Source organism: Thalassophryne amazonica, chromosome 3, assembly GCF_902500255.1.
Source record: "Thalassophryne amazonica chromosome 3, fThaAma1.1, whole genome shotgun sequence".
NCBI classification, from domain to species: Eukaryota; Metazoa; Chordata; class Actinopteri; order Batrachoidiformes; family Batrachoididae; genus Thalassophryne; species Thalassophryne amazonica.
The window spans coordinates 77,977,215-78,049,303 of record NC_047105.1 but is presented as its reverse complement, the minus strand read 5'-3'; the positions used below and the strand labels follow the sequence as shown (position 1 = coordinate 78,049,303).

Genomic DNA, 72,089 nt, shown 5'->3' with positions numbered 1-72,089 from the left:
TGATTCAAACCACCGCAGCGCAGTGCCTTTAATACCTATGACATGCTCTAATCTCTGTAATAAAATTTTATGGTCAACAGTATCAAAAGCAGCACTGAGGTCCAACAGAACAAGCACAGAGATAAGTCCACTGTCCGAAGCCATAAGAAGATCATTTGTAACCTTCACTAACGCTGTTTCTGTACTATGATGAATTCTAAAACCTGACTGAAACTCTTCAAATAGACCATTCCTCTGCAGGTGATCAGTTAGCTGTTTTACAACTACCCTCTCAAGAATCTTTGAGAGAAAAGGAAGGTTGGAGATTGGCCTATAATTAGCTAAGATAGCTGGGTCAAGTGATGGCTTTTTAAGTAATGGTTTAATTACTGCCACCTTAAAGGCCTGTGGTACATAACCAACTAACAAAGATAGATTGATCATATTTAAGATTGAAGCATTAAATAATGGTAGGACTTCCTTGAGCAGCCTGGCAGGAATGGGGTCTAATAAACATGTTTATGGTTTGGATGAAGTAACTAATGAAAATAACTCAGACAGAACAATCGGAGAGAAAGAGTCTAACCAAATACCGGCATCACTGAAAGCAGCCAAAGATAACGATACATCTTTGGGATGGTTATGAGTAATTTTTTCTCTAATAGTCAAAATTTTGTTAGCAAAGAAAGTCATGAAGTCATTACTAGTTAAAGTTAATGGAATACTCAGCTCAATAGAGCTCTGACTCTTTGTCAGCCTGGCTACAGTGCTGAAAAGAAACCTGGGGTTGTTCTTATTTTCTTCAATTAGTGATGAGTAGAAAGATGTCCTAGCTTTACGGAGGTTTTTTTTATAGAGCAACAAACTCTTTTTCCAGGCTAAGTGAAGATCTTCTAAATTAGTGAGACGCCATTTCCTCTCCAACTTACGGGTTATCTGCTTTAAGCTACGAGTTTGTGAGTTATACCACGGAGTCAGACACTTCTGATTTAAAGCTCTCTTTTTCAGAGGAGCTACAGCATCCAAAGTTGTCTTCAATGAGGATGTAAAACTATTGACGAGATACTCTAACTCCCTTACAGAGTTTAGGTAGCTACTCTGCTATGTGTTGGTATATGACATTAGAGAACATAAAGAAGGAATCATATCCTTAAACCTAGTTACAGCGCTTTCTGAAAGACTTCTACTGTAATGAAACGTATTCCCCACTGCAGGGTAGCCCATCAGGGTAAATGTAAATGTTATTAAAAAATGATCAGACAGAAGGGAGTTTTCAGGGAATACTGTTAAGTCTTCTATTTCCATACCATAAGTCAGAACAAGATCTAAAATATGATTAAAGTGGTGGGTGGACTCATTTACTTTTTGAGCAAAGCCGATAGAGTCTAATAATAGATTAAATGCAGTGTTGAGGCTGTCATTCTCAGCATCTGTGTGGATGTTAAAATCGCCCACTATAATTATCTTATCTGAGCTAAGCACTAAGTCAGACAAAAGGTCTGAAAATTCACAGAGAAACTCACAGTAACGACCAGGTGGACGATAGATAATAACAAATAAAACTGTTTTTTGGGACTTCCAATTTGGATGGACAAGACTAAGAGACAAGCTTTCAAATGAATTAAAGCTCTGTCTAGGTTTTTGATTAATTAATAAGCTGGAATGGAAGATTGCTGCTAATCCTCCGCCCCGGCCCGTGCTACGAGCATTCTGACAGTTAGTGTGACTCGGGGGTGTTGACTCATTTAAACTAACATATTCATCCTGCTGTAACCAGGTTTCTGTTAGGCAGAATAAATCAATACGTTGATCAATTATTATATCATTTACCAACAGGGACTTAGAAGAGAGAGACCTAATGTTTAATAGACCACATTTAACTGTTTTAGTCTGTGGTGCAATTGAAGGTGCTATATTATTTTTTCTTTTTGAATTTTTATGCTTAAATAGATTTTTGCTGGTTATTGGTGGTCTGGGAGCAGGCACCGTCTCTACGGGGATGGGGTAATGAGGGGATGGCAGGGGGAGAGAAGCTGCAGAGAGGTATATAAGACCACAGCTCTGCCTCCTGGTCCCAACGCTGGACAGTCACAGTTTGGAGGATCCAAAAAAATTGGCCAGATTTCTAGAAATGAGAGCTGCTCCCTCTAAAGTGGGATGGATGCCGTCTCTCCTAACAAGACCAGGTTTTCCCCAGAAGCTTTGCCAATTATCAATGAAGCCCACCTCATTTTTTGGACACCACTCAGACAGCCAGCAATTCAAGGAGAACATGCGGCTAAACATGTCACTCCCGGTCTGATTGGGGAGGGGCCCAGAGAAAACAACAGAGTCCGACATTGTTTTTGCAAAGTTACACACCGATTTAATGTTAATTTTAGTGACCTCCGATTGGCGTAACCGAGTGTCATTACTGCCGACGTGAATTACAATCTTACCAAATTTACGCTTAGCCTTAGCCAGCAATTTCAAATGTCCTTCGATGTCGCCTGCTCTGGCCCCCGGAAGACAATTGACAATGGTTGCTGGTGTCGCTAACTTCACATTTCTCAAAACAGAGTCGCCAATAACCAGAGTTTGATCCTCGGCGAGTGTATCGTCGAGTGGGGAAAAACGGTTAGAGATGTGAACGGGTTGACGGTGTACACGGGGCTTCTGTTTAGGGCTACGCTTCCTCCTCACAGTCACCCAGTCAGCCTGCTTTCCCGACTGCACGGGATCTGCCAGGGGGGAACTAACGGCGGCTAAGCTACCTTGGTCCGCACCGACTACAGGGGCCTGGCTAGCTGTAGAATTTTCCACGGTGCGGAGCCGAGCCTCCAATTCGCCCAGCCTGGCCTCCAAAGCTACGAATAAGCTGCACTTATTACAAGTACCGTTACTGCTAAAGGAGGCCGAGGAATAACTAAACATTTCACACCCAGAGCAGAAAAGTACGGGAGAGACAGGAGAAGCCGCCATGCTAAACCGGCTAAGAGCTAGTAGCTGCGCTAAGCTAGCGGATTCCTAAAAACACACAAAGTGAATAATGTGCAAATAATCCAGAGGTGATTCAGCAGAAGGAGTGCCCCAATCAAGGCACCAAACAGGCCATGAAGCAGCACAGGCAACGCACGACAACAGCGAACGCACGACAACGGTGCTAAAATAAAATAAAAATAAAAAAAAATAAAAAAATAAAAACGAAAGCGTTAGCAAGCTAGTTAGCTTGCCAACACTAATGAAAGTTAGCTGATAAAAGTGCTCCGTCGCAATGTTTCGACCGTTAGAGGTCTTCCTTAGGCGTTGGAGCACAGTAAAAAAGTTAAAAAAAGTAAAAAGGTAAAAAAGTCTTGAAAAAGACTGTTAGTTCAAGTCCAAAGCAGCAGGTAGCAGTCTCTGTGTAAACAGTCCCAACAGAGAGCCAAAATTCTGATGCAAAATCCAGTTCACCAGACAGAAATGAATAATATTATATGACATATGTATTTCTAAGTAATTTAATAACATGCTTTCAGCTTGTGTGAGATATTAGTCAGCTTCCCACTTGCATCCTGATCTTGTGATGAGGCCTGCATGTCTGACTTGTTTATCCGGAGAGTCTTTGTATGTCATTACGACTCTGCACTATTGAACTTTGAATTCCTTGACCACAGATGACAGAGGAAGTTGGATCTGCCCTAATTTTATGTGGAGGCCTACTGCAGTGAAGCTTGGTGGGATTCCCAACCGCTTTTGGAGGTACTTACTGATCATCTGTTTGTGGTATTGAAATGCTCACCTACTCACTCACTCACTGACTCATCTTCAACCACTTACTCCAATCAAGGGTCACAGGGGAGCTGGAGCCTTTTGTAGCAGTCATAGGGCTTGAGGCATGGTACACCCTGTACAGGATGTCAGTCTCTCACAGGGCCACATATAAACAGACAAATACGTTCACACCCGCACACACAGCGACGGACAATTTTTAAAGTTTCCTATTCACCTATCCTGCATATTTTTGTATGTGGGAGGAAGCTGCAGCACCCAGAGGGAACCCACGCAAACAAGGTGGAGTACATGCAAACTCCACACAGAAAGGCCACAGAAGGGAATCAATCCCATGACCTTCTTGCTGTGAGGCAACAGTGGTAACAACTAAGCCACCGTGCTGCCCCATAGAAATGCTGTGATTGTGATTATCATCTCATCAGCTGCCACAGTCAGACAGAGAGACGGACCTGCATTGTTATAAACTGCTGAAGGTAACAAGTAAGGATGGTGACGCTTGTGAAAAACTGTGTGAGAATGTAAAAACTGATTTTCTACAATATGACTTCATTTAATAATCATCTTACTGGATCTGAGACCATTTTATTTTCAAATCTGTCCATTGAACATTGAAATCTAGAGGAAAAACATCATGAATCAAACATTTTTAAACTGTCTTAAACTCTGAGCTGGAAAAATAATATTGATGGAGAAATAATATAAATAATATTGTAAATATATATATATATATATGTATAATATAAATAATATTGGTGGAGAAAAGGAAGCGTAGGGACCGTCTACAAAGTGCAAAAACAAGAGACCAGAAACATTTTAACAAATTCAGGTGTGGTATCACCAAATTCACTGAACACATCAGTGGTCTGCTTTTTATACTACAGCACTCAGTTTGGAAAAATGTGCAAAAATTGAATTTTAGTGAATTAGTGAATTTTATTGCTCATGTTATGCCTTATTTTCATCATTAAAAAAAAATCACTTGTCTTGTTTTTGCACTTTGTAGATAGTCCCTACTCTTCCGTTTCTCCGCCGTCTTGTCGTTCAGATCAAAGTTATTTTTCCAGCTCAGAGGACGGCTCATAAGGATAAAAATATGGTTGTAGTTGTCTACCTTCCTGAGGTTAGAAACTACTGCTGTTTGTTTTTCTACAAAGTTTCTCTTAAGATTATTGAGCCGTTTACTGGAGAGGGAGGTTTCTCTCCTCCCTGAGTTTGGCGCCTTCGTTCCCGTTTGACAGGTGGACCGTCCCAGTCAAACTCCTCACCTGACACTGTCCTTGGAGCAAGACACACCCATCAGGGCCAGGCAATTGACACGAGAAGCGAGAGCTGCTCTGATCACCTTCACACCTCACCAGCTCTTGTGATCCCAAAAATAAAAAAAAAGCAAAACAAATAATAATAATTTTGCAGTGATAGGGTTTGTGATCAAGACTTTCTGCAGTAATTGATCTGTAAAGTGAAATCCATAAAGTACTTAAACTGAAAAAAAAAAATAAATAAATAAATAAATATATATACTCAACAAAAATATAAACGCAACACTTTTGGTTTTGCTCCCATTTTGTATGAGATGAACTCAAAGATCTAAAACTTTTTCCACATATACAATATTACCATTTCTCTCAAATATTGTTCACAAACCAGTCTGAATCTGTGATAGTGAGCACTTCTCCTTTGTTGAGATAATCCATCCCACCTCACAGGTGTGCCATATCAAGATGCTGATTAGACACCATGATTAGTGCACAGGTGTGCCTTAGACTGCCCACAATAAAAGGCCACTCTGAAAGGTGCAGTTTTATCACACAGCACAATGCCACAGATGTCGCAAGATTTGAGGGAGCGTGCAATTGGCATGCTGACAGCAGGAATGTCAACCAGAACTGTTGCTCGTGTATTGAATGTTCATTTCTCTACCATAAGCCGTCTCCAAAGGCGTTTCAGAGAATTTGGCAGTACATCCAACCAGCCTCACAACCGCAGACCACGTGTAACCACACCAGCCCAGGACCTCCACATCCAGCATGTTCACCTCCAAGATCATCTGAGACCATCCACTCGGACAGCTGCTGGAACAATCGGTTTGCATAACCAAAGAATTTCTGCACAAACTGTCAGAAACTGTCTCAGGGAAGCTCATCTGCATGCTCGTCGTCCTCATCGGGGTCTCGACCTGACTCCAGTTCGTCATTGTAACCGATTTAAGTGCGCAAATGCTCACATTTGCTGCCGTTTGGCACGTTGGAGAGGTGTTCTCTTCACGGATGATGCGAAGGAGATGTGTTGCACTGCATGAGGCAAATGGTGGTCACACCAGATACTGACTGGTATCCCCCCCCAATAAAACAAAACTGCACCTTTCAGAGTGGCCTTTTATTGTGGGCAGTCTAAGGCACACCTGTGCACTAATCATGGTGTCTAATCAGCATCTTGATATGGCACACCTGTGAGGTGGGATGGATTATCTCAGCAAAGGAGAAGTGCTCAATATCACAGATTTAGACTGGTTTGTGCACAGTATTTGAGGGAAATGGTGATATTGTGTATGTGGAAAAAGTTTTAGATCGTTGAGTTAATCTCATACAAAATGGGAGCAAAACCAAAAGTGTTGCGTTTATATTTTTGTTGAGTATCCGACCTTATTATTTTTTTCAAAAACCATATGGATTTGAATCACGTGTGATTACATCAAACATGCTTGAACCCTCGTGGGCATGCCTGTGGGCAGTCTTTGAGTGAGGAGTCGCCCACCCTCTCGTCGATTTTTTCATTGTTTAGGAATGGCTCAGAGACTGCTGCTTTGTTTGATCAAAATTTTTTCAAAACTGTAAGGCACAACTGAGTGGACACCATTCGATAAATTCAGCTGGTTTTTGGTAAAAACTTTAATGGCTGATGAGAGATTTTGGTCTGGTAGTGTCGCCGTAAGGACGGCCCACGGTGCCTGACGGCGATCTGCGCTTCGAGGTGGCAGCGTCTCACCGTTTCAAGTTGAAAACTTTCACATTTCAGGCTCTGTTGACCCAGGAAGTCGTCAGAGAACAGAGAACTTTCAGAAGAAGTTGGCATGAGGAATTTATTCAGACATTCCATTGTTAACGGACATTTTGTAATGAAAGAACGTGCGGGCAGAGTCGCATGTCGGGCCGGACCCGACCGCGGGGGGTCACCACAGGAAAAACACCTCCGTTGGAAACCTTAACGGGCAAGTTGGAACATGCCCAAGCTGTTAAACATTTTCTCACTCACTTGTTGAAAGCCATCAAAAGCTGCCTGAATTTTACAAATGGTTTTCAACATGGAGGTGTTTTTCCTGTCGCGGCGCACACAGATTCGCCGAGTCGTCACGGAAACGACTCTGCGAATTTGCGCGCACGTCTTTCATTAAAAAATGTCCTTAAACAGTGGAATGTCCGCATAAAGTCCTCATGCCGGCCTCTTCTGAATCTTCTCTGTTCTCTCACGACGTCCTGGGTGAATTAAGCCTTAAATTAGGATGTTTTCAGGTCGAAACAGGCCGACGACGGTGCCTGGAAGCGCTGCACGACGTCCCGCTCCGTGGGAAGTCCTTACACCGACAAAAACACCCCATAATCTCTCATCAGCCATTAAACTTTTCACCGAAAACCATCTTAATTTCTCGAATAGTGTCCACTCGGATATTCCTCACAGGTCCAGAAAAAATTTTGATAAAGCAACGCGCGCCATCTCGAGCAGCATGTGAAACAAAGGAATTCAGCCAAGAGGGCGGGACCACATCTCACTCAAGGCCTGCCCACAGGGAAATGACGTCACCGACACGCATGAAAAAACTCACGCATGCGCACGAGGGTTCAAGCGTGATTGGTGTAATCGCACGTCATTCAAATCCATATAGAAAAATAAAAGTGTCGGTTTCTTATCTAAAAGACTTTGTGTATATATATATATATATATATATCATTAATGATATTCACGTTTTGCAAGACCCACGTTCACGTTTTGGGAAATATTTTTTCAGCATTCACATTTTGCAATTAACAGTTTGTAGATAATTCATGATTTGCAGGTGATTCACATTTTGGGGGTTAACTCCGGTCAGCTTGGCCACACTTCCAGCCCGGCCCAGTGGCTGTCTGATAAAGGCCATTAAATTATGTTTACTCCAACAACCCCTGGCAAACATTATGGAATCACCGGCCTCGGAGGATGTTCATTCAGTTGTTTAATTTTGTAGAAAAAAAGCAGATCACAGACATGACACAAAACTAAAGTCATTTCAAATGGCAACTTTCTGGCTTTAAGAAACACTATAAGAAATCAAGAAAAAAAGATTGTGGCAGTCAGTAATGGTTACTTTTTTAGACCAAGCAGAGGAAAAAAATATGGAATCACTCAATTCTGAGGAAAACATTATGGAATCACCCTGTAAATTTTCATCCCCAAAACTAACACCTGCATCATATCAGATCTGCTCGTTAGTCTGCATCTAAAAAGGAGTGAACACACCTTGGAGAGCTGTTGCACCAAGTGGACTGACATGAATCATGGCTCCAACACGAGAGATGTCAATTGAAACAAAGGAGAGGATTATCAAACTCTTAAAAGAGAGCAAATCATCACACAATGTTGCAAAAGATGTTGGTTGTTCACAGTCAGCTGTGTCTAAACTCTGGACCAAATACAAACAACATGGGAAGGTTGTTAAAGGCAAACATACTGGTAGACCAAGGAAGACATCAAAGCGTCAAGACAGAAAACTTAAAGCAATATGTCTCAAAAATCGAAAAATGTACAACAAAACAAATGAGGAACGAATGGGAGGAAACTGGAGTCAACATCTGTGACCGAACAGTAAGAAACCACCTAAAGGAAATGGGATTTACATACAGAAAAGCTAAACGAAAGGCATCATTAACACCTAAACAGAAAAAAACAAGGTTATAATGGGCTAAGGAAAAGCAATTATGGACTGTGGATGACTGGATGAAAGTCATATTCAGTGATGGAATCTCGATTCTGCATTGGGAAGGTGATGATGCTGGAACTTTTGTTTGGTGCCTTTCCAATGAGATTTATAAAGATGACTGCCTGAAGAGAACATGTAAATTTCCACAGTCATTGATGATATGGGGCTGCATGTCAGGTAAAGGCACTGGGGAGATGGCTGTCATTACATCATCAATAAATGCACAAGTTTATGTTGATATTTTGGACAATTGAAAGGATGTTTGGGGATGATGAAATCATTTTTCAAGATGATAATGCATCTTGCCATAGAGCAAAAACTGCAAAAACATTCCTTGCAAAAAGACACATAGGGTCAATGTCATGGCATAGGGTCAATGTCAGTGAGCAGATCTGATTTGATGCAGGTGTTAATTTGGGGGATGAAAATTTACAGGGTGATTCCATAATTTTTTCCTCAGAATTGAGTGATTCCATAGTTTTTTCCTCTGCTTGGTCTAAAAAAGTAACCGTTACTGACTGCCACAATCTTTTTTTCTTGATTTCTTATAGTGTTTCTTAAAGCCAAAAAGTTGCCATTTGAAATGACTTTAGTTTTGTGTCATGTCTGTGATCTGCTTTTTTTCTACAAAATTAAACAACTGAATGAACATCCTCTGAGGCCGGTGATTCCATAATTTTTGCCAGGGGTTGTATACACCCCACCCTGGGGTTCCCACCCCGGTGCATTAAACCAAATATATTGCTATGTGACCCCACCCCACAGGGGACTAGAATCATATTGCTGACAGAGCAAACACAAAGGTTTGCGCCTGCAGTTACAGTATCATTTTTTATTTGTTGTTTTTCTATTTGTCTTTTCAGGGATGATGGAGGCTCTAAACATGTAGTTGCTACATTGTTTACTGCTGCTCACTTTTAGAGAAAAACTGGCAGGCCATCATACTTTATCAGTGACCGATGTCCAATGTGCGTGGAAGAAGTCATGCTCTTCCTCCTGTCCATCACATGTACAGGAGCTAGATTTCAGGGATGCATTGATGATCCATACATTTTTAACTTTGCTACTCAACATAATGTCATGATGATGTTATTGCATTATGGTTTTATATGCGTCCAGGGGCATATATTTTATAACACACATGTTAAACAGGGTTTCCTGGAATGCTAGCCAGCCGACAAAAGTACCTAGTGCTTTTTTTGAAAAAAAAATTTGAGAAATTTTTTTTCTTTTATAGTTGCTGACCCTTAATTTATGTGTGTTTATAGTTTTCACTCTGAGCTGGCTGAAAATGTCCATATATTTTATAAGATACAGCAAAGCTCATAACTATATTTCCTATATATATTCTTTTTAAATGCAAATCAGCAAGTAATGCCAAATGTTGCAATGCAGGAATTTATTTTACTTAGTTCATATTGGGGTATTGTGCAATATTAAAGCAGCATGACTGACTTTATGTTAAGTTCACTGCAGAGCACTTACAAACACTTGCATTGTTACATATGTACTAAAGCATAATACACAGTAGCACTGATGAATCTGATCTGTGAATGTGTAGCTATTCAGTGACTGACAATACCAGATGCATGGATTTTAGGATATTCAGGTATTCTGTAACAATTACCTTATTTTACTGTTTATTCAAAAACTTTCCTTTTTGCTAAAGCTTATAGTTAGGGCTGGATCAGGTGACCCTGAACCATCCCTTAGTTATGCTGCTATAGACTTAGACTGCTGGGGGGTTCCCATGATGCACTGAGTGTTTCTTTCTCTTTTTGCTCTGTATGCACCACTCTGCATTTAATCATTAGTGATTGATCTCCGCTCTCTTCCACAGCATGTCTTTTTCCTGATTCTCTCCCCTCAGCCCCAACCAGTCCTAGCAGAAGACTGCTCCTCCCTGAGCCTGGTTCTGCTGGAGGTTTCTTCCTGTTAAAAGGGAGTTTTTCCTTCCCACTGTCGCCAAGTGCTTGCTCACAGGGGGTCGTTTTGACCGTTGGGGTTTTTCTGTAATTATTGTATGGCTTTTGCCTTACAATATAAAGCGCCTTGGGGCAACTGTTTGTTGTGATTTGGCGCTATATAAATAAAATTGATTTGATTTGATTTGATTCATCTGAGCACTGTAGTAAACACTTCAGTGTTTACTTTTTATTATCAATGCAGATAAATCAAATATACAAATATTACAAATATTATAATTACAAATATTTGATTTTTATACAAATATAAAAAATCAAATACAAAGTTATGATTAGTTGCTATGATTTGTGTTGTATATATTTTTACAAAGACTGAACAAATGTGTTTGAAATTATCTTGAAAGGTTTCCTTGAACATCAAAATGTATGATTTATGATGTTGCAGGTTTACCTCTACCTCAGTCCCTCCAGCTGTGGTTCCGTGTATGATAATATTGAAAACTGTTTTACATTATATGTATTTTGATAGTCCTGTTGAATAAATATAACTGAAATCTGATTTGTGGAGTTTAATCATTTTTACCAGGTTTACATTATTTGTAAGAATATCTTTCTCTACAACTTTACAAATATACAATCAGCTGCAGTGAGATCTGATTTAAAAGCTTTCTGTGTAACGTGTGTTCAAATGTTTATTTGCACACAGGGCAATAATTGCTATTGATGCTAAAAAATATTTGGACAAAAGTTGTAGATTAACATCCACAGGTTTACAACCAGCTAAGACCCAATCTTTTCTTTTTAACTTTTGATCAAATATATCTTTGCACAGAAGGCTATAACTGCTAGCTGTTTTGAAAAAAAAAAAAAAATTGAACAAAGGTTTCAGAGAAATCCCAAATTGTTAACTAGGTCTATTGTTTAAAGAAATACCGTAAACAAAAATCCAGTTGAAATATTTTTATGACTACAGTTCCACCTCTCATTCCTCACTGTGATTGCAGGGACTAAACCTAAACTCTAAAACACTTGTCCAAATATATTGGGCACAGAGAGCAGTATGGCTGCTAGCAGTGCACAAAATAAGTGGACAAAAGTTTCAGACTGAGGTCCACTTTGATAGCAGCTACTCTACCAATATGGCTTGTTAAAAAGTATAAATCCTGGGAAATGCAGTTTTTTTTATTATTATTATTGCTTTATTGATTATTTCTCACCCCTTCTGTGATTAGGCAACATCCGGGCAGAAAGATGCCTGACGAGATGCATGATATCAGATGGATTCATCATATTCCAACACAAGATCCTGTATCGGAGGTTGAAGCCATGCCTCAACCCAGACTTGTTTTCCATTTGCTTCCGCAAAGATGACGGTTCCTGAAGAAAACCGAATGACACGTGTGAGGGAATCAAGTCAACTATATGGTTTTTAATCAACATGATCAAGAGACCATATAATACTGTGTGAAAAAAACTGAAGCATGGATTGCATCCAAAAAAATAAAATTTATTCAGTAAATAAATAAATAATAATACTGAAACAGGAAACAACTGAAGCATAGATTGCATCCAAAAAATACAGTTTATTCAGTAAATTGTTGTTGTTGTTGTTGTTGGCAGTTTCCTCACTTGCGAGGATAGTGGGAAGGACTTTTTTTTATTTTATTTTTTTAGTTTATTTTCTACAAGCCCTCTGGTGGCTGAAAAGTCCGATGCGGGATGCACAAGACCTGTTACACTTGGGGCAAATGAACACTTGAGTAGGCTGGGCTTGTGCTGCTGCCCGCTCTTTCTGTCTTTGACGCTTCTGGCGTGAGGCCTCACTTCTTTCTGCCTCAAACTTCAGGCTGGCGGATTTGATGCTGGAATGCCAGCTGAGTCTATCTGTAGCTAGATGCTGCCATGACTGATGCTGAATGCCTGCAAGGGAGAGCTGTTTCTTCAGCTGGTCCTTATAGCGCTTCTTGGGGGCCCCTTTGTTTCGTCTCCCTTCTTTGAGCTCGCCAAAGAGAATTCATTTCGGCATGCATGTATCATCCATCCTGGCTACGTGACCTGCCCAACGAAGCTGTTGTTTGAGTATAATAGACTCCATGTGTTGTGAAAGTGTAGGAACACGGACCCACAACAGGGGGCGCAAATGAACGGACAATGGAGAAGGTGACTAACAAGGTTTTACTGTTGTGAAACGTGCACAACTAATACAACAATTGACAATGTGGGGGTAAGCCGAATTCCACTGGTGTCGTGTGGGCAGGCTCGAAGGTAGGAGACGTCCGTCCAAGTCGAACCGGAACCACCCGGGTTTCCTCTGCCACCGAACCCTGGAAGTACTGGAACCGCCAAGTCCCGAATTCCCAGGTGGCCACTGCCTCCGCTCGTCGGATCTGGTACTGCTGGCAAGAAAACAGTAGACACACAGGTGTGGGTGCGGCTGCACCCAGTAACACAGAGGAGGGGAGAAGTCGCCTCCACCTCACGTCACAATGCTGCAGGAAGGTGAGTACTTATCTGAAGCTACGGCTTCTTGTAAACAGCTGTCCTGCAATGCTCAACAAGAAAGACAATATAATAATGTACGAAGTACAGCAGAGAATGTTACCTTTATCTAAGGCGATATCTCGGCACTGAGGTGGAGACGCCGTCCTACTGATATACCTCCGTGCTGAGTGGAACAGCTGTGTCCAGTGATGGGTGACAGCTGTCACCCAGGCTGCTCCCATAAGGTGGCAGCGCCCTCTGGTGCCTGGAGGCCGCACTCCAGGCAGGGCGCCCTCTGGTGGTGGTGGGCCAGCAGTACCTCCTCTTCAGCGGCCCACACAACAGGACCCCCCCCTCAACGGGCGCCTCCTGGCGCACGACCGGGCTTGTCCGGATGGCGACGATAGAAGTCGGCCAGGAGGGCCGGGTCCAGGATGAAGCCCTTCTTCACCCAGGAGCGCTCCTCGGGACCGTACCCCTCCCAGTCCACCAGGTACTGAAAACCCCGGCCCATCCGACGGACGTCGAGGAGCCGGCGCACAGTCCAAGCCGGTTCCCCGTCGATGATCCGGGCAGGAGGTGGTGCCGGACCCGGGGTGCAGAGGGGTGAGGTGTGATGGGGTTTTATCCGGGAAACATGAAATACTGGATGGATCCGCAGCGAGGCCGGAAGCTGGAGCCTCACTGCGGCGGGGTTGATGACTTTGAGGATTTTGAAAGGTCCGATGTATCGTTCCTGGAGTTTTGGGGAGTCCACCTGTAGAGGAATGTCCTTGGTGGACAACCATACCTCCTGCCCAGGACGATACTTGGGGGCCGGGGCCCGCCGCCGGTCTGCATGTTTCTTCGCCCTCGTCCGGGCCTTCAATAAAGCAGAGCGGGCGGCACGCCACACCCGACGGCACTTCCGTAGGTGGGCCTGGACCGAGGGCACACCGACCTCTCCCTCAACCACCGGAAACAGGGGGGGCTGATACCCCAAGCACACCTCAAAAGGGGAGAGGCCGGTGGCTGACGACACTTGACTGTTGTGGGCGTACTCGATCCAGGCCAGGTGGGTACTCCAGGCCGTCGGGTGCGCGGCTGTCACACAGCGTAGTGTCTGCGGCCCAGGAGACCGCGGACCTCTTGGTCCACCACGTCGTCCGTCTGCATGGGATACCATCAGACATCGTCTCCGATCGTGGCCCCCAGTTCCCGGCAGAAGCTCCTCCAGACGTGCGAGGTGAACTGGGGACCGCGATCGGAGACGATGTCTGATGGTATCCCATGCAGACGGACGACGTGGTGGACCAAGAGGTCCGCGGTCTCCTGGGCCGTTGGTAGCTTCGGGAGGGCCACGAAGTGGGCCGCCTTGGAGAAACGGTCCACTATCGTGAGGACGACGGTGTTTCCCTGGGACGGCGGGAGGCCCGTGACAAAGTCCAGGCCGATGTGGGACCAGGGGCGATGTGGGACGGGCAGCGGCTGTAGCAACCCTGAGGTCTTTTGGTGGTTGGCCTTGCCCCTGGCGCAGGTGGTACAGGCCTGGACGTAGTCCCGGACGTCGGCCTCCAAGGACGCCCACCAGAAGCGCTGCCGGACGACTGCCACGGTCCTTTGCACCCCAGGGTGACAGGAGAGCTTAGAACCGTGACAGAAGTCCAGTACTGCAGCTCTGGCTTCCGGTGGGACATAGAGTCTGTTCTTTGGTCCGGTTCCGGGGTCCGGGTCACGGGTCAGGGCCTCCCGGACGGTCTTCTCCACGTCCCAGGTGAGGGCGGCCACGATAGCGGACTCCGGGATGATGGGATCCGGGGGATCCGACGGTTCCGTTTTGACTTCGTCTTCGTGTACCCGGGACAATGCATCCGATCTTTGATTCTTGGTCCCGGGACGGTAGGTAATCCGGAAGTCAAAACGGCCAAAGAACAGTGACCAGCGGGCTTGCCTGGGGTTCAGCCGCTTGGCGGTCCTGATGTACTCCAGGTTCCGATGGTCAGTGAAAACCGTGAATGGCACGGCTGTTCCCTCCAACAGATGTCTCCACTCTTCGAGGGCCTCTTTCACCGCAAGGAGTTCCCGATTGCCAACGTCATAGTTCCGTTCAGCGGGGGTCAACCTGCGGGAAAAATAGGCACACGGGTGAAGGACCTTATCGGTCTTCCCGCTCTGGGAGAGCACCGCTCCTATCCCTGAGTCTGAGGCATCCACTTCAACCACTAACTGGCGGCTAGGATCGGGCTGCACCAGAACTGGTGCAGACGAAAAGCGCCGTTTCAACTCCTTGAACGCGGCTTCGCACCGATCCGACCAGGTGAAGGGGATTTTTGGTGAGGTCAGGGCTGTCAGGGGGCTAACTACCTGACTGTAGCCCTTAATGAACCTCCTGTAGAAATTAGCAAAGCCGAGGAACTGTTGCAGCTTCCTACGGCTTGTGGGTTGGGGCCAATCTCTCACCGCCGCAACCTTGGCCGGATCAGGGGCGACGGAGTTAGAGGAGATGATAAACCCCAAGAAGGACAAAGAAGTGCGGTGGAACTCACACTTCTGGCCCTTCACAAACAGGCGGTTCTCCAACAACCGCTGTAGGACCTGACGGACATGCCGGACATGAGTCTCAGGATCCGGGGAAAAGATGAGTATATCGTCTAGATACACGAAGACGAACCGGTGCAGGAAGTCCCGCAAGACATCGTTTACCAATGCTTGGAAAGTCGCGGGAGCATTAGTGAGACCGAACGGCATGACCAGGTACTCGAAATGACCTAACGGGGTGTTAAATGCCGTCTTCCATTCGTCTCCCTTCCGGATCCGAACCAAATGATACGCATTCCTAAGATCAAGCTTGGTGAAGATTTTGGCTCCATGCAAGGGGGTGAACACTGAATCCAACAAGGGCAACGGGTATCGGTTGCGAACCGTGATTTCGTTCAACCCCCTGTAATCAATGCATGGACGAAGCCCGCCATCTTTTTTACCCACAAAAAAGAAACCCGCACCCATCGGAGAGGTGGAATTCCGGATCAACCCGGCAGCTAATGAGTCCCGGATGTAGGTCTCCATTGATTCGCGTTCCGGCCATGAGAGGTTGTACAGCCTACTGGACGGGAACTCACTGCCTGGAACCAAATCAATGGCACAATCATACGGGCGGTGGGGAGGAAGCGTGAGAGCCAGATCCTTGCTGAACACGTCAGCGAGGTCATGGTACTCCGCCGGCACCGCCTTCAGATTGGGCGGGACTCAGACCTCCTCCTTAGCGTGGGAGCCGGGAGGAACCGAGGAACCTAGACACTCCCGATGGCAGGTCTCGCTCCACTGTACCACTACCCCGGACGGCCAATCGATCCGGGGATTGTGCTTTAGCATCCAGGGAAAACCCAGAACCACACGGGAGGTGGCCTGAGTCACAAAGAACTCGATCACCTCCCGGTGGTTACCTGACACCACCAGAGTTACTGGAGGTGTCTTATGTGTGATCGGTGGGAGTAGGGAGCCATCTAGTGCCCGAACCTGTACAGGCGAGGTAAGAGCCACCAGAGGGAGCCCTATCTCCCTGGCCCATCTGCTGTCTAGCAGATTCCCTTCAGAGCCCGTGTCCACCAGTGCTGGGGCCTTTAGGGTTGAATCCTCATACAGGATTGTGACTGGGAGTCGTGTGGCAATGTGGGTGTGTCCCACGTGAATGTTTTGGCCCACCCCTGGCCCAGTCTCTAGGGGCGGGCGTTGGAGTTTACCCGCTCGGGGCAGTCGTTTGCAAGATGCTCACTCGAGCCACAAACAAAACAAGCTCCATAGGCCCGCCTCCTTTGTGCTCCAGGTGCCCTAAATGTTGCCCTGCTCGTGTCCATAGCTTCGTCAGCAGGGGGAGCCGTAGGCGCACGGAGCGCAGGAACAGAGGAGCGTGGGGAGGGCGGAGCTCGGTCGGAACCGGAAGGGAGAGGGACGACGCGTGCCTGGCCACGCCCTTCGCCTCGTTCCCGACGGCGTTCTTCTAACCGGTTGTCGAGTCGTATGACCAGATCGATGAGCCCATCTAAGTCCCGCGGTTCGTCCTTCGCCACCAGATGCTCTTTTAGGACCAGTGACAGTCCGTTTACAAAGGCGGCGCGGAGGGCAGTGCTATTCCAGCCGGATCTCGCCGCCGCGATGCGGAAGGCGACTGCATAGGCAGCTGCGCTCCGACGCCCCTGTCTCATTGACAGTAGCGCGGTTGAAGCGGTCTCTCCTCTATTGGGGTGGTCGAACACTGTTCTGAGCTCCCGCACAAACCCATCGTACGTATGAAGGAGCCGTGAGTTCTGCTCCCAGAGCGCTGTAGCCCAAGCGCGTGCCTCCCCGCGAAGCAGGTTTATTACATAAGCTACTTTGCTAGCGTCAGTCGCGTACATCACGGGACGCTGTGCGAAGACGAGCGAACACTGCATCAGAAAATCCGCGCACGTCTCCACACAGCCTCCGTACGGTTCTGGAGGGCTTATGTAAGCTTCTGGGGACGGAGGAAGGGACCGTTGAACGACCAGTGGGACGTCACTATCACGCGCAGGGTCCTCAGGAGGGAGAGCCGCAGCGGCGCCCGGAGGGCGCGCTTCCACTTGTGCGGCGAGAGCCTCCACCCTGCGGTTTAGGAGAACGTGCTGCTCGGTCATTAAATCGATCCGAGTGGTGAAAGCGGTGAGGATCCGCTGCAACTCACCGATTACCCCTCCCGAAGACGCCGACGCGCCCTGTTCTTCCATTGGCCGTTCAACAGCCGGTTGACGCCCCTCGGGATCCACGACGCTGGCCGAGATATCCTGTTGTGAAAGTGTAGGAACACGGACCCACAACAGGGGGCGCAAATGAACGGACAATGGAGAAGGTGACTAACAAGGTTTTACTGTTGTGAAATGTGCACAACTAATACAACAATTGACAATGTGGGGGTAAGCCGAATTCCACTGGTGTCGTGTGGGCAGGCTCGAAGGTAGGAGACGTCCGTCCAAGTCGAACCGGAACCACCCGGGTTTCCTCTGCCACCGAACCCTGGAAGTACTGGAACCGCCAAGTCCCGAATTCCCAGGTGGCCACTGCCTCCGCTCGTCGGATCCGGTACTGCTGGCAAGAAAACAGTAGACACACAGGTGTGGGTGCGGCTGCACCCAGTAACACAGAGGAGGGGAGAAGTCGCCTCCACCTCACGTCACAATGCTGCAGGAAGGTGAGTACTTATCTGAAGCTACGGCTTCTTGTAAACAGCTGTCCTGCAATGCTCAACAAGAAAGACAATATAATAATGTACGAAGTACAGCAGAGAATGTTACCTTTATCTTAAGGCGATATCTCGGCACTGAGGTGGAGACGCCGTCCTACTGATATACCTCCGTGCTGAGTGGAACAGCTGTGTCCAGTGATGGGTGACAGCTGTCACCCAGGCTGCTCCCATAAGGTGGCAGCGCCCTCTGGTGCCTGGAGCCCGCACTCCAGGCAGGGCGCCCTCTGGTGGTGGTGGGCCAGCAGTACCTCCTCTTCAGCGGCCCACACAACACCATGCTGGGCAATTTGGCTCTGGTATGGATGTCCTCATTTGAGATGTAGCCCTGCCACTTGATCCCGAAGATGTTTCGGAGACAACGCTGATGAAAGCGTTCCAGTAATCTGATCTGCTGGCAATACAGAACCCAGGTTTCAGCTCCATACAGGAGGATAGGGACCACAGTGGCTCTGTAGACCTGCACTTTTGTGGAAAGGCGCAGTGCATGATTCTGCCAGACTTTCTTAGAGAGTCGACCAAAAGAACTGCTGGCCTTGGCAAGGCGACTGTCTAGGTCCTTGGCAACAGATGCGTCATTTGAGATAACACTACCGAGATACGTGAAGTGCTCTACTGCATTCAGGCTGGCACCCTCGATGTTGATTTGGGGTGGGGTATATGCTTTATGGGGGACTGGTTGATATAGCACTTCTGTCTTTCTCAGGCTGATGGTGAGGCCGAAGGCTCTTGCTGCTTCAGCAAAACAGTTGACAATGTGCTGCAAGGCTTGCTCCGTATGGTCGACGAGGGCGCAGTCATCTGCGAAGAGCAGCTCCATGATTAGCTGTTCTGTGATCTTAGTGTGGGACAGAAGGCGCTGCAAGTTAAACAGACTTCCGTCGGTTCTGAAGCGGATATAGATGCCGTCTGTCAAGTCTTCTTTGGCCTCACGAAGCATCATGCTGAAGAAGATGGAGAACAGAGTGGGCGCGAGGATGCAACCTTGTTTGATGCCATTTGAGATGGGGAAGCTGCCGGACAGAGTCCCGTTGTACTTCACTTGTCCCGTCTGGTCTTCATGCAGCTGGCGGATGATGGTGAGGAGCTTTGGAGGGCAGCGAAGGCGTGCAAGAATCTTCCACAAACCCTCACGGCTGACTGTGTCAAAAGCCTTGGTTAGGTCTATGAAGGCTGCATAAAAGGCCATGTTCTGTTCTCTGCATTTCTCCTGGATCTGTCTCAGGACGAAGATCATGTCGGTGGTTCCCCTGTTGGCCCGAAATCCGCACTGACTCTCGGGAGTATTTTCATGTGCTATGGTAGGGGTAAGCCTGTTGAGCAGCACTCGAGCCAAAATCTTACCTGCTATTGAGAGGAGAGAGATGCCCTGGTAATTAGAACAGTCGCCCTTGTTCTTGTACAGGGAGACAATGACCGCATCCTGAAGGTCATGTGGAACCATTCCCTTTTCCCAGCAACTGGAGAAGAGAATCTGAAGCTTGTCAAGGACTGCCTCACCTCCATTTTGGTACAGCTCTGCTGGGATGCCATCTATGCCAGGAGACATCCCTGGATTCAGCTGCGTGGTGGCCTTTCGGATCTCTTCAAGTGTTGGGGGGTCATCAAGTTCTTCACCTCCACCTGGGGAATCTTCTCGATTGATGACTCTTGCACAGTGCGCTTGTCACTGAAGAGGTTTTCAAAGTGTTCTGACCAACACTGCATAATGGTTTCCTTGTCCGTCAGAATGGTGGAGCCGTCTGAGGAGCGCAGGGGTGCTTGCACTTGATGTGCTGGCCCATGGATCGTCTTAAGGGCTTCATAAAAGCAGCGCATGTCTCCGGCATCGGCATGTTGTTGTGTCTTCTCCGCAAAAGCTAGCCACCAGTCGTTCTGCAGTATGCGGAGCTTGCTTTACAGTGTGGAGCAGGCATTTCTGTAAGCTGTCTTGGCAGAGTGGTCATCAGGTTTAGCTAAAAGAGTCTTGTGGCATGCACGTTTCTTTTCTAGTAGTTCCTGGATCTGTGCATCAGACTCATCAAACCAGTCTTTATTTTTCCTGGCTGAGAAGCCCACTACTTCTGCTGCCGTCTCCTGAAGTATGGTCTTTAATCTCATCCACTGTTATTCAGGGTCGTCAGGCAGGCCTTCTTCTCCACCCAGTCTCTCCTCTAGTTTGGCCTGGAACTCCATTTTTGTGTCTATGTCTTGCAGCTTGTGGACTTGTAGCTTCTTAAACTGTGGGCCTTTCTTCTTAGGAGGGGGCTTGAAAGTGAAAGCAATCTTGGAACGGACCAAGCGATGATCCGTATAGCAATCCGCGCTAGGCATCACCCTGGTATGTAGTACGTCTCTTCTATCACTCTGTCGCGTCAGAACATAATCCAGAAGGTGCCAGTGTTTGGAGCGTGGGTGTCTCCAGGTTGCTTTGAATCTCTCTTTCTGTTGGAATAGGCTGTTGGTGATCTTCAAGTCATGTGCAGAGCAGAACTCCAGCAGCAGGCGGCCATTGTCGTTACAGTTGCCTATGTCATGTTTCCCTAGCACATCCTTCCATACATCAGAGTCGCGGCCCACTCTGGTGTTGAAATCTCCCATGATGAGGAGCTTGTCCTGGGTGTCGACACGCTGTAGAAGGTTGTGCAGATCGCTATAGAAAGCCTCCTTAACTCCGATGTCGGCCTGCATGGTTGGGGCATACACACTAACAATAGTGGCAAAATCCTTGTTGTTGATGGGGAGCCAGAGTGACATGAGTCGGTCAGAATGTCCAACTGGCAAACTGTGTAACCTATGTGCTATGGCACTCTTAATCATGAACCCGACCCCTGAGAGTCGATGATCGTCTTTAGCCTTCCCTGACCAGAAGCCTGTGCCTTCCTCGGTGAGTGACCCTTGGTCTGCAAAGCGCACCTCGCTGAGTGCAGCAATGTCTATGTCAAGCCTTGCTAGCTCTTTGGCGACTAAGGCTGAGCGTCTTCGAGGACGATCGCTATTGTCTGAGTCCATCATTGTGCGTACATTCCAGCACGCAATTTTCAGGTTCTTTGTTTTTCTTTTCGCACCGCGTGTAGTGATGCCCGTTGGCAGCAGTGAGCCAACCGGGTCTAGTGAGACAAGCCATGTTTAGACCACCTTTTCTAGGTCTGTCTCCATGTGGAGCAAGCAGGGCTATCCCTAAACAGGGCTGCTTGGTCACCCAGGGCCCTGCCGGATGATGCTGTTGTCTCGGGTCAGCAATCAAACGACCATAGCTCCTGAGCCGCCTGCATGCAGGATCGAGACTGCAGCTCCCAGTGCCATCATGCACCTGCTGTTTTCGCCTCTTCCCATCGCTGCAGGGCTTTCCTTCCCGCCTGCACTCGTTGCTTAAAGTGGGGATCAGCTTGCGCACACCAGTTCTACTCTTTAGGCAAGGTGGCACTTCACAGTGGCACAGACAAGCTGAGACGGCTGTGGCGACCACCAGGCTGTAGGTTTTACATCAGAGTGACCTTCTCCTAGCCTCTGGCTAAAGAACTTCCTCGGAGGCATGGGGGCAGTAACCCAGGCTGGGGGTTTAACATCAGGGTTTTCCTTCCCCTAGGTGGACCGCCTTGACAGGGCTAATGAGTCCCATCTACCCACTGCTATAACCCAGTCAGCTGGGAGGCTTGTGATGGCCGGAGCGCCTAGATCCCGTATAGGTCATGGACCTACCACTGCCATACTTGAATAAACAATATCTGTGTTGTAAAACAACAACAAAAACACAAAGCCAACCTAATCAAAACCAAAGTGAGTGCAGCTCCAGGAAAACCTACCTGAAACAATCTAAAACTGACTGAAAATAAATCTGACTCAATCTAAACCGAAAACAATTCATCTAGCGCAATGTAACTATAGCTTGTAAGCTAACAAACGGAATATCAAATCAATTCAAATCAAATTTATTTATTTATTTATATAGCGCCAAGTCACAACAAACAGTCGCCCCAAGGCGCTTTATATTGTAATGCCATACAACAATTACAGAAAAACCCCAACGGTCAAAATTGACCCCCCTGTGAGCAAGCACTTGGCGACAGTGGGAAGGAAAAACTCCCTTTTAATAGGAAGAAACCTCCAGCAGAACCAGGCTCAGGGAGGGGCAGTCTTCTGCTGGGACTGGTTGGGGCTGAGGAAATATAAAGCTAACCAAATCTAAATGCACTTAAAACAATCACAGTCGAAACCTTTATCACTATGAAAACAGATAAGTGTGTATAAAGCTAACTGAATCTGAAAAACAGCTAACTGAACATAAATTAATGCAAAGATATGCAGATTGTTAAATGAATATAAAGCTAGCAATCTAAAATGTACTTAAAATCACACTATCTGAATCTAAAAATGTATTTATCACTATGAACATAATTTCATGCAAAGCAATAGCTAAATGGATACAAAGCTAACAAAGTAAAATTGTAAAATTGACGTAAAATAACACTATCTGAATCTAAAAATGTATTTATTACTATGAAAACAGTTAAGTGTATATAAAGCTAACTGAAAAACAGCTAACTGAACAGAAATTCATGCAAAGCTATGTGACTAGCTAAATGAATATAAAGCTAGCAATCTAAAATTTACTTAAAATAACACTATCTGAATCTAAAAATGTATTTATCGCTTTGAAAACAGTTAAATGTATATAAAGCTAACTGAAAAACAGCTAACTGAACATATAAATTCATGCAAAGCTATGCAAAGAGAGAGAGAAGTAGAAAAAATCATACTTACTTACTGTGATACAGCTAACATGATAACACAGATACTATGATACATCTGACATATATATATATATATATATATATATATATATATATATATATATATATATATATATATATATATATATATATATATATATATATATATATATATATATATATATGTATGTATACTCAACAAAAATATAAACGCAACACTTTTGGTTTTGCTCCCATTTTGTATGAGATGAACTCAAAGATCTAAAACTTTTTCCACATACACAATATCATCATTTCCCTCAAATATTGTTCACAAACCAGTCTAAATCTGTGATAGTGAGCACTTCTCCTTTGCTGAGATAATCCATCCCGCCTCACAGGTGTGCCATATCAAGATGCTGATTAGACACCATGATTAGTGCACAGGTGTGCCTTAGACTGCCCACAATAAAAGGCCACTCTGAAAGCTGCAGTTTTATCACACAGCACAATGCCACAGATGTCGCAAGATTTGAGGGAGCGTGCAATTGGCATGCTGACAGCAGGAATGTCAACCAGAGCTGTTGCTCGTGTATTGCATGTTCATTTCTCTACCATAAGCCGTCTCCAAAGGTGTTTCAGAGAATTTGGCAGTACATCCAACCAGCCTCACAACCGCAGACCACGTGTAACCACACCAGCCCAGGACCTCCACATCCAGCATGTTCACCTCCAAGATCGTCTGAGACCAGCCACTCAGACAGCTGCTGAAACAATCGGTTTGCATAACCAAAGAATTTCTGCACAAACTGTCAGAAACCGTCTCAGGGAAGCTCATCTGCATGCTCGTCGTCCTCATCGGGGTCTCGACTTGACTCCAGTTCGTCGTCGTAACCGACTTGAGTGGGCAAATGCTCACATTCGCTGGTGTTTGGCATGTTGGAGAGGTGTTCTCTTCACGGATGATGCGAAGGAGATGTGTTGCACTGCATGAGGCAAATGGTGGTCACACCAGATACTGACTGGTATCCCCCCCAATAAAACAAAACTGCACCTTTCAGAGTGGCCTTTTATTGTGGGCAGTCTAAGGCACACCTGTGCACTAATCATGATGTCTAATCAGCATCTTGATATGGCACACCTATGAGGTGGGATGGATTATCTCAGCAAAGGAGAAGTGCTCACTATCACAGATTTAGACTGGTTTGTGAACAGTATTTGAGGGAAATGGTGATATTGTGTATGTGGAAAAAGTTTTAGATCTTTGAGTTCATCTCATACAAAATGGGAGCAAAACCAAAAGTGTTGCGTTTATATTTTTGTTGACTGTATATATATGTATATATATATATAAAACTATTATTATTATAATGGTTTCATGGCTACAGAGAGCACTGTGTAGCCGTGTAGCCATGTAGCCATGACTTCATATCATCAAACTACTATCATGTATGATCTGTACTGATCTTTTTTAAATTTTTCTACACTGCCCTGCAACAGTTATTTCAATATTGCCTGCTTAAATTTGTATAGATCTCCTGATCTCGACAATAATAGTGTGAAGACTGTCATAGTAACTTCATTAATTAGCTACCCATCATTGTTATCACATCCTCTCTGGATTTGGTTGGAAGAGTGAAGCAAGATGACTGGGGCCATAATATGATGTATATTATGAAGAGGGGAGGAGATATCAACAGAGTGGTATATTTTTGGTTTTGTGACATTACCTGCTCCATTTCATCTAAGTGTACTCCAGTGAAGTCTGTTTGGCAACCAGCATCAGCAACAGTTACTGTGATGGGATTTGCACAGTGGTGGGCACACTTCCGATAATCCGATAACAGATAATTATCAAAGATAATGTTTTCATTATCGGATTATCTTTTTAGATAACTTTAAAAACCATCATCGGACTAATTATCTTCCGATGAATTGCCGTCTGATAACTTTTAGACCGATAACGTAGTAAATCAAGCTGAACAGTGAAAAACATTTTTAAAACTTAAAAGCAGTTGAGACCTACCTGTTAAAAGTTTCCTAATAGGTATATTGTTCTACCCTCTGCAAACAGAAGAGAGCTGTTTTCAAGAAACCATGCTATCCTCTGTAGGCAAAGGAGAACTGGTGACCCAAAAAAAAAAAAAAAAATTCCTTTAACACCATATAATCGCAATATCACCCAAGTCATCCAGAGGCACACATTTTTAACTTATGGTTCAAATTTTAACCTACTCATTTTGGACAGGTTATTTAAAATTACTGTCATGTCTGGCGTTTTATAAAGTGAAAATATCAGATATATGTTTTCGTTTTAAAGTAATGTGCTAATTTTTAAGAACGGCAAACAAAGGTTTCTGTACCAAATATTCAGGTCTGTTTTTCCTATTGTATCAAATAATTATTTCATGCAATAAAATGCTAATGAATTATTTAATTTTTAGATTATGTGTCTCACAGTTGAAGTGTACCTACGATAAAAATTACAGACCTCTCCATTCTTTGTATGTGGGATAACATGCAAAAACGACAGTAGATCAAATACTTATTTGCCTCACTGTATGACATACATGGTTTTACTGTGACCAGAAACCTGTACAAAATAAATAACTCAGTATAAACAAAGACATCTGCATGTATGAATATTATCATTATCAAGGTTGGGTAGGATTACTTTGAAATGTAATCCAAAAGTAATCAGATTACAAGTAATCCAAATGTATGTACATACATACATGTAATCCACATGTATTCTTTCAAAGTATTCCTACCCAACCTTGATCATTATAGTACCTTGTAGTATGTTGCTGGTTAGTGGGCAGTAACTGACCTTTCTGTGTGTCTCACACATTATGTCATGTCACATAGATGTGGTCACACACAGCAATCATCTGTCACACGTCACTGACCAAAATGAGACATGTCCTCTCATCAGTTTCAGCCACAGCTTTAAGGAGTAAAGCTCTGCAGAAACACACACACACACACACACACACACACACACACACACACACACACACACACACACACACACACACACACACACACACACACACACACACACACACACACACACACACACACATATCTCAGGCACATTGTGTTTGTGTTTATTTTTGAGTAAAGCAGACAAACTGTATGCAGGTAAAGTGGACAGTGATGTATTAGGCCTGTTTTTAACCCAATGACTTACAGTGTAAATTTACTTGTTTGTGCTTTTTTCTTTTTGTAACTCTTTGTTGTGCTAAATTTTGAGCTGTTTTATGTCTCGTACCATCATGTCTTCTACTGCATGTGCAGCAGTAAATTGCAATATGCTGAGAGCCATCTTATATTTTTCAGCTTCTTTCTGCATACATGAGATGTAACCACTGTTTAAGCACACAGTCATGACCCTTTACACATGGCATTAAAGTTATGGCTGGATGTTCATGTGGGCAGGTCCCTTCAGATCAGTAGGTGTCATTGGTTGAAAAACTGGACAGGCAGTGGGGGAGGCAGTAAAATGCAGGTATCTGGGCAATTTCAGGTTTCTGTACAGATTGTGCTCTCAGGTGAAAGGACATGAAGGAATACGGCGGGAGCACTGTTAAGGATTTTACTTTTAAAAATCCTACTGTTGACCAGGTATGATGGAAATGTCTTCTTTGTTACACCTTGACTTGATACTTCACCAGGCAAAGCAATTAGGCATTGCATTAAAAACAAATTGAAAACAATGTAAAGGACAGTTTTTCTACTGAATTGTTTTAACTGAAACAGAAAGCCTATACTTTTTTGTATAATCTAATGTGAAATTAAAATGTACAAGTAAAAATGTTTCTATGTGGCGTTTCCATGTTCTCCCCGTGTTCGTGTGGGTTCCCTCCAGGGTGCTCCAGCTTCTTCCAACTTTCAAACACATACAGATTAGGTGAATTGGAAACTTTTAAAATATTCGCCATAGGTGTATCTATGGGCTTAAATAAGTCTGTGTGTGTATATATATATATATATATATATATATATATATATATATATATATATATATATATATATATATATATATATATGCAGATTAGGTCATTTGGCCATAAGTGTGAATGTGTTAGTCTGTCTATATGTGGCCCAGTATAGACCGGCGTCCTGTCCAGGGTGCCCAGCCTCTCACTCAGTGACTGCTAGGTGCTAGGATAGGCTCCAGCTCCCCCCATGACCCTTAATTGGAGTAAGCGGGTATTTGTAATTTGAAGCTGCAATTCATTAAGTGTCAGGTTTTTATACATAGCAACACACTTCAAAACTAATAAATAAGTCTTGATAAAAATATAATAATTTGTGCCAACTGTTTACAACTTGAATGTTGAGGTCAACTCACAGGTGAATGATGGCGATGAGAATCCTGAGCGTGGTAACTGGGCCAGCAAAAAGGAGTACATCTTCTCTAGTATTGGCTATGCTGTTGGACTGGGAAATATCTGGAGATTTCCATATTTAGCATACAAGAATGGAGGTGGTAAGTCATTCTTCTTGGTCTGGATTTGATTTTTGTTTACAGTGTGAGGAATATTAGGAGTTGCATTCCTTCCTGTGTCATTTATTCCTTACTTTTGAACAGGTGCCTTTCTCATTCCCTATTTTTTGATGTTGGTGGTGGCTGGAATTCCTCTGTTCTTTCTGGAAAGTGCTTTTGGGCAGTTCTGCAGCCAAGGACCAATCAATGTGTGGCGAGCAGTGCCAATACTACAGGGTAATTCTCTTGTTAAAGATCTGTGAAACATTAGTTAGGTCCAGTTAAAGCTCAGATTGTCAAACAGTTCAGTAAGAGGTTTGGTTAATCTTCAACTAAACAGCTTCTGAGTTCAGACCTAGTTGGGTTTTTAAACTCCTCCACACCTGTAAGGTTTTGTGATTTCTTCATTAAGAGACACAGCTGATTACTCTGGATTTTACATTAACTTTGAAACAAAAGTACAAGCTAAATTATAATCCAAAGATAAAGTTCTTCTCTTTCTGTCATGGTCATAAACTTTGTGGGTTCAATTAGTATGTTATGCAAAAAATATATATAGTGTATTGTAATCACTATACTGGTTAATAGAAGGCAATATTTTAAGACTTGTAGATGGGAGAGTTTGGTTATGTTCAAAATGAGAGACCAGCATTCCTTTTCTTGACTTTGAATCACTTCATTACATTCTTTTAGTGTCTCTTTACATCCATTTGTCTGCTTATCATGTGACTGGTGCAACGTTTATCAGTCAGTTTCATTTGCAAACAAGAAGGTGATATTAGAAGCCTAAAGGAGCCAGTATCCACAAAGCAGCCTGAGGCTAAAAATAGCTCCTCCGGACGTTATTCTAAGAAAAATCTTAGAATTCCTTTAATTCTTAGACATTGATTAGGATATTCCCTTGGACGAAGAAAGTTGTCCAGAAAGCACCTTAGGCCTTAAGAGAGCTCCGAAGGTGCCAAACTGGTAAACGTAGGGAGGGGAAGTTTTAAGAAGCCTAAGAGTGTCTTAAACAGAGGAGATTGCAGAAAAGACAGAGAGGAAGCAGAGATATTCTCCATATGTAGGATGACAGTGAGTCAGTAACACGTTACCCACTTGATCTACGTAATTATTTGATGTTAATTTACTGTCTCAGTGTATTTATTAATTGTTTAGGTTCTTGTTATCATATACACACTGTTAATATTATCATTTTATTATTATAACAATTATTAATATTGTTATTTTCTTTTACTGTTACATCTATTTTGTCATTTGATTCTTAAATGGACCACAATGGAAATAAGTGTTTTCACTTTGTTGTGTCAATTATATTATGTACTCACAACGTACTGAATAAACTCACATACCTATGCATTTAATGTATAGATAATCGGCATGTGAATGAGGTACATTCAAACATTTTCAAGCTGTGCAACAATTCATTTAATTTTCTGGGTTTTATCAGCATAACAAAGTTATCCTCATGAGTATACATCTTAATGCAGTTCAGGTTATATGATCGGTTAATTTTACTGTCCATTCATCATGACTAGGAGGGCAGAGTGCATTTCTTTTTCTGTTTCTCCTCTCCTTTCCGTGACAACCAATCACAGCTCTAGGACTGCATCATACCTAGCAATGGGATCAACCCCGCCTCTTCACAAAGATAGGAGTTTCTGTCCCCTTCTGGCTCACTCTTGGCTAAGATTTCTTGCCAGGAAACTTTAGGCTAAATTAGGAGCTCTTTGAGAGGACTTTGAGTTGCTTTGCGGATACAGGTCCTGATGGTTGTAATTCCTGTAGTGCAGGTGTTGGGAAAGGTTGCATAATCCAACACCTTAGAAGTTGAAGTGTCTAGGTTTGCGATTGTATTGTGATTCCTCACTCAGCTTCTCAACTGCTACAACTGATGTATCACATCATGCACAAACTCACATTCAGTAATGTTGGCAATGAACAGTATATCAACCAGAACACATCCCTGAGGAACACCAGTATTCATTTTGTGAAGTTCAGAGATTGTGCTCCTGCTCTTCACAGGACTATTTCTTTGAAATCCTGCAAATTCTCAGGATGTCCCAGAGAGTAGCCAGTGCAACTAAATTAAACACTTTGTTAAAAAAAACAACATAAACTGCAAAGAAGCACTACCAATATCTGTGCATGTGTTTAATGTATGGCCAGAGCTGTCAATGGTTTGCAACTGACTTATTATGTTTTGAGACAGATGCAGAGAAACAGGCAAAGCTCATAAGCACGAATGCTGCCATGCTGAAATTTTGGAATACAGTCATTCAAAATGACTAGCATGCCAGAGCTACTGTAATGACACAGAACAGTTAACCTACCAATATAAGTTATTTTTATTTGTTTTAAAGGCATTCTGCATGAATTAATAAACAATAATAAATGTATTTAAATGATTACATAAATACTGCTTGAGAACTGCTCTCTATATTTCAGGTGTCGGTGTTGGTACTGTTATGGTGACTGCAATGGTGTCTGTTTACTACAATGTCATCATCGCCTACAGCCTGTACTATATGTTTGCATCCTTCCAGTCTCCTCTTCCTTGGTCCAACTGCCTGAACTGGGCTGACAGTAACTGTGGTAACACACCCATTGGTGCTTCATGGCCGTTTCTTCTCAACACAATGATGACATTTAACTGAAAAGGGACATAAAATATGCACACAAACCAAACAAACACAATTCTGTGACCCAATGTTAACCTTTGTTGTCACCTAGGATTTGGAAATGAAAGAAACTCACAAACAGGCTCATTTCAAGAAAAACAAAACTTTAACCACACGATTTTAATTTCCATCATGTATGTAGTGAGAAGATTTTTCCCTGCAAGAATCCCTGGAGATGTAGTAGGTGGCAGACATTTACCGTATCTTCCGCAGTATAAGTTGCAGCAGAGTATGAGTAACACCTACCAAAACATGCCTCGTGAAGAGGAAAAGACATACACAAGTTGCTCCAGAGTATAAGTCACAATTTTTCATGTATGTGGAACTCACTTTTTAACACACCATTTCCCTGGGGCAGGACCTTGAAATTCCAAAATAATCAAGATGAGCAAATAAACAATTTAATTCAATTTCAATTTATTTTCATTTATATAGCGCCAAATCACAACAGAGTTGCCTCAAGGCGCTTCACACAAGTAAGATCTAACCTTACTAACCCCCAGAGCAACAGTGGTAAGGAAAAACTCCTGAGGAAGAAACCTCAAGCAGACCAGACTCAAAGGGGTGGCCCTCTGCTTGGGCCATGCTACAGACATAAATTACAAAACAATTCACGGAAACAATTCACAAAATGAATATACAGGAAATGCTGTTGGTGCACAAGACAGGAGGGTCTCCAACACAAATACAACTCCCATCTCTGGATGGAGCTGCACCTTAAACAGAGAGTAAAAAAAAAAAACTGAATCAGGCAAGAAATACAAGAAATACAGTACAATTTGCCAGCATTAAACAACAAGAAAAACAGGAAATACTAAGGTGATCGCCAGCCACTAGCCCTAAGCTTCACTAAAAGACCCAGAATTTAGGTAAAGTTGAGGCCGTGGCACACTCTGTTTCCTAATGAAATGAATTAAAAGAGTAAAAAGCGTAAAACAAAACTATACCAGTATGCTAACCATACGAAAGGGAAAATAAGTGCGTCTTAAGTCTGGACGTGAAAGTCTCCACAGAATCTGACTGTTTAATTGACGCATGGAGATCATTCCACAGAACAGGGGCACGATAAGAGAAAGCTCTATGACCTGCATACTTCTTATTCACCCTAGGGACACAAAGTAGTCCTGCACCCTGAGAACGTAAAGCCCGGGCCGGTACGTAAGGTTTAATTAGGTCAGCTAGGTAGGGAGGTGCCAGTCCGTGAACAATTTCATAGACTAGTAGCAGAACCTTAAAATCTGATCTCACTGGGACAGGAAGCCAGTGAAGGGATGCCAAAATGGGTGTAATGTGGTCGAACTTTCTGCTTCATGTCAAAGGTCTGGCTGCAGCATTTTGAACCAATTGGAGAGCCCTAATGCTGGACTGCAGTAAACCAGAAAATAGAACATTGCAGTAGTCCAATCTAGAAGAGATAAACGGATGGATCAGGGTCTCAGCATCAACCATAGACAGGATGGGTTGAATCTTTGCTATATTTCGCAGGTGAAAGAAAGCAGTCCTCATAATATTTCTAATGTGGAGGTCAAAGGACAATGTAGGATCAAAAATTACCCCAAGATTCCTCACTTTGTCAGTGTGATGTATGACATGCGAGCCTAGGTTAAGCGTTAACTGGTCAAATTGATGTTGATGTCTCACTGGACCAAGAACCATCATTTCACTCTTATCAGAGTTTAAAAGTAGAAAGTTTCTGGACATCCAACTTCTTAGGCAATCTTATGTGAACGAGATTACCAGGAGTTATCGGCATGTATAGCTATCATCAGCATAGCAGTGAAAGGTAATCCCAAAATGCCTCAATATTTGGCCAAGGGGTGCTATATAAAGGGAGAAAAGCAGGGGGTCTAAGACAGACCAAAACAAGAACAAGAACAATGTTTTCACTTTCTTGTGTCATCCATGTATTTTGAACATATTTATAATTATATTACGTACTTACATTACATTTACTAAATAAAATCATGCATGCACACATGCGCGCATGCACATTTTTAATATATAGGGAGAGTGAGTCATCTATAGCGATGATTTTTGTCAAAGTTGCCACATGATAAAGTTCCGTCTTGTCTATCTATAAAGAAAGAAGCGTCTGTGTGTCTGTCTGTGTATCGTGGCTCACATATCTCTCTGACGGTTTGTGTATTATTTATTTCTTTAATTTATTTCTTCAGTCTCTCCCCCGTGAACACGTTAGAGATAAGCATCTGTTTAAAGCAGAGAGTGACTCATCTTTGTCAGTGATCTTTGTCGAAGCTGGCGCATGAGACGATTTCGCCTTGTGCCAATAATGATGATGACTTCAATATAAAGGTTTTGAACATTAATCCCCAAATATTTTATAATAAAGGATGCACATCACTGTGCCATGCGCAATCCATATCCGAAAGCAGTCAGAGAGATATGCGAACCATATACACACAAACACATCTTGCTTTGTAGATAGATTTTATTTAGTAGACTTACATGATGATTACATTTATTGGTTCTGAGTTAGTGTGTTAACGATCTCAACAGGATGAACTCATTTATTTACCTGTTCATTCACTCAGTGCAATTTACAGGGTACATATGTAGGTTTTTGCTAAATAATAGGCATAATATGTCTTGCAGAATTATGTGTACAAACTCACTGCACAGAATGAAAATCAAATGAGCCCTTGACAATTTCTCTCTCTTTTTCAAGCAGAGTGCAGTTTAAATGAAACAGTGGCTAATTTGACTCAGATAAATGGTACTTGTCCTGAAGAAAGCACAAGTCTGAGTGAGCAGTACTGGGAGTAAGAAACACACTCATGTAAAGAAGCACAAATTTGAAAACAAGTGTGAATTTAACAGTCACGCTTGTCCTCCTTAGTAATGTGGTTCTGCAGAGATCCAGTGGTCTTGATGAAACAGGGCCTATAGTTTGGCACTTGGCCCTCTGTCTGCTGCTGAGCTCCATTCTCATTACTGCAGTGCTCATCAGAGGCATCAAGTCATCAGGCAAAGTAAGTCAGTGGCAACTTCTAGCCAACTCATTATTTTGTCAAACAGCCGGATATCACGTCTACAACAGCAGTGAAACATAAAAAAAATCATTTCATCATTAGCATTGACTTGCACTGAGCCTTTACATCAACTTTTTTTCTGAAGCAGTTGATTCATTCAGTGTTTTGTTTAAAAATGGAGAGCTGTTTGCTGAAGCAACGGTTCCATTCAATGATTTGTTCCAAAATGGAAAACTATTTTCAAAAGCAACTGCAACATTAGTTTTCCTGCTTGTTTCAACACTGAATCATTTTCTGAAGCAGCTGTTTTGTGGATATTTGAGTGTGTCATCTTCTGAACCAAGGAATTCTCACTGTCCACAAGATGCAACCCTTGTAGTGTTTCAAATGTTTCTGAAAAGCCATTTGCATTTTGAAGCAGTGGCTCCAGGTGGAGTTTCAACATACTGAATTATTTCTGGAATAATAGTTGCATTTAGTTTAGCCTGTTTTGAAATACTGAAATACTGTCCGAAACATTTATTCAATTTAAGGTTTTGTTTTTAAATTTAATTTAATTTTGACATTTTGAAAAAGCAAATCAGTTTATGAATCAAAGAATCCCCTTTTACTGCCGAGACGCCACCATTGTATCGCTTTGATCATCTCAACATGTTGGGTCTGCTTGTGTTTCTGCAGGTTGTGTACTTCACAGCTACATTCCCTTACGTGGTGATTCTGATCCTGGTGATCCGGGGTGCGACACTAGAGGGAGCCAGAGATGGAATAGAATACTACATTGGTGTTCAATCCAATTTGACCAAACTCACAGAAGCACAGGCATGTACACAAAAACACCACACACTAAAATACAGAATGGTTCGAAGATATGTGCCCGTCTTAAACTGTCAACTTTCAGGTGTGGAAAGACGCAGCGACTCAGATCTTCTATTCTCTCTCTATTGCCTGGGGTGGACTCATGACTCTGGCTTCCTATAACAACTTCCATAACAACGTCTTCAAGGACACCTTCGTTGTGACACTTACCAACGCTGGTAAAAGCACAGCTTATACCGTAATGACTTTTTCTCTGTTAAAATGAACAAATTGCACATTTGCATTCACAGAAGGCAGCATTTCCTAAATAAGATTATGCTGGCAAATGCAGAAACATTTACAACTACAAAACCCAGCTGCTTCAGTTCAACAATAGGTAGTAGTATCAATAAATGTTTTGCAAATTGAAAAAAAACACACTTGCTGTAGTACACGTAAGAATTTTTTTTTTAAGAATTATATTTGCTGCAAGTCAGACACACAGAAATGCTTTGCAAACTTTCACAATACAACAGACATTTCTGCCTGAAAAACTTTAACTGACTAAAACAGGAATAAAACATTAAAGACATATATGGTGTGCATAAGAGTAAAATCACAAATAAAGGAAATAGCCTTAGTCAGCTCTCCTGTCCAAGAACAGAAACAGGTCCAATGTCCTCCTAAACCCTGTCCCCTGAACCCTTGCAGACTTAAACGGTGAGTGCACAAAGCTACAAAGGTAGGTTAGGGGTTGGAGACTATCCCAGCAGGCACAGGGTGTGTGTGAGGTGGAGTACACCCTGGACAGGATGGCAGTCTATCACAGGGCTTAATTTATTTATGCAGCGCCAAATCACAGCATAAGTTACCCCAATATTCAACGCACAAGGTCACATGCTACCCACCTCCTGAACAAGCACATTAACAGCAGTGATCAGGAAAAACTCCTTTAGGTATTTTTTGATTATAGGATGAAACACCAAGCAGACCAAACTCAGCGTGGTGACCATCTGCTTTGGCTATTTGAACCAAAAGAAAACAATGAAATAAAACAAGCACAACAAGAAATTATGAATGAATGAATGAATGAATGAATGAATGAATGAATGAAAACTGTTTATTTCGAACATTTGATACAACAACAATTACAAGATAGATCAGTAAAGACAACAACAAAAAAGTTCCTACTGTGTACCCAACATGTCCGAAAAGGGGTAGGGTGAAGCATCAGCTTATTTATCCCTACCCCTTCTTCCCCACAACCATTAATACCCTTTGCCACATATACACATAAATTCCTACACACCTAAACCGATATCAATATATATATATACATATATATACACATACACATACATATACATATACATATATACACATATATATACACAAACATAAATATACACCTACACATACCTACTTACATGCAAAATACTATATATTTACAAGCCGAAACAAAAAACAAAAACACCCTAACCCTCATTACCCTTCCTCCTCCCTATACCCAGAAAAAACCATATTTTTGTACCGCTGTTTGAACTGGTTCATGCTTGGACATTGCTTGAGCCCCACTCCCAATCTGTTCCACATCCTCACCCCACAGACAGAAATACAGAAACCTTTTAATGTTGTTCGTGCCCACTGATGCTTTAAATTAAATTTCCCCCTCAGACTGTAATCCCCTGATCTGTTAAAAAACATATTTTTAATATTTGCTGGAAGTAAATTGTTTATTGCTTTATACACAATTTGTACTGTTTGAAAATGAACCAAGTCTGTGAATTTTAAGAATTTGGATTGTAAAAATAGTGGATTTGTATGATCTCTATAGCCAGTATTATGAATAATTCTTATAGCTCTTTTCTGCATTACTGATAGTGATTGTGTTGTACCTTTATAAGTATTACCCCATACCTCTGCACAGTACTGTAAATATGGTAAAACCAGTGAGCAGTAAAGAATGCGGAGTGAGTTGTGGTCCAGAATATGTTTCGCTTTGTTTAGAACTGAAATGCTTCTTGACAGTTTACTTTGTATATGTTTTATATGAGTCTTCCAGTTTATCTTATCATCTATTATCACCCCCAGAAACTTATTTTCATGTACCCTTTCAATATCTACCCCCTCGACTTGTAACTGAACCTGTATGTCTGTATTACAATAGCCAAATAACATGTATTTTGTTTTACTTAAGTTTAATGATAATTTATTTCTGTCAAACCATATTTTCAATTTTCCCATTTCTATACTGATCCTCCTCAGTAACTCCTGCAAATCCCCCCCTGAACAAAAATGCTTGTGTCATCTGCAAATAATACTAATTTTAATATTTTGGAAACATTGACAATATCATTTATATAAATTAGAAACAGTTTTGGACCCAATACTGACCCCTGTGGGACGCCACAAGCATTGTCCAAGCATGATGATGTATATTCCCCCAACTTCACAAACTGTTTTCTGTTACTTAAGTAGCTTCTCACCCAGTGCAACACCAACCCCCTAATCCCATACTGTTCAAGTTTATTGATTAATATGTCATGATTAATTGTATCAAAAGCCTTTTTAAGGTCTATAAATATTCCAACTGAATGTAATTTGTGGTCTATGGCGTTTGTAATCTCCTCAACTGATTCTATTAATGCAAGTGATGTTGAACTATGTGCTCTGAATCCATATTGACTATCAGTAAGTAATTTATGTTTATTTATGAATTTGTCTAGTCTATTATTGAATAACTTTTCTAATAATTTGGAAAATTGTGGAAGCAAAGAAACAGGTCTATAATTTGTGAAGTGGTGTCTATCCCCAGTCTTATACAGCGGCACAACCTTAGCTATTTTCATTTGATTGGGAATTTACCGGTTTGAAATGATAAGTTACAGATGTATGTTAATGGTTCTACAATCCATTCAATGACCTGTTTTACCACCACCATATCAATTTCATTTAAATCGGTAGATGTTTTATATTTACAATTATTCACAATGTCTATAATTTCATTTCCATCCACTGCTGTGAGGAACATTGAACAGGGATTTCTTTCTATGAGATTATTATCCCAATCCTCAGGTTGGGAATCGGGAATTTTTTCTGCCAAGCTTGGTCCAATATTTACAAAAAAATTATTAAAACCGTTGACTACCTCATCCTTATTTTCCTTCTTGACATTATTATCAATGAAATACTGAGGGTAACTCTGTTTTTTATTACCATTTTTGATAATGCTATTTAATATATCCCATATTCCTTTAATATTGTTTTTGTTATTATATAATATGTTACTATAATATTCCTTCCTACATACCCGTATAATATTAGTTAATCTATTTTTGTATTTCTTATATCTATTTTCTGCCTCTTTAGTCTTTAGTTTTATGAATTCTCTATACAGTGTAGTTTTCTTATTACATGCATTTCGTAACCCTTTCGTCATCCATGGTCGAGCTTGGATTTTTTGTTTTCTGTAGTCTTGTTTAATTGGACAGTTTTTATCATATAATGATGTAAATATTTGTAAAAAAGTTTCATATGCACTATCAACATCACTTTCACTGTATACCTTTTCCCAGTTTTGCTCCTGTAAATCCTTCTTTAGTGTGTTCATGTTTTCCTCTGTCCGCACTCGCCTGTATTTTATTTTCTCCTCTGGCTGATTCCGCCGATGGTTTCTATTATAAACGATGAAAACTGGTAGATGATCACTAATGTCATTAATAATCCACTCACAGTGTTATTCTCAATATCATTGCTGAATATATTATCAATTAAGGTGGCACTATGGGATGTAATTCTGCTTGGCCTGGTGATTTTTGGATATAAACTCATACTGTACATTATACTGATAAATTCATCTGTTATTTTCTGCTTATTTGGATTGAGCAGATCAATATTTAAGTCACCACAAATGAACACAGTTTTTTGATTAGTTTTTGAGAACATTTTTCCCATACAGTCAGTGAATGTTTCAATACTAGATCCTGGTGCTCTATATATACAGCTGACTAATACATTTTTGCTTTTTTCTTCACATATTTCAATAGTTATACATTCTAATAAGTTATCAATCACAGTTGTCATATTGTCTACTATTTTATAATCCATGTTCTTATCCACATACACAGCCACTCCTCCTCCACTCTTATTTTTTCTGTTTACACAATTAAATTCATATCCATCCAGTTCAAAATCCATTCCTTTATCTTCATTGATCCATGTTTCTGATATAGCAATTATGTTAAATATTTTTTTAAACTGACTTAAATATTCTTTAATGTTGTTAAAGTTTGCATATAGACTTCTGCTGTTGAAATGGATTATTGATAATTTGTTATCCGTTTTAATGATCCGATTAAACTGTTCATCTGTATAATAGCAACAACTGTCATTGATATTTGAGAAGAAATTATTGTCCGGGTCTATATCGTGCTCCAAGTCCAGTACATTGTGGTCTGTGTATTTAAATGTTCTCAGTTCTACTTTTCCATGATCAGCAATCCTTTGAGTTATATCCTTCTTGTCTCCAGATGTAGATGAATAGGTAGTAGATGAATAGGTTCCTCTGGTCTGTGTCATGGTGTTGTGATGTGTTTGTGTCCTCATACCTTATTGGTCATATTTGTCCAGATCCTCGCTTAAGAAACACTATTGTTCATATTTGTCCAGCTCCTCGATGTTCCTTATTGCCATGACTTTTGCTTGTTCTGGTGATCCGTTCAGTTTGATGAATATTTTACAGTTTGAAGTCCATGTGTGCTGGATTTTTCCCTGTTTCTTCAAGAAGCGTGCTTTCCTGGCGATGTCGGCATTCCGTTTGGTGAGATGTTCATTGATGAATACGTTTGTCCCTTTCAGTTTTCTTCCTTGTTTTAACAGTGCTGTTTTGTGTTTTCTGTTGATGAATCTCATGATGACGGTTCGTTTATCACCGTCATTTCTCCGGGGCAGAGGGTGGCACGCTTCAATGTTATTTAAATCCATTTCTATACCTTTAGATAGGAGGAAATCAGCAACCTGTTTTTCCACAGGTTCCTGTTTTATCAAACATTCAGTGACAGAAATGTTGCAGGTAAGTCAGTATACATATTGAGATATCACAAAGGCAGATGGCTCAAAAGACAACCATGAGGTGAAGAGCAGTCCCCATAAAATGCAGTGTCAGTCATAGTTTTTTGACCATGTGATGGTCCGTTAGCCAATATTTGCCATGTATTTTAAATCTTTTATCTGAAGATCTCATGAAATTTGAAGTCTAATGTCATCAAGCAGATTAGAAATGCTATAGTGTGCTGATTTCTTTGTCACACTTGACACAGGATGTAAGGATAGTAACTGTGATCACAGAAAGTGTGAATGTGCATAAGGCTTCACAAATTCTGTAAGACAAAAATTCTAATTTTTGTCTAATTTTGTTAAGCATTTGAAAAGGTTATGATTGTTTTGTATAAAATAACATACTCAATGGGCCTCATACAAGAACATTTCATAAATGTCTCTCAAATTTCTCTAACGTGTTGTGTTGTGCAAGCATTTCTTTGTTTAGATGCATTGCATGAATTTCAGGATAATTTTATTTCTGTTCTCAGTGTTCTGAACCTTTTTTCTTTTCAATTTGCAAGGTGTTTTTTTTTTAATGCAATTACCTGTTCTTGATGCAGATGGTGTGTGTGTGTTTGTGCGTGCATGTGTGTGTTTTGGTTGTTGCTGATGTTTTCTTAATTGCCCTGTTTGTTTGTCTGGCTGTTTATTTGTGAACAGCCTGGAGCTCACAAATTTTTTATATATATATCATTGTGGAATTTTTTTACTGGAGATTCATATCTTGATAGGCAAGAAGTGATTCAATTTTAAAGGTCCTAGGTCACAGGGCAAAGTCAGGAAAAACTTTGGAAAATTGGAAAAATTCCTATCTTTAACACTGAACAAATTTTCAAAAATTAATAACTGTCAAAAAACATCAAATTTCTTTCACATTCAAGGTCATTATGCAGTATCTTTGACAACGTTTGATCCAGATCTGATCCAGATTACAAATTTTGTGGCCATTTAAATTTAACATTGAAAACCCCATTTAATGTTTCTTTTTACATTATATCTTAAACATGCCCCAATCACTCTCATATTTGAAGGTGAGATGCAGACTGACACTCACTATCAAATCAAATCAAATCAAATCAAATCAATTTTATTTATATAGCGCCAAATCACAACAAACAGTCGCCCCAAGGTGCTATCACCTGCCAAAGTTTGAGCCAGATCTGATCCAGATTGTGGATTTTGTGGACATTTGAATTTAATATTGAAAAGCCCATTTGGTGTACATTTTGCATTATATCACAATCAAAAGTGCCTCAGTCACTCTAATTCGTGACAATGAGGTGCAAACTAGCACTCTCAATGAATAGACTAAGTTTGATCCACATCTGATCTGATCTGTATTGCAGATTTAGCAACAAACAGTCGCCCCAAGGTGCTATCACCTGCCAAAGTTTGAGCCAGATCTGATCCAGATTGTGGATTTTGTGGACATTTGAATTTAACATTGAAAAGCCCTTTTGATCTATATTTTTCATATATTTTAGCTTATGAAAAGCCACTTCTAACATGACTTTGACCTTGAAAATTTTCTGCAAGATAAAAATTTGTGCAATTGGAAACTAGTGGTGGAGGTTTGCACTCTATGAGCTCAGTGCTCTAGTTTAAAAATGTTATGGCCCTTGTCATCCAACATACGCTCTCCTTTTAAATGCAACACCATCCACACTGTGTCTAGAATCAAATGTAACTCCTTTCATCCATGAAATCATGATGCAGAGCAATGTTTTCATCTCTTCTCAGGTACGAGTCTTTTTGCAGGCTTTGCCATATTTTCTATTTTGGGTCACATGGCTCATGTCTATGGGAATCCTGTAGGAGAGGTGGTAAAGGAAGGTCAGTCCAACCGTGTCAACTACAAGTTCATAAATCAATTCCTCCAGACGTTCCTAAATTCTCTGCTGTTCTGTTCCTCTGCAGGATTTGGCCTTGCATTTATCGCATACCCAGATGCTCTGTCAAAGCTTCCCATTTCTCCTCTGTGGTCCATTCTCTTTTTTGTCATGCTCATAACAGTTGGTCTGGATTCTCAGTTTGCAGGAATTGGTGAGATTTTCTTCATGCACACCATCATTTTCATGTTACTCATAAAATTCAGATGCATTTCTGTATCCTGAAGTCTTTCTCCTTGTCATTAGAGGTGCTCACAACCTGCCTGCTGGACGCCTTTCCTAAAATTTTTAAATCCAAGCACATCCTCTTAACTATAGCGGTAAACATTGTTGTGTTTCTCCTTGGGCTGCCATGCGTCACAAGAGTACGTGTCTACGGAACGAATATGACTGTTGTTTTAATTTCTCCGATTCACTCAGCTCATGTGTGTCTGTGTGGGACAGGCTGGAATATACTGGGTGACTCTAATTGATCAGTTTGTTGGCAGCTGGCTGCTGCTAATTTTGGCATTGTTGGAGGTCACTGGGCTCTGTTACATTTATGGTAAATAGCACAATTACAGATGCTCTATACAGTATTGTTCAGAATAATAGTAGTGCTATGTGACTAAAAAGATTAATCCAGGTTTTGAGTATATTTCTTATTGTTACATGGGAAACAAGGTACCAGTAGATTCAGTAGATTCTCACAAATCCAACAAGACCAAGCATTCATGATATGCACACTCTTAAGTCTATGAAATTGGGCTGTTAGTAAAAAAAAAGTAGAAAAGGGGGTGTTCACAATAATAGTAGCATTTGCTGTTGATGCTACAAACTCAAAACTATTATGTTCAAACTGCTTTTTTAGCAATCCTGTGAATCACTAAACTAGTATTTAGTTGTATAACCACAGTTTTTCATGATTTCTTCACATCTGCGAGGCATTAATTTTGTTGGTTTGGAACCAAGATTTTGCTCATTTACTCGTGTGCTTGGGGTCATTGTCTTGTTGGCATATCCTCTTCAGTATAAGGCAACATGACCTCTTCAAGTATTTTGACATATCCAAACTGATCCATGATACCTGGTATGCGATATATAGGCCCAACAGCACAGTAGGAGAAACATGCCCATATCATGATGTTTGCACCACCATGCTTCACTGTCTTCACTGTGAACTGTGGCTTGAATTCAGAGTTTGGGGGTCGTCTCACAAACTGTCTGCGGCCCTTGGGCCCAAAAAGAACAATTTTACTCTCATCAGCCACAAAATATTCCTCCATTTCTCTTTAGGTCAGTTGATGTGTTCTTTGGCAAATTGTACCCTCTTCTGCACGTCTTTTATTTAACAGAGGGACTTTGCGGGGGATTCTTGCAAATAAATTAGCTTCCAACAGGCGTCCTCTAACGGGCACAAAACTACAGGTAATCCAGACTGTCTTTGATCATCCTGGAGCTGATCAATGGGTGAGCCTTTGCCATTCTTGTTATTCTTCTATCCATTTTGATGTTTGTTTTCCCATTTTTTTCCACACGTCTCTGGTTTTTTTTTTGTCCATTTTAAAGCATTGGGGATCATTGTGATGAACAGCCCATAATCTTTTGCACCTGCGTATAAGTTTCCCCTCTCCAATCAACTTTTTAATCAACTAATGCTGTTCTCTGACCAATGTCTTGAACGTCCCATTTTCCTCAGGCTTTCAAAGAGAAAAAGCATGGTCAACAGGAGCTGGCTTCATCCTTAAATAGGGGACACCTGATTCACACCTGTTTGTTCCACAAAAATGACAAACTCACTGACTGAATGCCACACTACTATTATTGTGAACACCCCCTTTTCTACTTTTTGTTTTACTAATAGCCCAATTTCATAGCCTTAAGAGTGTGCATATCATGAATGCTTGGTCTTGTTGGATTTGTGAGAATCTACTGAATCTACTGGTACCTTGTTTCCCATGTAATAATAAGAAATATACTCAAAACCTGGATTAATCTTTTTAGTCACATAGCACTACTATTATTCTGAACATTACTGTATGCAAATAATCACACCACAGTGAACACATTCGTTTTGCACCTGTGCATAATGTTCTCACACTTTGCAGGAGGGAACCGCTTCATTAAAGACATCGAGATGATGTTGGGAACAAAGACCTTTTGTTTCTGGCTGTGGGGAAAGCGTGTTGGTTCTTCATAACCCCCTGCATCATAGCGGTGAGACTCATATCACACACATGCTATGTTTTATTCACTTTTAAGATTTTATTTATTTGACTTTACTACTTTACGTGTCATCATATATATGTAATACTTCTTTAAATATAATATTTCATTCCTTTCTTTCTGCTTCTCCTTTTTGCTCGGGATCACCACAACAGATTGAGTGTGAATCTGTAAGTTGATTAGTTTTATGCTGGGTGGTCTTCCTGATGCAATGCCACATTACATGGGAAATGGGCACAGGTGGCCTTGAACTGGGAACCTTAGATGCAAGTGCACGTTTTGTTAAAATTTCAACCATAAGTTAAAACTGTATGCCTCTGTATGCCTTGGATTAGCGGAACTGTGCCCACCACTGTTTACCGGCGACACGTAGCGGAGCCGGTAAAAGGAGCTTCATCAGCGACACAATAGCGGAGCTGATAAACGGATATTTCGACCTGTATATAACAGCATGAATGTCCAACACATCATCAGACACAAAGGGGTTATTCCCATTTGAATCCAATTCCATCGTTTGCATGGTTTATTTTTCTGTAGGTAATTGGGTTCGGTTGAGGGTAGGATTACCGTGAAGCAGCGAGCAATCTCTCCAACAGCAGTCAGGGCGCGGAGTAATCCATCAAATGTGACAATCCATCAAACGTGAAACAGTAATTCTGTATCAGAATCCACAACAATACTTTTGTCTGTAGCTTAAATTCACACATGTTTGTCGGCGACATGCAACTTTCCATCACTCTGAGCTAACAGCGCTAACAGCTAGCAGAGCATGCAGCCAGTGTTCTGATGAATTGTGAGTCTTGCAAGTTCTGTGTCCCGGACATACTGCGCAATGCACAGTTGCACACGGCACGCACTGTTGCACGTGGAGTAAGGAATGTCATTCAACAGTAATGACATGTCATCAGAACACACGGTCAGGGCGTGGAGTAATACATTTATGGCCGGTCTAATATTTTGTTTCCATCCCACAGATATTCTATGCCTGATTATGTCACACGATTAACCAATCAGATTAGCGAAAAAAAGGTGTAATTGGATTAGAATTGAAAATATAAACAACCAGCTGCTTTGCTGATACATTCACCTCGCTAACAATTCTACATCATCACAACATTGTCCCAACATCAGTTTCTAGTAATGACATTAAACAGACTGCATTTATATAGTCTGACATTAGATAGTGATGTTGCCACATTGTAATTCTGTAGACTCTCAGCTACACTGTTACCACATTGTACGACAACTAAGTGGAACCCATATTTTATGGGGAAAGATTTTGTAGGTTTTATTCAAATACCACTCATATTCGTTGAAAGCCATGTTCATCACTTTGAAAGTGATGAGGAATTTTCTATGTCACCACCTCAATTAGAAAGTCAACTTTCTAATTGGCTGGGCATGTGAATTGTCAAGAGACATGAGGACTGAAAAGTTGTGGGAAACTGAGTCTAAATGATTTTAGCCACAGTGTATGTAAATGTATGGCCTCAGCTGTATAACAGGTTTTGGGGGGTTGCAAATTAAAAAACTCAACAAATACTTAATTCTGGAGTTTGTACTTCTCACATTTCATGAATGAAATCCACTGACTGCGGTCTAGGTGATCCTGATCTGGTCTTTGATGGAACTTACACCCCCTGTCTATGGTGGGAGTGTCCCGTACCCACCCTGGGGTTTGGCTCTGGGCTGGTGCATGGTGGCCTTTGTCCTCATCTGGATTCCCATCTTTGCCACGTGGAAACTGATGACAGCAGAGGGGCAGCCATGGAAAGTGTGTTTCATATTTCAACATTCATTTTTTTAAACCACCACACTTTTCATCATCATAAAGTCCACTAAATTGTCGTTATTTTTTTAAGTACCCACATTCCTCATCCTATAATGTTTTATTTTCTACAGCGTTTGAAGTCGGTGTGTTGTCCCTCTGAGGACTGGCATCCTTACCTGGCTGTTCATCGTGGAGAACGTTACTCTGAAGAACGCTGCAGGCACCACAAAATGAAGAACATCATCTCACCAGATTCAAATAATCTAAATATTATCTCCAACTCATGGCTCTGATATTCTGGGTTTTGTGCTCATGTATGTAAAAATGCTTTCAATGACATGTGCAAGCTGAAATTTATTTTTATTTTTTTATTATTATTATAATTTGATTTGATTGTGTATTGAAGGTTACAGTTGTTCTACAAATATTCAAACCACTAGATGGCAGACAGTGGGAGTCATTGTTGAGCTGTGCTATGACTTGACAATGTACATCAGCCATGTATCAGCTGGCAGAAATACAATAAATGCAGTGCCTTAACATTCAGTGTGTCAGTCATTTGAGGCCCTTCTTGAAGGTCAACACAAAAATAAATGATGGAGAAAGCGCAATGTTATAATAGCAACCTATCAAAGTAAAGCCTGCCTTTTAAGTCAGGGTGAGCACAGAACACAGCATTGTGGTATTGGAAAAGTGGACACAACTTGCAGGATTTCTAATGGGTTAATGGACAAGTGCACCTTGTCATATCATGCAATGGCCCATGGCCATCAAAGCTTTTGTGAGCCTTTGTATTTTTCCATCAGTATTTCCTCTTATTTCATTTGGTGGTTGTTTTCAATTCACAAACATGTATTGAAAACAACTCCATCCCCACCAAAGAAGGGTGTGCTTGCACTAGGAACCCAGTTATGTAAGGTGCATCTGAGTGTTGTACTCTTTTCACAGTGCTGGACTTTAGACCTGGTTTTTTGGGCCCGAGGTGCAAACGCTTTCCAGTAACAAATTATATCAACAGACCAGCTTTGCACCTGACAGTACCTAATTTTTGGACCAACACACCCAAATGACAGCAGATATACTGTTTTTTGTGTTTTGTTTTGGAGGATGAAGGCACTGCACTCGGCTTTGCACTGCTTTGTGCTGGTGCAATATAGGGCCTGTAGTTTTAGCTCTGCTATGTGCAACTACCTGCACTTCACATTGTGTGTGCTGCCTGCCTATTTATAGAAGGCAGTATGAACAAGCAGTTTGGGCAGAAAAGGCTATTTGTTCTCATGTTTGTTCTATGAAGCGCCAAAAAAAAAAAAAATCAAAGAAAGGGTTAAAAGTGTATAAAAGCTGAATAGAAGTGATTCTCACTGAAAGCTGCAGTGCACGATGTCCTTTGAGAATACAGAGTCATGTGATTAACTGTTACATTCATTCACTGTCTGTGTCTGCTTATCCTGTTGGGGACTGTAGGAGCTTATCGAGCTTTAAGAGAGATATCAAGTAGATGGTGAACAAGTCAGTAATCCATCACAGTGCTCACTTTATAATACATACTGTACCTGATGGAATTTTTCCTTATCACTGTTGCCAGTGTGCTTGCTCATGGGCTGGATAATGTTAGACCTTTCTGTTGTGAAGCATCTTGGGAAGACTTGTGTTGTGACATGGCACTGTACACAAACCAAATTCATGCTCTCCAAAACAGCACAATAATGTAAATAAATCAACACAATCACCCAATAGTATTTTATTCTTTAAACACACTCTTAAACATTGCAACACGTTCAGTTATGTCCACTTGCTACCTCTCTTTAACATAAAGAGCTCTTACAAGTTTTGGATGTTGAACTCAACTTCAGCATCCAAAACTTGTAAGAGCGCTTTATGTTGAAGAGAGGTAGCAAGTGGACATAACTAAACGTGTTGCAATGTTTTAGAGTGCAGTCATCGGGTTTGACTAGCACCCCCATACGTTATTATTAATGATTTGTAAGAAATATTATTTTCAAAGTTTCATTATAATAAAATTTTAGGCTTGCACCTTAGAAGTCACTGCATTGGGTTACTTTGTCATGTGACTATGTGTTCTTTCAATTCATTCTGAGTCACTGAAACTTGAGGAGCATGTCTGTAATCAATCTTTCAGACTTTCCAAAGTCTGCCATGTTTGTCACATATTCTTAAAACAAACAAAAAAAACCAACCAAACAAACAAAAAACAATACTTGATGCATCTTTTCTGAAAAATTGTGAAATGTTGGATGTTTTAGATCTGAAGATGCACATAAAACACACTTTATAGTTACTCAAAAAGAGTTATTGTTTGTTTTGTTTGTTTGGTTGGTTTTTTTTTGTTTGTTTTGTTTTGTTTTTTGTTGTTTCCCCAGGGTGATCTGCACTGGGATTTGGCACAGGTTTTACACTGGATGCCCTTCCTGAGTCAACATACAGCTCTACATAGAGAAGCACACACTTACCTGAGACGTGACAGGACCAGGTGTGCACAAAACTGCACTGCGGCCAATGTATATAATAATACGAAGGTAGGCTGAAAAGTTCTAACACAGTTAATGCATTAACTGCATCATAGTGAGCCTTAGAACTTTTCAGCTTACCCTCGTAATATGCTCAGAAAGAAAAAAAAACTTTGAAGGAAAAATCATGCCCACCCCTTTTGTATCTCATGCAAGTAAACAACACATGGCTATTTTTTACCCCATAGCTTTGAATAATTGCAATTATGAGCTTCATAATGCATATCATGTGACACGATGGATAGTGGTTAGCACTGACCACAGTGACAAGGTCCCAGGTTCACTTCAGACCTAGTCTTTTCTGTGTGGGGTTTATGTGTTTGCATGGCTTCCTCCCACTTCCAGAAACATGCAGGTTAGGTGAACTGGTGGCTCTAAATTGATGATAGATATGTGTGTGAACGTGTGACTGCAGCCTGTCCAGAGTCTACCCCACCTCTCTCACTATAACTGCTGTGTCCCTGGGATACATATAGACAGACAAACACATTCACACATTTAAACTTTTGAATTCAGCAAACTCCATGACTTTGGAAGTGGCAGAAAGCTGGAGCACCCACAGGGAACCCACTCAAATACAGGGAGAACCTATAAACTCCACACAGAAAGAACCAGGCAGAAAGGGATCCCAGGGTCTTTTTGTTAGAGGCAACAGTGCAAACCACTAACCCACCATGCTGCCTGAGGTGACCACTTCTACTTTGAAAAATCATTAGCAAAATCAACATGAAGCTAAAGATTGCTCATGGTAACATGTGTCATGTTATACTTTTCAGCTTTGCGTAGACGAAATGACAGTTTTATTGCTGTCTGCATATGAGAATGCTGTGTAATTTTTTTTTCTGCACCCACACCCAACTCACTGCACTCACACCCACACAAAAACTCTGCAAATATCCAAAAGCTATATTTAAATATACAGAAGCATGTTTGTTATGGCTAACAGGTTCTTCAGGACTAGAACTATGTGTATTTAAATATTAACCGACACAGAGCTGTTGACCACATCATTAGCAAATTGTAAAGCTTTACTGAGAGGAATACTTGCCACTCTACAATTGAAAAGGATTATATCTCATGCTGGTCTGGTGGTTAAGCGTTGGGCTTTGGACCAGAGGATCCTCGGTTCAAACCCAGCCTGATCGGAAAATCACTAAGGGCCCTTGAGCAAGGTCTTTAATCCCGGTGTGTAGTGAGCACCTTGCATGGCAACACCCTGACATCAGTGCGTGATTGTGAGTGCGAATGGGTGAATGTGAGGCATAATTGTAAAGCACTTTGAATATCTGATGCAGCTGGGAAAGCGCTATATAATTGCAGTCCATTTACTAATACAGTCCCACAGGGCTCTTTCGACCATTTCTATTTGCAAATCGATGCACCAAAGTGTTGCCAGTAAATACCTCCTGTACTTTTTCTTTTGGCTACTTTCATTTGGGGTTACCTCAGCTAATCTCACCACTGTCTCCATCTTCAATGTTACCTACATGTCTTTGGCCTTCGTCTTCTTCTCATATATGGCAGCTCTATCCTCAGCATCTATCTCTGGATATATCCTGCACATAGAGTTGGATATAGCGAAGCTAGAGGGTGGAGTCACCCCTGGACGTGTGCCGTCAAGGATCATGCACTGCCAATACCAAAGAGGGCAAAAAGCCACACAGTTCAGTGCTACAAGTGACATGGTTTGATCGTGCTGTTGTGTCTTTTCAGATGGAAAATATCACCCAAAATGCCGTATTTATGTGCCTGCATTGACTGTTGCAACCGCCTCATGGTCCATAAACTTTGTGGGTTCAATTAGTAGTTATGCAAAAAAATATATAGTGTATTGTAATCACTATACTGGTTAATAGAAGGCAATATTTTAAGACTTGTAGATGGGAGAGTTTGGTTATGTTCAAAATGAGAGACCAGCATTCCTTTTCTTGACTTTGAATCACTTCATTACATTCTTTTAGTGTCTCTTTACATCCATTTGTCTGCTTATCATGTGACTGGTGCAACGTTTATCAGTCAGTTTCATTTGCAAACAAGAAGGTGATATTAGAAGCCTAAAGGAGCCAGTATCCACAAAGCAGCCTGAGGCTAAAAATAGCTCCTCGGACGTTATTCTAAGAAAAATCTTAGAATTCCTTTAATTCTTAGACATTGATTAGGATATTCCCTTGGACGAAGAAAGTTGTCCAGAAAGCACCTTAGGCCTTAAGAGAGCTCCGAAGGTGCCAAACTGGTAAACGTAGGGAGGGGAAGTTTTAAGAAGCCTAAGAGTGTCTTAAACAGAGGAGATTGCAGAAAAGACAGAGAGGAAGCAGAGATATTCTCCATATGTAGGATGACAGTGAGTCAGTAACACGTACCCACTTGATCTACGTAATTATTTGATGTTAATTTACTGTCTCAGTGTATTTATTAATTGTTTAGGTTCTTGTTATCATATACACACTGTTAATATTATCATTTTATTATTATAACAATTATTAATATTGTTATTTTCTTTTACTGTTACATCTATTTTGTCATTTGATTCTTAAATGGACCACAATGGAAATAAGTGTTTTCACTTTGTTGTGTCAATTATTATGTACTCACAACGTACTGAATAAACTCACATACCTATGCATTTAATGTATAGATAATCGGCATGTGAATGAGGTACATTCAAACATTTTCAAGCTGTGCAACAATTCATTTAATTTTCTGGGTTTTATCAGCATAACAAAGTTATCCTCATGAGTATACATCTTAATGCAGTTCAGGTTATATGATCGGTTAATTTTACTGTCCATTCATCATGACTAGGAGGGCAGAGTGCATTTCTTTTCTGTTTCTCCTCTCCTTTCCGTGACAACCAATCACAGCTCTAGGACTGCATCATACCTAGCAATGGGATCAACCCCGCCTCTTCACAAAGATAGGAGTTTCTGTCCCCTTCTGGCTCACTCTTGGCTAAGATTTCTTGCCAGGAAACTTTAGGCTAAATTAGGAGCTCTTTGAGAGGACTTTGAGTTGCTTTGCGGATACAGGTCCTGATGGTTGTAATTCCTGTAGTGCAGGTGTTGGGAAAGGTTGCATAATCCAACACCTTAGAAGTTGAAGTGTCTAGGTTTGCGATTGTATTGTGATTCCTCACTCAGCTTCTCAACTGCTACAACTGATGTATCACATCATGCACAAACTCACATTCAGTAATGTTGGCAATGAACAGTATATCAACCAGAACACATCCCTGAGGAACACCAGTATTCATTTTGTGAAGTTCAGAGATTGTGCTCCTGCTCTTCACAGGACTATTTCTTTGAAATCCTGCAAATTCTCAGGATGTCCCAGAGAGTAGCCAGTGCAACTAAATTAAACACTTTGTTAAAAAAAACAACATAAACTGCAAAGAAGCACTACCAATATCTGTGCATGTGTTTTGTATGGCCAGAGCTGTCAATGGTTTGCAACTGACTTATTATGTTTTGAGACAGATGCAGAGAAACAGGCAAAGCTCATAAGCACGAATGCTGCCATGCTGAAATTTTGGAATACAGTCATTCAAAATGACTAGCATGCCAGAGCTACTGTAATGACACAGAACAGTTAACCTACCAATATAAGTTATTTTTATTTGTTTTAAAGGCATTCTGCATGAATTAAAAACAATAATAAATGTATTTAAATGATTACATAAATACTGCTTGAGAACTGCTCTCTATATTTCAGGTGTCGGTGTTGGTACTGTTATGGTGACTGCAATGGTGTCTGTTTACTACAATGTCATCATCGCCTACAGCCTGTACTATATGTTTGCATCCTTCCAGTCTCCTCTTCCTTGGTCCAACTGCCTGAACTGGCTGACAGTAACTGTGGGTAACACACCCATTGGTGCTTCATGGCCGTTTCTTCTCAACACAATGATGACATTTAACTGAAAAGGGACATAAATATGCACACAAACCAAACAAACACAATTCTGTGACCCAATGTTAACCTTTGTTGTCACCTAGGATTTGGAAATGAAAGAAACTCACAAACAGGGCTCATTTCAAGAAAACAAAACTTTACACCACACGATTTTAATTCCATCATGTATGTAGTGAGAAGATTTTTTCCCTGCAAGAATCCCTGGAGATGTAGTAGGTGGCAGACATTTACCGTATCTTCCGCAGTATAAGTTGCAGCAGAGTATGAGTAACACCTACCAAAACATGCCTCGTGAAGAGGAAAAGACATACACAAGTTGCTCCAGAGTATAAGTCACAATTTTTCATGTATGTGGAACTCACTTTTTAACACACCATTTTCCCTGGGGCAGGACCTTGAAATTCCAAAATAATCAAGATGAGCAAATAAACAATTTAATCAATTTCAATTTATTTTCATTTATATAGCGCCAAATCACAACAGAGTTGCCTCAAGGCGCTTCACACAAGTAAGATCTAACCTTACTAACCCCCAGAGCAACAGTGGTAAGGAAAAACTCCTGAGGAAGAAACCTCAAGCAGACCAGACTCAAAGGGGTGGCCCTCTGCTTGGGCCATGCTACAGACATAAATTACAAAACAATTCACGGAAACAATTCACAAAATGAATATACAGGAAATGCTGTTGGTGCACAAGACAGGAGGGTCTCCAACACAAATACAACTCCCATCTCTGGATGGAGCTGCACCTTAAACAGAGAGTAAAAAAAAAAAACTGAATCAGGCAAGAAATACAAGAAATACAGTACAATTTGCCAGCATTAAACAACAAGAAAAACAGGAAATACTAAGGTGATCGCCAGCCACTAGCCCTAAGCTTCACTAAAAGACCCAGAATTTAGGTAAAGTTGAGGCCGTGGCACACTCTGTTTCCTAATGAAATGAATTAAAAGAGTAAAAAGCGTAAAACAAAACTATACCAGTATGCTAACCATACGAAAGGGAAAATAAGTGCGTCTTAAGTCTGGACGTGAAAGTCTCCACAGAATCTGACTGTTTAATTGACGCATGGAGATCATTCCACAGAACAGGGGCACGATAAGAGAAAGCTCTATGACCTGCATACTTCTTATTCACCCTAGGGACACAAAGTAGTCCTGCACCCTGAGAACGTAAAGCCCGGGCCGGTACGTAAGGTTTAATTAGGTCAGCTAGGTAGGGAGGTGCCAGTCCGTGAACAATTTCATAGACTAGTAGCAGAACCTTAAAATCTGATCTCACTGGGACAGGAAGCCAGTGAAGGGATGCCAAAATGGGTGTAATGTGGTCGAACTTTCTGCTTCATGTCAAGGTCTGGCTGCAGCATTTGAACCAATTGGAGAGCCCTAATGCTGGACTGCAGTAAACCAGAAAATAGAACATTGCAGTAGTCCAATCTAGAAGAGATAAACGGATGGATCAGGGTCTCAGCATCAACCATAGACAGGAGGGTTGAATCTTTGCTATATTTCGCAGGTGAAAGAAAGCAGTCCTCATAATATTTCTAATGTGGAGGTCAAAGGACAATGTAGGATCAAAAATTACCCCAAGATTCCTCACTTTGTCAGTGTGATGTATGACATGCGAGCCTAGGTTAAGCGTTAACTGGTCAATTGATGTTGATGTCTCACTGGACCAAGAACCATCATTTCACTCTTATCAGAGTTTAAAAGTAGAAAGTTTCTGGACATCCAACTTCTTAGGCAATCTTATGTGAACGAGATTACCAGGAGTTATCGGCATGTATAGCTATCATCAGCATAGCAGTGAAAGGTAATCCCAAAATGCCTCAATATTTGGCCAAGGGGTGCTATATAAAGGGAGAAAAGCAGGGGGTCTAAGACAGACCAAAACAAGAACAAGAACAATGTTTTCACTTTCTTGTGTCATCCATGTATTTGAACATATTTATAATTATATTACGTACTTACATTACATTTACTAAATAAAATCATGCATGCACACATGCGCGCATGCACATTTTTAATATATAGGGAGAGTGAGTCATCTATAGCGATGATTTTTGTCAAAGTTGCCACATGATAAGTTCCGTCTTGTCTATCTATAAAGAAAGAAGCGTCTGTGTGTCTGTCTGTGTATCGTGGCTCACATATCTCTCTGACGGTTTGTGTATTATTTATTTCTTTAATTTATTTCTTCAGTCTCTCCCCCGTGAACACGTTAGAGATAAGCATCTGTTTAAAGCAGAGAGTGACTCATCTTTGTCAGTGATCTTTGTCGAAGCTGGCGCATGAGACGATTTCGCCTTGTGCCAATAATGATGATGACTTCAATATAAAGGTTTTGAACATTAATCCCCAAATATTTTATAATAAAGGATTGCACATCACTGTGCCATGCGCAATCCATATCCGAAAGCAGTCAGAGAGATATGCGAACCATATACACACAAACACATCTTGCTTTGTAGATAGATTTTATTTAGTAGACTTACATGATGATTACATTTATTGGTTCTGAGTTAGTGTGTTAACGATCTCAACAGGATGAACTCATTTATTTACCTGTTCATTCACTCAGTGCAATTTACAGGGTACATATGTAGGTTTTTGCTAAATAATAGGCATAATATGTCTTGCAGAATTATGTGTACAAACTCACTGCACAGAATGAAAATCAAATGAGCCCTTGACAATTCTCTCTCTTTTTCAAGCAGAGTGCAGTTTAAATGAAACAGTGGCTAATTTGACTCAGATAAATGGTACTTGTCCTGAAGAAAGCACAAGTCTGAGTGAGCAGTACTGGGAGTAAGAAACACACTCATGTAAAGAAGCACAAATTTGAAAACAAGTGTGAATTTAACAGTCACGCTTGTCCTCCTTAGTAATGTGGTTCTGCAGAGATCCAGTGGTCTTGATGAAACAGGGCCTATAGTTTGGCACTTGGCCCTCTGTCTGCTGCTGAGCTCCATTCTCATTACTGCAGTGCTCATCAGAGGCATCAAGTCATCAGGCAAAGTAAGTCAGTGGCAACTTCTAGCCAACTCATTATTTTGTCAAACAGCCGGATATCACGTCTACAACAGCAGTGAAACATAAAAAAAATCATTTCATCATTAGCATTGACTTGCACTGAGCCTTTACATCAACTTTTTTTCTGAAGCAGTGATTCATTCAGTGTTTTGTTTAAAAATGGAGAGCTGTTTGCTGAAGCAACGGTTCCATTCAATGATTTGTTCCAAAATGGAAAACTATTTTCAAAAGCAACTGCAACATTAGTTTTCCTGCTTGTTTCAACACTGAATCATTTTCTGAAGCAGCTGTTTTGTGGATATTTGAGTGTGTCATCTTCTGAACCAAGGAATTCTCACTGTCCACAAGATGCAACCCTTGTAGTGTTTCAAATGTTTCTGAAAAGCCATTTGCATTTTGAAGCAGTGGCTCCAGGTGGAGTTTCAACATACTGAATTATTTCTGGAATAATAGTTGCATTTAGTTTAGCCTGTTTTGAAATACTGAAATACTGTCCGAAACATTTATTCAATTTAAGGTTTTGTTTTTAAATTTAATTTAATTTTGACATTTTGAAAAAGCAAATCAGTTTATGAATCAAAGAATCCCCTTTTACTGCCGAGACGCCACCATTGTATCGCTTTGATCATCTCAACATGTTGGGTCTGCTTGTGTTTCTGCAGGTTGTGTACTTCACAGCTACATTCCCTTACGTGGTGATTCTGATCCTGGTGATCCGGGGTGCGACACTAGAGGGAGCCAGAGATGGAATAGAATACTACATTGGTGTTCAATCCAATTTGACCAAACTCACAGAAGCACAGGCATGTACACAAAAACACCACACACTAAAATACAGAATGGTTCGAAGATATGTGCCCGTCTTAAACTGTCAACTTTCAGGTGTGGAAAGACGCAGCGACTCAGATCTTCTATTCTCTCTCTATTGCCTGGGGTGGACTCATGACTCTGGCTTCCTATAACAACTTCCATAACAACGTCTTCAAGGACACCTTCGTTGTGACACTTACCAACGCTGGTAAAAGCACAGCTTATACCGTAATGACTTTTTCTCTGTTAAAATGAACAAATTGCACATTTGCATTCACAGAAGGCAGCATTTCCTAAATAAGATTATGCTGGCAAATGCAGAAACATTTACAACTACAAAACCCAGCTGCTTCAGTTCAACAATAGGTAGTAGTATCAATAAATGTTTTGCAAATTGAAAAAAAACACACTTGCTGTAGTACACGTAAGAATTTTTTTTTTAAGAATTATATTTGCTGCAAAGTCAGACACACAGAAATGCTTTGCAAACTTTCACAATACAACAGACATTTCTGCCTGAAAAACTTTAACTGACTAAAACAGGAATAAAACATTAAAGACATATATGGTGTGCATAAGAGTAAAATCACAAATAAAGGAAATAGCCTTAGTCAGCTCTCCTGTCCAAGAACAGAAACAGGTCCAATGTCCTCCTAAACCCTGTCCCCTGAACCCTTGCAGACTTAAACGGTGAGTGCACAAAGCTACAAAGGTAGGTTAGGGGTTGGAGACTATCCCAGCAGGCACAGGGTGTGTGTGAGGTGGAGTACACCCTGGACAGGATGGCAGTCTATCACAGGGCTTAATTTATTTATGCAGCGCCAAATCACAGCATAAGTTACCCAATATTCAACGCACAAGGTCACATGCTACCCACCTCCTGAACAAGCACATTAACAGCAGTGATCAGGAAAAACTCCTTTAGGTATTTTTTGATTATAGGATGAAACACCAAGCAGACCAAACTCAGCGTGGTGACCATCTGCTTTGGCTATTTGAACCAAAAGAAAACAATGAAATAAAACAAGCACAACAAGAAATTATGAATGAATGAATGAATGAATGAATGAATGAATGAATGAAAACTGTTTATTTCGAACATTTGATACAACAACAATTACAAGATAGATCAGTAAGACAACAACAAAAAAGTTCCTACTGTGTACCCAACATGTCCGAAAAGGGGTAGGGTGAAGCATCAGCTTATTTATCCCTACCCCTTCTTCCCCACAACCATTAATACCCTTTGCCACATATACACATAATTCCTACACACCTAAACCGATATCAATATATATATACATATATATACACATACACATACATATACATATACATATATACACATATATATACACAAACATAAATATACACCTACACATACCTACCTTACATGCAAAATACTATATATTTACAAGCCGAAACAAAAAACAAAAACACCCTAACCCTCATTACCCTTCCTCCTCCCTATACCCAGAAAAAACCATATTTTTGTACCGCTGTTTGAACTGGTTCATGCTTGGACATTGCTTGAGCCCCACTCCCAATCTGTTCCACATCCTCACCCCACAGACAGAAATACAGAAACCTTTTAATGTTGTTCGTGCCCACTGATGCTTTAAATTAAATTTCCCCCTCAGACTGTAATCCCCTGATCTGTTTAAAAAACATATTTTTAATATTTGCTGGAAGTAAATTGTTTATTGCTTTATACACAATTTGTACTGTTTGAAAATGAACCAAGTCTGTGAATTTTAAGAATTTGGATTGTAAAAATAGTGGATTTGTATGATCTCTATAGCCAGTATTATGAATAATTCTTATAGCTCTTTTCTGCATTACTGATAGTGATTGTGTTGTACCTTTATAAGTATTACCCCATACCTCTGCACAGTACTGTAAATATGGTAAAACCAGTGAGCAGTAAAGAATGCGGAGTGAGTTGTGGTCCAGAATATGTTTCGCTTTGTTTAGAACTGAAATGCTTCTTGACAGTTTACTTTGTATATGTTTTATATGAGTCTTCCAGTTTATCTTATCATCTATTATCACCCCCAGAAACTTATTTTCATGTACCCTTTCAATATCTACCCCCTCGACTTGTAACTGAACCTGTATGTCTGTATTACAATAGCCAAATAACATGTATTTTGTTTTACTTAAGTTTAATGATAATTTATTTCTGTCAAACCATATTTTCAATTTTCCCATTTCTATACTGATCCTCCTCAGTAACTCCTGCAAATCCCCCCCTGAACAAAAAATGCTTGTGTCATCTGCAAATAATACTAATTTTAATATTTTGGAAACATTGACAATATCATTTATATAAATTAGAAACAGTTTTGGACCCAATACTGACCCCTGTGGGACGCCACAAGCATTGTCCAAGCATGATGATGTATATTCCCCCAACTTCACAAACTGTTTTCTGTTACTTAAGTAGCTTCTCACCCAGTGCAACACCAACCCCCTAATCCCATACTGTTCAAGTTTATTGATTAATATGTCATGATTAATTGTATCAAAAGCCTTTTAAGGTCTATAAATATTCCAACTGAATGTAATTTGTGGTCTATGGCGTTTGTAATCTCCTCAACTGATTCTATTAATGCAAGTGATGTTGAACTATGTGCTCTGAATCCATATTGACTATCAGTAAGTAATTTATGTTATTTATGAATTTGTCTAGTCTATTATTGAATAACTTTTCTAATAATTTGGAAAATTGTGGAAGCAAAGAAACAGGTCTATAATTTGTGAAGTGGTGTCTATCCCCAGTCTTATACAGCGGCACAACCTTAGCTATTTTCATTTGATTGGGAAATTTACCGGTTTGAAATGATAAGTTACAGATGTATGTTAATGGTTCTACAATCCATTCAATGACCTGTTTACCACCACCATATCAATTTCATTTAAATCGGTAGATGTTTTATATTTACAATTATTCACAATGTCTATAATTTCATTTCCATCCACTGCTGTGAGGAACATTGAACAGGGATTTCTTTCTATGAGATTATTATCCCAATCCTCAGGTTGGGAATCGGGAATTTTTTCTGCCAAGCTTGGTCCAATATTTACAAAAAAATTATTAAACCGTTGACTACCTCATCCTTATTTTCCTTCTTGACATTATTATCAATGAAATACTGAGGGTAACTCTGTTTTTATTACCATTTTTGATAATGCTATTTAATATATCCCATATTCCTTTAATATTGTTTTTGTTATTATATAATATGTTACTATAATATTCCTTCCTACATACCCGTATAATATTAGTTAATCTATTTTTGTATTTCTTATATCTATTTTCTGCCTCTTTAGTCTTTAGTTTATGAATTCTCTATACAGTGTAGTTTTCTTATTACATGCATTTCGTAACCCTTTCGTCATCCATGGTCGAGCTTGGATTTTTTGTTTTCTGTAGTCTTGTTTAATTGGACAGTTTTTATCATATAATGATGTAAATATTTGTAAAAAAGTTTCATATGCACTATCAACATCACTTTCACTGTATACCTTTTCCCAGTTTTGCTCCTGTAAATCCTTCTTTAGTGTGTTCATGTTTTCCTCTGTCCGCACTCGCCTGTATTTTATTTTCTCCTCTGGCTGATTCCGCCGATGGTTTCTATTATAAACGATGAAAACTGGTAGATGATCACTAATGTCATTAATAATCCACTCACAGTGTTATTCTCAATATCATTGCTGAATATATTATCAATTAAGGTGGCACTATGGGATGTAATTCTGCTTGGCCTGGTGATTTTTGGATATAAACTCATACTGTACATTATACTGATAAATTCATCTGTTATTTTCTGCTTATTTGGATTGAGCAGATCAATATTTAAGTCACCACAAATGAACACAGTTTTTTGATTAGTTTTTGAGAACATTTTTCCCATACAGTCAGTGAATGTTTCAATACTAGATCCTGGTGCTCTATATATACAGCTGACTAATACATTTTTGCTTTTTTCTTCACATATTTCAATAGTTATACATTCTAATAAGTTATCAATCACAGTTGTCATATTGTCTACTATTTTATAATCCATGTTCTTATCCACATACACAGCCACTCCTCCTCCACTCTTATTTTTTCTGTTTACACAATTAAATTCATATCCATCCAGTTCAAAATCCATTCCTTTATCTTCATTGATCCATGTTTCTGATATAGCAATTATGTTAAATATTTTTTAAACTGACTTAAATATTCTTTAATGTTGTTAAAGTTTGCATATAGACTTCTGCTGTTGAAATGGATTATTGATAATTTGTTATCCGTTCTAATGATCCGATTAAACTGTTCATCTGTATAATAGCAACAACTGTCATTGATATTTGAGAAGAATTATTGTCCGGGTCTATATCGTGCTCCAAGTCCAGTACATTGTGGTCTGTGTATTTAAATGTTCTCAGTTCTACTTTTCCATGATCAGCAATCCTTTGAGTTATATCCTTCTTGTCTCCAGATGTAGATGAATAGGTAGTAGATGAATAGGTTCCTCTGGTCTGTGTCATGGTGTTGTGATGTGTTTGTGTCCTCATACCTTATTGGTCATATTTGTCCAGATCCTCGCTTTAAGAAACACTATTGTTCATATTTGTCCAGCTCCTCGATGTTCCTTATTGCCATGACTTTTGCTTGTTCTGGTGATCCGTTCAGTTTGATGAATATTTTACAGTTTGAAGTCCATGTGTGCTGGATTTTTCCCTGTTTCTTCAAGAAGCGTGCTTTCCTGGCGATGTCGGCATTCCGTTTGGTGAGATGTTCATTGATGAATACGTTTGTCCCTTTCAGTTTTCTTCCTTGTTTTAACAGTGCTGTTTTGTGTTTTCTGTTGATGAATCTCATGATGACGGTTCGTTTATCACCGTCATTTCTCCGGGGCAGAGGGTGGCACGCTTCAATGTTATTTAAATCCATTTCTATACCTTTAGATAGGAGGAAATCAGCAACCTGTTTTTCCACAGGTTCCTGTTTTATCAAACATTCAGTGACAGAAATGTTGCAGGTAAGTCAGTATACATATTGAGATATCACAAAGGCAGATGGCTCAAAAGACAACCATGAGGTGAAGAGCAGTCCCCATAAAATGCAGTGTCAGTCATAGTTTTTTGACCATGTGATGGTCCGTTAGCCAATATTTGCCATGTATTTTAAATCTTTTATCTGAAGATCTCATGAAATTTGAAGTCTAATGTCATCAAGCAGATTAGAAATGCTATAGTGTGCTGATTTCTTTGTCACACTTGACACAGGATGTAAGGATAGTAACTGTGATCACAGAAAGTGTGAATGTGCATAAGGCTTCACAAATTCTGTAAGACAAAAATTCTAATTTTTGTCTAATTTTGTTAAGCATTTGAAAAGGTTATGATTGTTTTGTATAAAATAACATACTCAATGGGCCTCATACAAGAACATTTTCATAAATGTCTCTCAAATTTCTCTAACGTGTTGTGTTGTGCAAAGCATTTCTTTGTTTAGATGCATTGCATGAATTTTCAGGATAATTTTATTTCTGTTCTCAGTGTTCTGAACCTTTTTTCTTTTCAATTTGCAAGGTGTTTTTTTTTAATGCAATTACCTGTTCTTGATGCAGATGGTGTGTGTGTGTTTGTGCGTGCATGTGTGTGTTTTGGTTGTTGCTGATGTTTTCTTAATTGCCCTGTTTGTTTGTCTGGCTGTTTATTTGTGAACAGCCTGGAGCTCACAAATTTTTTATATATATATCATTGTGGAATTTTTTTTACTGGAGATTCATATCTTGATAGGCAAGAAGTGATTCAATTTTAAAGGTCCTAGGTCACAGGGCAAAGTCAGGAAAAACTTTGGAAAATTGGAAAAATTCCTATCTTTAACACTGAACAAATTTTCAAAAATTAATAACTGTCAAAAAACATCAAATTTCTTTCACATTCAAGGTCATTATGCAGTATCTTTGACAACGTTTGATCCAGATCTGATCCAGATTACAAATTTTGTGGCCATTTAAATTTAACATTGAAAACCCCATTTAATGTTTCTTTTTACATTATATCTTAAACATGCCCCATCACTCTCATATTTGAAGGTGAGATGCAGACTGACACTCACTATCAAATCAAATCAAATCAAATCAAATCAATTTTATTTATATAGCGCCAAATCACAACAAACAGTGCCCCCAAGGTGCTATCACCTGCCAAAGTTTGAGCCAGATCTGATCCAGATTGTTGGATTTTGTGGACATTTGAATTTAATATTGAAAAGCCCATTTGGTGTACATTTTGCATTATATCGCAATCAAAAGTGCCTCAGTCACTCTAATTCGTGACAATGAGGTGCAAACTAGCACTCTCAATGAATAGACTAAGTTTGATCCACATCTGATCTGATCTGTATTGCAGATTTAGCAACAACAGTCGCCCCCAAGGGTGCTATCACCTGCCAAAGTTTGATCCAGATCTGATCCAGATTGTGGATTTTGTGGACATTTGAATTTAACATTGAAAAGCCCTTTTGATCTATATTTTCATATATTTTAGCTTATGAAAAGCCACTTCTAACATGACTTTGACCTTGAAAATTTTCTGCAAGATAAAAATTTGTGCAATTGGAAACTAGTGGTGGAGGTTTGCACTCTATGAGCTCAGTGCTCTAGTTTAAAATGTTATGGCCCTTGTCATCCATACATACGCTCTCCTTTTAAATGCAACACCATCCACACTGTGTCTAGAATCAAATGTAACTCCTTTCATCCATGAAATCATGATGCAGAGCAATGTTTTCATCTCTTCTCAGGTACGAGTCTTTTTGCAGGCTTTGCCATATTTTCTATTTTGGGTCACATGGCTCATGTCTATGGGAATCCTGTAGGAGAGGTGGTAAAGGAAGGTCAGTCCAACCGTCGTCAACTACAAGTTCATAAATCAATTCATCCAGACGTTCCTAATATTCTCTGCTGTTCTGTTCCTTCTGCAGGATTTGGCCTTGCATTTATCGCATACCCAGATGCTCTGTCAAATGCTTCCCATTCTCCTCTGTGGTCCATTCTCTTTTTTGTCATGCTCATAACAGTTGGTCTGGATTCTCAGTTGCAGGAATTGGTGAGATTTTCTCATGCACACCATCATTTTCATGTTACTCATAAAATTCAGATGCATTTCTGTATCCTGAAGTCTTTCTCCTTGTCATTAGAGGTGCTCACAACCTGCTGCTGGACGCCTTTCCTAAAATTTTTAAATCCAAGCACATCCTCTTAACTATAGCGGTAAACATTGTTGGTTTCTCCTTGGGCTGCCATGCGTCACAAGGAGTACGTGTCTACGGAACGAATATGACTGTTGTTTTAATTTCTCCGATTCACTTCAGCTCATGTGTGTCTGTGTGGGACAGGCTGGAATATACTGGGTGAGCTCTAATTGATCAGTTTGTTGGCAGCTGGCTGCCTGCTATTTTGGCATTGTTGGAGGTCACTGGGCTCTGTTACATTTATGGTAAATAGCACAATTACAGATGCTCTATACAGTATTGTTCAGAATAATAGTAGTGCTATGTGACTAAAAGATTAATCCAGGTTTTGAGTATATTTCTTATTGTTACATGGGAAACAAGGTACCAGTAGATTCAGTAGATTCTCACAAATCCAACAAGACCAAGCATTCATGATATGCACACTCTTAAGTCTATGAAATTGGGCTGTTAGTAAAAAAAAAGTAGAAAAGGGGGTGTTCACATAATAGTAGCATTGCTGTTGATGCTACAACTCAAAACTATTAGTTTCAAACTGCTTTTTTAGCAATCCTGTGAATCACTAAACTAGTATTAGTTGTATAACCACAGTTTTTCATGATTTCTTCACATCTGCGAGGCATTAATTTTGTTGGTTTTGGAACCAAGATTTTGCTCATTTACTCGTGTGCTTGGGGTCATGTCTTGTTGGCATACCTCTTCAGTATAAGGCAACATGACCTCTTCAAGTATTTTGACATATCAAACTGATCCATGATACCTGGATGCGATATATAGGCCCAACAGCACAGTAGGAGAAACATGCCCATATCATGATGTTTGCACCACCATGCTTCACTGTCTTCACTGTGAACTGTGGCTTGAATTCAGAGTTTGGGGGTCGTCTCACAAACTGTCTGCGGCCCTTGGGCCCAAAAAGAACAATTTTACTCTCATCAGCCCACAAAATATTCCTCCATTTCTCTTTAGGGTCAGTTGATGTGTTCTTTGGCAAATTGTAACCTCTTCTGCACGTCTTTTATTTAACAGAGGGACTTTGCGGGGATTCTTGCAAATAAATTAGCTTCACACAGGCGTCCTCTAACTGTCACAAAACTTACAGGTAACTCCAGACTGTCTTTGATCATCCTGGAGCTGATCAATGGGTGAGCCTTTGCCATTCTTGTTATTCTTCTATCCATTTTGATGGTTGTTTTCCATTTTTTTCCACACGTCTCTGGTTTTTTTGTCCATTTTAAAGCATTGGAGATCATGTGGATGAACAGCCCATAATCTTTGCACCTGCGTATAAGTTTTCCCCTCTCCAATCAACTTTTTAATCAAACTATGCTGTTCTTCTGAACAATGTCTTGAACGTCCCATTTTCCTCAGGCTTTCAAAGAGAAAAGCATGTTCAACAGGAGCTGGCTTCATCCTTAAATAGGGGACACCTGATTCACACCTGTTTGTTCCACAAAATTGACAAACTCACTGACTGAATGCCACACTACTATTATTGTGAACACCCCCTTTTCTACTTTTTTGTTTTACTAATAGCCCAATTTCATAGCCTTAAGAGTGTGCATATCATGAATGCTTGGTCTTGTTGGATTTGTGAGAATCTACTGAATCTACTGGTACCTTGTTTCCCATGTAATAATAAGAAATATACTCAAAACCTGGATTAATCTTTTTAGTCACATAGCACTACTATTATTCTGAACATTACTGTATGCAAATAATCACACCACAGTGAACACATTCTGTTTTGCACCTGTGCATAATGTTCTCACACTTTGCAGGAGGGAACCGCTTCATTAAAGACATCGAGATGATGTTGGGAACAAAGACCTTTTGTTTCTGGCTGTGGTGGAAAGCGTGTTGGTTCTTCATAACCCCCTGCATCATAGCGGTGAGACTCATATCACACACATGCTATGTTTTATTCCACTTTTAAGATTTTATTTTATTTGACTTTACTACTTTACGTGTCATCATATATATGTAATACTTCTTTAATATAATATTTCAGTTCTTTCTGCTTCTCCTTTTTGCTCGGGATCACCACAACAGATTGAGTGTGAATCTGTAAGTTGATTAGTTTTATGCTGGGTGGTCTTCCTGATGCAATGCCACATTACATGGGAAATGGGCACAGGTGGCCTTGAACTGGGAACCTTAGATGCAAGTGCACGTTTTGTTAAAATTTCAACCATAGTTAAACTGTATGCCTCTGTATGCCTTGGATTAGCGGAACTGTGCCCACCACTGTTTACCGGCGACACGTAGCGGAGCCGGTAAAAGGAGCTTCATCAGCGACACAATAGCGGAGCTGATAAACGGATATTTTCGACTGTATATAACAGCATGAATGTCCAAACACATCATCAGACACAAAGGGGTTATTCCCATTTGAATCCAATTCCATCGTTTGCATGGTTTATTTTTCTGTAGGTAATTGGGTCGGTGAGGGTAGGATTACCGTGAAGCAGCGAGCAATCTCTCCAACAGCAGTCAGGGCGCGGAGTAATCCATCAAATGTGACAATCCATCAAACGTGAAACAGTAATTCTGTATCAGAATCCACAACAATACTTTTGTCTGGTAGCTTAAATTCACCCATTTTGTCGGCGACATGCAACTTTCCATCACTCTGAGCTAACAGCGCTAACAGCTAGCAGAGCATGCAGGCAGTGTTCTGATGAATTGTGAGTCTTGCAAGTTCTGTGTCCCGACAATACTGCGCAATGCACAGTTGCACACGCACGCACTGTTGCACGTGGAGTACAGGAATGTCATTCAACAGTAATGACATGTCATCAGAACACCGGTCAGGGCGTGGAGTAATACATTTATGGCCGGTCTAATATTTTGTTCCATCCCACAGATATTATATGCCTGATTATGTCACACGATTAACCAATCAGATTAGCGAAAAAAAGTGTAATTGGATTAGAATTGAAAATATAAACAACCAGCTGCTTTGCTGATACATTCACCTCGCTAACAATTCTACATCATCACAACATTGTCCCAACATCAGTTTCTAGTAATGACATTAAACAGACTGCATTTATATAGTCTGACATTAGATAGTGATGTTGCCACATTGTAATTCTGTAGACTCTCAGCTACACTGTTACCACATTGTACGACAACTAAGTGGAACCCATATTTTATGGGGAAAGATTTTGTAGGTTTTATTCAAATACCACTCATATTCGTTGAAAGCCATGTTCATTCACTTTGAAAGTGATGAGGAATTTTCTATGTCACCACCTCAATTAGAAAGTCAACTTTCTAATTGGCTGGGCATGTGAATTGTCAAGAGACATGAGGACTGAAAAGTTGTGGGAAACTGAGTCTAAATGATTTTAGCCACAGTGTATGTAAATGTATGGCCTCAGCTGTATAACAGGTTTTGGGGGGTTGCAAATTAAAAAACTCAACAAATACTTAATTCTGGAGTTTGTACTTCTCACATTTCATGAATGAAATCCACTGACTCTGCGGTCTAGGTGATCCTGATCTGGTCTTTGATGGAACTTACACCCCCTGTCTATGGTGGGAGTGTCCCGTACCCACCCTGGGGTTTGGCTCTGGGCTGGTGCATGGTGGCCTTTGTCCTCATCTGGATTCCCATCTTTGCCACGTGGAAACTGATGACAGCAGAGGGGCAGCCATGGAAAGTGTGTTTCATATTTCAACATTAATTTTTTTAAGCCACCACACTTTTCATCATCATAAAGTCCACTAAATTGTCGTTATTTTTTTAAGTACCCACATTCCTCATCCTATAATGTTTTATTTTCTACAGCGTTTGAAGTCGGTGTGTTGTCCCTCTGAGGACTGGCATCCTTACCTGGCTGTTCATCGTGGAGAACGTTACTCTGAAGAACGCTGCAGGCACCACAAAATGAAGAACATCATCTCACCAGATTCAAATAATCTAAATATTATCTCCAACTCATGGCTCTGATATTCTGGGGTTTTGTGCTCATGTATGTAAAAATGCTTTCAATGACATGTGCAAGCTGAAATTTATTTTTATTTTTTATTATTATTATAATTTGATTTGATTGTGTATTGAAGGTTACAGTTGTTCTACAAATATTCAAACCACTAGATGGCAGACAGTGGGAGTCATTGTTGAGCTGTGCTATGACTTGACAATGTACATCAGCCATGTATCAGCTGGCAGAAATACAATAAATGCAGTGCCTTAACATTCAGTGTGTCAGTCATTTGAGGCCCTTCTTGAAGGTCAACACAAAATAAATGATGGAGAAAGCGCAATGTTATAATAGCAACCTATCAAAGTAAGCCTGCCTTTTAAGTCAGGGTGAGCACAGAACACAGCATTGTGGTATTGGAAAAGTGGACACAACTTGCAGGATTTCTAATGGGTTAATGGACAAGTGCACCTTGTCATATCATGCAATGGCCCATGGCCATCAAAGCTTTTGTGAGCCTTTGTATTTTTCCATCAGTATTTCCTCTTATTTCATTTGGTGGTTGTTTTCAATTCACAAACATGTATTGAAAACAACTCCATCCCCACCAAAGAAGGGTGTGCTTGCACTAGGAACCCAGTTATGTAAGGTGCATCTGAGTGTTGTACTCTTTTCACAGTGCTGGACTTTAGACCTGGTTTTGGTGGCCCGAGGTGCAAACGCTTTCCAGTAACAAATTATATCAACAGACCAGCTTTGCACCTGACAGTACCTAATTTTTGGACCAACACACCCAAATGACAGCAGATATACTGTTTTTTGTGTTTTGTTTTGGAGGATGAAGGCACTGCACTCGGCTTTGCACTGCTTTGTGCTGGTGCAATATAGGGCCTGTAGTTTTAGCTCTGCTATGTGCAACTACCTGCACTTCACATTGTGTGTGCTGCCTGCCTATTCATACTAAGAAGGCAGTATGAACAAGCAGTTTGGGCAGAAAAGGCTATTTGTTCTCATGTTTGTTCTATGAAGCGCCAAAAAAAAAAAAAAATCAAAGAAAGGGTTAAAAGTGTATAAAAGCTGAATAGAAGTGATTCTCACTGAAAGCTGCAGTGCACGATGTCCTTTGAGAATACAGAGTCATGTGATTAACTGTTACATTCATTCACTGTCTGTGTCTGCTTATCCTGTTGGGGACTGTAGGAGCTTATCGAGCTTTAAGAGAGATATCAAGTAGATGGTGAACAAGTCAGTAATCCATCACAGTGCTCACTTTATAATACATACTGTACCTGATGGAATTTTTCCTTATCACTGTTGCCAGTGTGCTTGCTCATGGGCTGGATAATGTTAGACCTTTCTGTTGTGAAGCATCTTGGGAAGACTTGTGTTGTGACATGGCACTGTACACACAACCAAATTCATGCTCTCCAAAACAGCACAATAATGTAAATAAATCAACACAATCACCCAATAGTATTTTTATTCTTTAAACACACTCTTAAACATTGCAACACGTTCAGTTATGTCCACTTGCTACCTCTCTTTAACATAAAGAGCTCTTACAAGTTTTGGATGTTGAACTCAACTTCAGCATCCAAAACTTGTAAGAGTGCTTTATGTTGAAGAGAGGTAGCAAGTGGACATAACTAAACGTGTTGCAATGTTTTAGAGTGCAGTCATCGGGTTTGACTAGCACCCCCATACGTTATTATTAATGATTTGTAAGAAATATTATTTTCAAAGTTTCATTATAATAAAATTTTAGGCTTGCACCTTAGAAGTCACTGCATTGGGTTACTTTGTCATGTGACTATGTGTTCTTTCAATTCATTCTGAGTCACTGAAACTTGAGGAGCATGTCTGTAATCTGAAATCTTTCAGACTTTCCAAAGTCTGCCATGTTTGTCACATATTCTTAAAACAAACAAACAAACAAACAAAAAACAATACTTGATGCATCTTTTCTGAAAAATTGTGAAATGTTGGATGTTTTAGATCTGAAGATGCACATAAAACACACTTTATAGTTACTCAAAAAGAGTTATTGTTTGTTTTGTTTGTTTGGTTGGTTTTTTTTGTTTGTTTTGTTTTGTTTTTTGTTGTTTCCCCAGGGTGATCTGCACTGGGATTTGGCACAGGTTTTACACTGGATGCCCTTCCTGAGTCAACATACAGCTCTACATAGAGAAGCACACACTTACCTGAGACGTGACAGGACCAGGTGTGCACAAAACTGCACTGCGGCCAATGTATATAATAATACGAAGGTAGGCTGAAAAGTTCTAACACAGTTAATGCATTAACTGCATCATAGTGAGCCTTAGAACTTTTCAGCTTACCCTCGTAATATGCTCAGAAAGAAAAAAAAAACTTTGAAGGAAAAATCATGCCCACCCCTTTTGTATCTCATGCAAGTAAACAACACATGGCTATTTTTTACCCCATAGCTTTGAATAATTGCAATTATGAGCTTCATAATGCATATCATGTGACACGATGGATTAGTGGTTAGCACTGTTGCCTCACAGTGACAAGGTCCCAGGTTCACTTCAGACCTAGTCTTTTCTGTGTGGGGTTTATGTGTTTGCATGGCTTCCTCCCACTTCCAGAAACATGCAGGTTAGGTGAACTGGTGGCTCTAAATTGATGATAGATATGTGTGTGAACGTGTGACTGCAGCCTGTCCAGAGTCTACCCCACCTCTCTCACTATAACTGCTGTGTCCCTGGGATACATATAGACAGACAAACACATTCACACATTTAAACTTTTGAATTCAGCAAACTCCATGACTTTGGAAGTGGCAGAAAGCTGGAGCACCCACAGGGAACCCACTCAAATACAGGGAGACCTATAAACTCCACACAGAAAGAACCAGGCAGAAAGGGATCCCAGGGTCTTTTGTTAGAGGCAACAGTGCAAACCACTAACCCACCATGCTGCCTGAGGTGACCACTTCTACTTTGAAAAATCATTAGCAAAATCAACATGAAGCTAAAGATTGCTCATGGTAACATGTGTCATGTTATACTTTTCAGCTTGCGTAGACGAAATGACAGTTTTATTGCTGTCTGCATATGAGAATGCTGTGTAATTTTTTTTTCTGCACCCACACCCAACTCACTGCACTCACACCCACACAAAAACTCTGCAAATATCCAAAAGCTATATTTAAATATACAGAAGCATGTTTGTTATGGCTAACAGGTTCTTCAGGACTAGAACTATGTGTATTTAAATATTAACCGACACAGAGCTGTTGACCACATCATTAGCAAATTGTAAAGCTTTACTGAGAGGAATACTTGCCACTCTACAATTGAAAAGGATTATATCTCATGCTGGTCTGGTGGTTAAGCGTTGGGCTTTGGACCAGAGGATCCTCGGTTCAAAACCCAGCCTGATCGGAAAATCACTAAGGGCCCTTGAGCAAGGTCTTTAATCCCGGTGTGTAGTGAGCACCTTGCATGGCAACACCCTGACATCAGTGCGTGATTGTGAGTGCGAATGGGTGAATGTGAGGCATAATTGTAAAGCACTTTGAATATCTGATGCAGCTGGGAAAGCGCTATATAATTGCAGTCCATTTACTAATACAGTCCCACAGGGCTCTTTCGACCATTTCTATTTGCAAATCGATGCACCAAAGTGTTGCCAGTAAATACCTCCTGTACTTTTCTTTTGGCTACTTTCATTTGGGGTTACCTCAGCTAATCTCACCACTGTCTCCATCTTCAATGTTACCTACATGTCTTTGGCCTTCGTCTTCTTCTCATATATGGCAGCTCTATCCTCAGCATCTATCTCTGGATATATCCTGCACATAGAGTTGGATATAGCGAAGCTAGAGGGTGGAGTCACCCCTGGACGTGTGCCGTCAAGGATCATGCACTGCCAATACCAAAGAGGGCAAAAAGCCACACAGTTCAGTGCTACAAGTGACATGGTTTGATCGTGCTGTTGTGTCTTTTCAGATGGAAAATATCACCCAAAATGCCGTATTTATGTGCCTGCATTGACTGTTGCAACCGCCGGAAAGAAGGGATTGACATTTGCTCAGTGAGGATATTGCAACCAACTGTTACACTTTGTGTGGATTTTACTTAAACCAAAAACTGTTTGTGTGGGTTCTCTCTGGGTACTCTGGCTTCCTTCCACATCCAAAGACACGCAGGTTAGGTGGACTGGAAACTTTAAATTGTCCGTAGGAATGAATGTGTTTGTTTGTCTGCATTTGACCCTGCAATAGACTGGTGTCCTGTCTGGAGTGTATCCTGTCTTCTGCACTATGACTGCTGGGATAGACTCCAGCCCCCCGCAACCTTTAAGTGGACTAAGCAATTGAAGATGAGTGAGGAAGTGAGCAAACCAAAAACAGGTAGGTACGGTGTTTACGGTCTGTGTAAGCCCAGTGTCGTGATTGCCCTCAGTACTTCTGCATTCACTCAACACACACGCTGTATTGCACGTCCGGGTACTTCACATCCTTTTTGCCCTCTTTGGTAATGGCGGTCATGCCCCCATGTAGGCACAGCAGAGTTTCGTTAGCAGTACAGGGAGTGTGCACTCCAGCTTCGCTATATCCTACTCAATGATCTTGCATCCCTTTTCTGCACAAACCATCACAATCTCGCATCTCTGATTTTGTCTCCAAACGGTCCTACCTGTGCTGGTCCTCTAATATGCTATGCTATTCCTTAGCCTATCTATCCTTATCATTCCCAAGGAAAATTGCACCATACATCTCCAGCTCTGCCTCCCGTCTTTCTGTTAACACTACCACATCCAAGCCAAGCAACACAACTGGTCTCACTGCAGTCGTCCAGCTCCACCCTCCCTACACTCTTGTCTTCTATGTCTATCACACTCTCCATTACTTTGAACAACTGACCCCAAGTATTTAAACATATCTACCTTTCTTCACCTGGACTCTTTGCAATACAGCCTCCCTCTCCTTCACACACATGTACGCCATCTTCTCCTAATGACGTTCAAGTCCTTTCTACCTCCACTTCTAAAGGCTCACCTCAGCTTGCTCCCTGCACTCACAAGATCAAAATGTTATCCACAGAAATTATAGTGCCTTAAGACTCCTTTCTGGTCTCGTTTGTCAACCTGCCCATCACCAGTGCAAACAAAAAGGGGCCTTGATGCAACGCCACGTTCAATTTGAATATAACCAGCAAAAATCTATTTAAGCATAAAAATTCAAAAAGAAAAAATAATATAGCACCTTCAACTGCACCACAGACTAAAACAGTTAAATGTGGTCTATTAAACATTAGGTCTCTCTCTTCTAAGTCCCTGTTGGTAAATGATATAATAATTGATCAACATATTGATTTATTCTGCCTTACAGAAACCTGGTTACAGCAGGATGAATATGTTAGTTTAAATGAGTCAACACCCCCGAGTCACACTAACTGTCAGAATGCTCGTAGCACGGGCCGGGGCGGAGGATTAGCAGCAATCTTCCATTCCAGCTTATTAATTAATCAAAAACCCAGACAGAGCTTTAATTCATTTGAAAGCTTGACTCTTAGTCTTGTCCATCCAAATTGGAAGTCCCAAAAAAACAGTTTTATTTGTTATTATCTATCGTCCACCTGGTCGTTACTGTGAGTTTCTCTGTGAATTTTCAGAACTTTTGTCTGACTTAGTGCTTAGCTCAGATAACATAATTATAGT

The 72,089-nt window shown here is 40.8% G+C and overlaps 2 protein-coding genes across 2 annotated transcripts; both read left to right on the top strand.

Annotated features, from left to right (window-relative positions):
* The first annotated feature begins 26,446 nt into the window (after positions 1–26,446).
* slc6a14 (solute carrier family 6 member 14) lies at positions 26,447–45,229 on the top strand. The gene is given in 16 exon segments (XM_034167597.1): positions 26,447–26,640; positions 27,328–27,508; positions 27,611–27,742; positions 29,954–30,115; positions 32,873–32,966; positions 33,044–33,176; positions 33,855–33,995; positions 34,075–34,210; positions 40,812–40,904; positions 40,989–41,114; positions 41,207–41,325; positions 41,405–41,504; positions 43,048–43,113; positions 43,116–43,156; positions 44,769–44,939; positions 45,068–45,229. Coding segments are annotated over 16 exon segments (1,920 nt in total). The 5' UTR covers positions 26,447–26,577.
* A 5,789-nt stretch (positions 45,230–51,018) lies between these two features.
* LOC117507797 (sodium- and chloride-dependent neutral and basic amino acid transporter B(0+)-like) lies at positions 51,019–66,692 on the top strand. The gene is made up of 12 exons (XM_034167596.1): positions 51,019–51,032; positions 51,153–51,319; positions 54,089–54,179; positions 54,257–54,389; positions 55,067–55,207; positions 55,287–55,422; positions 62,020–62,112; positions 62,200–62,324; positions 62,648–62,714; positions 64,251–64,360; positions 65,967–66,137; positions 66,266–66,692. The coding sequence occupies exons 1-12, from the start codon at positions 51,019–51,021 to the stop codon at positions 66,425–66,427; spliced, it is 1,410 nt and encodes a 469-aa protein (XP_034023487.1). The 3' UTR covers positions 66,428–66,692.
* Positions 66,693–72,089: the final 5,397 nt, after the last annotated feature.

Coding starts and splice junctions, on each gene's coding strand:
- LOC117507797 (XM_034167596.1), top strand. Junction 62,113..62,199: donor AGGAGAGGTGGTAAAGGAAG/GTCAGTCCAACC, acceptor TTCCTTCTGCAG/GATTTGGCCTTGCATTTATC. Junction 62,325..62,647: donor ATTCTCAGTTGCAGGAATTG/GTGAGATTTTCT, acceptor CTAATTGATCAG/TTTGTTGGCAGCTGGCTGCC.